This window comes from Schistocerca americana, chromosome 8 (genome assembly GCF_021461395.2).
Source record: "Schistocerca americana isolate TAMUIC-IGC-003095 chromosome 8, iqSchAmer2.1, whole genome shotgun sequence".
Lineage (NCBI taxonomy): Eukaryota > Metazoa > Arthropoda > Insecta > Orthoptera > Acrididae > Schistocerca > Schistocerca americana.
The window spans coordinates 324749094-324808740 of record NC_060126.1 but is presented as its reverse complement, the minus strand read 5'-3'; the positions used below and the strand labels follow the sequence as shown (position 1 = coordinate 324808740).

The following is a 59647-nucleotide window of genomic DNA, read 5'->3' as shown; positions in this document are numbered from 1 at the left end:
TAGAATCTCTGTTAGACTGACGTGCTAGATAACTTCGCATACGTTTAACAAAGACTAGGAAATAATATTTCACAAGGATGAAAACATAGCAGATTATTACGGGGAATAGGTAATACAGTAATTAATGTGTCTTACGAATACGTTCCGTATCAGGGCGCAGTGAGAGTGAAATTATAAGTTGTTTTCCTTAAGCCAGTCAGCGATATTATCGTTCTCTGTGTCTTCATGGAAGCGTAATACGAAGGCGGTGCAATCTAAAAACGCGCTTTATGTAATACCAAGCAGTGCATTCCTTTTTGTGTTTCATTTTATTTTTATGTAGGACGCAACGGAACAAGAAGAAATCTCTCGAGAGTAAACAAGATTTATCCGATCATAAAATTAGGCGATTGAGTCTGTGGTAATAGGCGATCGACTAATCCCTTCAGTCATATCACACTAAGTAAGCATTGGGATGTTGAGATTTCCAAGTACAAGCTTAAAGCTCTTGGGCAAAGATCTGGTCCGATCCAAAATCATCGGTAGGCCCTAATAAAGTGATTTTAGAACAAATGTCGTGCTTCACTTACTTGAGTTATCTAACTGATACAAATAGTAATAAAAATCTAGATGTAAGATTGGTTAGATTTGGAAAGACAGATGGTACCATTCATGACGTATTTAAAAATGAGATCAGATAAGGAACGAGAGTAAAATCTTATGACATTTTGGCTCCTCCAGCACCTTGTCATTGGAGTGATTGCTAGGTACCCACAAAACCAATTCTGGGTAAAAAAGAAAGAGCAGAAATGAAATTTCTAAGGAGACCAGAGGTCTATCAGGAACACATTACATAAAAAACGAAAAGGTGGGACAAGAGCTAGTAAATGCAGAGACAGTTGAAAGTGGAATAACTACTTACCGCAACACCTGTAACGAACACGTACAAAGAATGAACTGTAAACGACCTCCAAACTAATCTTTACTTACGAACCGACAACAAGAAGACGAGTTAGAAGACGTAAGACGAGAAGGACAGACAGTTTGTGTAGAGCCACCAGCAGATTTTTCTAAAAAGAATAACATTTGTTTCATAAGAGCTATTACTACTGTTAGTGAGAGTGACAGCAAGTTATATTCGGCGTGGCAGGGAGAAGGAGGGCCACAGCAGCAGTTACGATCTGTAACCTCTCGCCCACTCAGTACCGAACCCAGGAATCGACCTGAAATGGTCTGCAGGTGGTAAAGTAGCGCAGAGAACTGCAGCAAACCAGTCTTCCGACTGAAGACCACAACAACAACCTAATAAACGATTGATTATTTAGGAGAAAATAATAATGAATGTGATGTAACTTGTCTGATAGAACGTCCCAAATCAGCAAACACTGCGCTAATGTTTGTTGACATCGACAGAGTGCAACTGTGGAGTAGAGTATTGGTAGTGTAGAAGCAGTAGAACTAGAGGCAAAAGTAGGCCTCTACTGTTACTATTGCTACAATCACTAGTACCACTACCACTGCATTGTAGTAGAAGTAGTAACAGCAGTAGTGGAAGGAGGCTACTACTAGTACTACTAATACAACTACTATTACACAGACAGTAGTCTCCTTTCACTATTAGGGTAGAGTAGAGGAATAGTGGTAATTATCATAGTCTACTATTAGTGTTATTAGGGCTTTCACTTCTACGACTGCTAATGCTACTACTGCAACTACTACTACTACCACTACTAGTACGACACGTACGTCTGAAGAGATTTCAGCAATCCTGAACTGTTGACGATGTCACTCCTAATCAGCAGCGTTGTGATAATCTGGTTCATTGTCCATCACTCGTTGTCTTATTTGTATTTGTTTGTACGTTCACTCCTATTTTGCTACGTTTTTCTACATGGAACTATTTCCTGAATACCAACTGAATTCTTATCATAGCTTTTTTTGACAAAGTAAAAGGAAAAATTAATTGTGACATCTATAGAAATGAATGTTGTTGTAAGTTTATTACGAACGGTTACGATCAGTTCAGCAAGAGATAGAATACTAGAATGAGAACTTTTCTCGGTGTATCCTGTCCTTGGATGTCTTCATTTTACACAGTAAAAATACTACACGGTAACGAAACTCACCACAAATAAGTAACTGGCAATGACGGGGACAATAAAATAATATGATCGGTGCTTTTTGTAAAGCTCGCCAGAATTATAGCCTTCAATATTTGTTTTCAAAATTCTGACCTGACTGCGCAAAACAGCAATTTGTGTCTTGCCAGGTGAATGTCTCAAAATACAAAGCCAGTTCATTTCGTCTTCCACTGTGAGGTCAAAGTGAGAGAGCAAAACTATATGTAATGGCAGAGATTTTAATTATCTGCCCTGGGCGTCTACAGTAGTACACAGCAGTGTTAACCTGTTAACTTTATCTTAATGTATCGTTTTTAGATATCATTTAATTGGGACACTACATCCACCAGTCAGCAGATGTTTTGGAAAACGATTGCTAGCCATAATAGACATAGCAATTTATTTTCGGTTACTTCCTTATCATATTGCTAACCGGTAAGATGTAAGCTAGGGAAACTTAAATTACCATCTGGTAGAAAAATTCGTGAAATCAGGAAAACATTGTTTTCAGTTCTATGCAAAATGCCTTTAAAGAACTGACATGAACTAGTGACTGATCTACAGAGCTCCTTGGAAACACAAAAACGTCGTAAGGAAAAGTATTTCTTTTCAAAAGTCGTCGAAGGATGAGATATGTAATACTGATCGACAAGAAATTGTATCAGAGGGGTATGTTATAAATGAAAGGAGTCACTGCGAAAACATTGTTTTTTAAATTGCAAATTCAAGTAATCGTTTTACAGGGAAGAAAGGTTCGGATTTTAAAATGCCCTCAATATGAAAATAGAAATTTTTTTGAACATTTTATACAGAGTCTACTGCAACACACTCGTACGGCAGCGGCACTTTCCAACCGTCTTCCACAATGCTAGGCGTCTCGTGACAACAATACATCTAAACCGAAAATTATCAATAAGAAAGCTCCACTCAAACTTGTCGCAACAGTGCACATGGCCGACGATATGTAATACATAGCAGAAAATATGTGACTGAACCTATAAATAAAACACATACGCAATATCGTTTGATTAAGCCTAGTGATTAAGCACCATCCGTACACTGCTATCTACAAAATCTGCAAGAAAACATATACGAGTACTCGGTAACGGGATCCAGTAAGTCAACAAACGACAGAAAAAGAATCTTTATACTGCGGGTACCTAATAACTAATGTAGAAATAAAAGTGCAGCGGAAATATTGAACAGTCTTTTGACAGAGATGAAGGCTATTAGGAGAGCTGGAAAGTAATTTCTTGACCTTGACGAATAGATGGCTTTGATAAATATCAAATATTTTACTATTTCTCTCTTGTAGTTGTTGTGAAATAATGTAAGTTATGAATGAACTAGGTCGTAGGTTTATCTGTATGGCTTTTGAAAGCGGTGTTGGTATGTGTGATTAGTCGCAAACCCTTTCTTTTAATGGATTTATCGTGAACGTCGATTAATGTGAAACTTGTGAGAGTTTACAAAAGTACAGTCCTTCATTCTAACAATTAGTACATGACTCAATTCGAACTTGTATGTTGTTTTTAAAATGTAGCAGCTAGGATGTTAAAAACTGCAACTACAGGTGAAAACATAAAGAACGTTCAAACTGCGCTTCTGCATGCTGAACGATTAAAGGAGTGTGATATAGCTGACGGTACAGGATACTAGAAGAGAGGTACGGCACATTTTACATTAAGAACTGATTATGAGATAGCTTTGTGAGCAACACTTTGTTAAATGCGAAGAAACTAATTTCTCCGCAACTGTGGGAGCTTTTCAAACATAATACGGCATGTTTTAGTCAGCGGTTTGTTGCTGTGGATGAGGCCTGGATGCACAATATAATAATACAAATCAATCATTAAGCAGAGTGGGCGGTAATAGGCGGTGATGTCGAAAGTAACAAAATGGATTCCTTTTTATGATTTCCTTGGAAAGGGTAAACCTCAACCAGCAAACTATTTACACGGCTTCTGGACTAACTCCTGAAAAAACATAAAAAGATTCATCTGTACAAAAAGGGCATTTCAAAATGAAAAGCGGGGTATTTTAAGATATTAAGCACAGTTATTAACACAGCCTTCCGAAATCTCTTCACCAAAGAAGACGACGGTGATATTCCGCATTTCGAATCAAGAACAGCTGCCAACATGAGTAACTTAGAAGTAAATATCCTCGGGGTAGCGAGGAAACTTAGACCACTTAATTAATGGAAGTTTTCCGACACTGAACACCAATTAGCTGTCATTCAGAGCGTGCTGATTCAATAGTTCCATACTTAACCATATCATACGCCAATCGCCCGACGAAAGATCCTTACCCAAAGACTGGGAAGTTGCACAGGTCACACCAATATTCAAGAAAGGCAGTATGAGTAATACACTAAATTACAGAGCCATCTCATTACCGTCGATATGCACCAGGATTTTGGAAGATATTATGTGTTCGAACATTACGAATTACCTCGATGAGTACGGTCTATTGACACATAGTCAACAAGGATTTAGAAAACATTGTTCGTATGAAACACAATTAGGTCTTTAGTAAAACAAAGTTTTCAGTGCTATTGACAAGGAATTTCAATTTTTTCCGTGTTTCTAGATTTCCAAAAGGGTTTTGACAATGTACCTAGCCTTGTAATTAGACTGCGTGCTTGTGGAATATCGTGTCAGTTATGCGACTAGATTCGTCGCTTCCTGTAAGAGAGAAGGCAGTTCGTAGCAGCTGACGTGAAGTCATCGAGTAGAACAGAAGTTATTTCTGGCGTAGTGTTACAGGCCCTCAGCTGTTTCTTCTCCATGTAAACGATTTAGGAAACTATCTGAGCAGTCGTCTTAGGTGATTTGTAGGTGATGCTGCCATTTATCGTTCAGTAAAGTCGTCATGAGATCAAAACAAATTGCGAATATACTTAGAAAAGATGTCTAAATGGTGCGTAAATTGGCAATTGACCATAAATAATGAAAAGTGTGAGGTTACCCACATGAGTGCTAAAAGGAATCAAACTTCGGATAGGCGATAAATTATCGAATCTAAAAGCAGTTTATTCTACTAAATACCTGGGAAATACAGTTATTAACAACGTAAATTGGAAATAACTCATAGAAAATGTTATGGGGAAGGCGAACCAAAGACTGTTTTTTATTGGCAGAACGCTTAGAAGATGCAACAGATCTACTAAAGGGACTGTCTAACTACGCCTGTCCGTCTTCTTTTGGAGTGCTGCACCACGGCATGGGATCCGTACTAGATAGGATTAAGGGAGTTCATTGAGAAAGTTCATAGGATAGCAGCACGTTTTGCACTATCGAGAAGTAGGGGAGAGTCACGGATATGATACAGGAAATAGGGCGGACTTCATTTAAACAAAGGCATTTCTCAATGCGGCGGGATCTTCTCACCTCCGAATGTGAAAATATTTTGTTGACACCTACCTACATAGGAAGAAATGATCGTCATAATAAAACAAGGTAAATGACAGCGCGCACGGAAAGATATAGTTGTTTGTTTCTTTCGCGCTGTTCGAGAGCGGAATAATAGAGAATTATTGTGAAGGTGGTTCGGTGAACCCTCGTCCAGGCACTTAAGTGTAATTTGCAGAGTGTCCAAGTAAATGTGGATGTAGATTAATTACTTATTTATCTCCGCATCTAAAAAAAAATTGTAATTGAAAAATCCTTTGAACCTTGTCACGATGCTATGATAGTCGTAGATGAGTATCTCGTAGATCTTTCGTATTCACACTTGAGGGATGAAATGTGCTCACAAGAAAAAGTGAAAACATGGATTCAACTGAGAGGGGAAATACTGGAAAATAATATGATCTTCTACACTAAATAAATATTATTTCTCTACCACATGTTCTCTTTTCGTTCGTATTGAAGCCTGCAGGTTTCCGAAAGTATCTGAATATTTTATTTCTCCTAGACATTGCAGTATATAGACATGGGACGTGGAACTGATGATGTAAGATGATTATATGTGCCTATTCCTGCAAACTCTTATTGAAGAAAGACTTCATTCGCACTTGATGTTGGATATATCAAGCTTTAAATCCATATTGTGAACGGCGGTATACGAAAACACTATGCGTCCAGTAACTTTGAAAGACAATCAAGAAAATTATAAATGCCGAATTTGTCACTATTTGCATACAAGTTTTCTCTACATAAATAAATTTGTTACGAAATTTAAAGCCTCAAGCAAAGGCAAATGTAAACGTAGTGTTAATTGAACTTATTCAGTTCGATTTGTGCAATGACGATATTCAGTTCATGAGAACAGCCAAATAGTCGACCAATTTCGCTGGCGACGTTCACAAGAGGTGTAAGTCTATGCTCGCAACGAAGTAATCGGTAATCATATCTTATCATCAGCATGGATAGTGCATACTGTTGTCTGTACGTACATATCATCACATTACTTGTAAGTCCTTCATATAGTACTGGCACTTTTCTTTTGAAGAAAAATCTTAAGCACTATATTTTATTTATTTAATTTTTATTTTACTGGCGACGTGCAGTTAATTCAGCAGCTTATTGCCTTCAGTCTCGTAGCAATAAACAGACAGAGGTAACTGTACTTAATCGAAAGAGGGACATGTAATTTTCAAACATGTCGATTTATCGCGTTATAAATGCAACAACTGATACTTGGAAACTCTTATTACTTATTTCCACTGTCGTACTACATTGTTTTGCATTATGTAACCAAGGGAAGGGTAAAAGTCGAAGAAATTAAATAAGTCAGATACAGATGCTATTGTCAAGCTGGATAATTTAAACCTCATCTCTGTGTAATTTGTGCCACTCTCAGTCATGTATATATGTACACAGGGCTCTTTCAACTCGTCTGGATCAGGACAATGAGTGATCTGAAGTTTTCAACAGTATTTCGCACTCCCCACTCCTCCGTCTCGCGTTGGGAAGAAAGTGGCTGAGTCAGAGCTTATTCAGTCCAAGGCTGGCACCGAACCCACACAAGCGCAAGAGGGAGCAATAGGGTGCTGTGCAGTAGATACGTATAGTTAAGTCAATGGACAGTGGACGACGAGGGGATGTGGAAATGCCTTTCTCCTGGTCCTCGAGCGGACGATCTGTACTCAAGCTCAACATACGTCACCTGTGGCTCTTCGGAGTGTGGCCCTTAGGTAATTTCCGTCTTTTCGAACTGTACGTCATCTTCGTTTTCGCACTGGGCATCTGGAACTTCGTCGAAGGTTCGCTGGCTGTCTCCTTCAGCTGGCGAGACCTCGAAGCCACAACGCTGGTGCTGACCAACACCTTCACCATGTGCAGCGGTATGGTGAAGATGGCCTTTTTCACGCGGGACCGATGGCGGTACAATTCGATGGCCCGCCGTGTCGACTCGCTGATGTTGACTCAGAAGGATCCCAACTCCAGCGATCCTGCGCTGGAGAACATTGTCCACAGGTCCCGCAGGCGAGCGGGCCGCCTCACGCTGGGAATGTTGCTGTTCATGGCTTCGCAAGGCCTCGTGTGGTTCCCGATGCCGTTAATCGCCCACCCCGGTGAGCGGCGCCTGCCCTTCGTGCAGCACCCCTGGGACAACACTACCAGCTACTACGAGCTCTCGTACGCCGTTCAGTGTTTGACAGGCATGTGGATGGCCGAAGTTAGCTTCGGCATGGACTGCCTGTTCGCGACGATCATGATACTGGTAGCCGCACAGCTAGAGGTGCTCGCGCTGAGGATTGGGAAGCTGAGGATGAGCGAGAGTGGAGCAGGTGAAGGTCGCCCATGGCGGAGTGCATCTTCCGTGGCTCACGACAAAATGTACAGCGACCTTTGCCTTTGCATCGAAAGTCATCAGCAAATTCTCAGGTACGTTAGATTCAACTGTTTTCGTCCCACGCACGGTGTGGACGCTATCGTAGTCTTCAGTATTGTGTGCTATATCAGACTGAGCTAAAAATAAACTAAAGTGGAGTAGAGGCAAACAAAAATGTAGACAATGTTTAGAATCAACGACATCGTAAAGCATGCGCCATTAGTAGGAAAAAAGTGACATTTGAGTAGGTAACCTTAAAATTCAGTTAGGATTCGAAAAGCAGTTGATTTTTAAAAAGATGGTGCGATCGTTGAATAATACGAGTACCTGTGTAGCTGTACAGCTCCTCTGCCTTGCGTGGTCTGTTTCTGTTGTCAGTTAATGTACGGTCATTCCTGAGTATTGCATTTCCCACAGTTTGATTGACTCTGTTCCGCTACTACTCCTCAATCCTGAGAGGTGCTTCACAGGTACCATAAAATTAGGCATAATTTTTGCTAAATTATGCATAAGCATCATGAGGTATTTCAGAGGAACATCCCGGTGATGGAAACTGAAACACAGAGTTGGAGCTGAAGAACAAGTTACAGTAGCTGAAGACAGAGGATTTTAGTTTTATTACCAAAGACAGAAATTCTATGCCGACTTCTACAACTCTGTTGCTGTTGCAGACAACACTCTGTAACATACCTCGAGTTTGTCCCCCACTACGTACCACGTCTCACATCACTAACAGGAGGAAGTGGTGCTTTCTTCTCCATTTTCTGCATCATCTCTTCGAAACAGGACTCAAATGATGACCAGTTAGTGGTTAAGGAACTGTACACAGATTCGAGAAAGGTAAATCGCAGTTCCGTATTCAGTCATCCAGATCATTTAAAATAAATGCTGAGGTGGTTCACTTTGGAAAACAGCACAGCTAATCTTCTTCGCCGTCGAGTTCTACCCGACTTTGCGTTTGTGCTCCTAGGGCACAAAACTATCAAGTGATAAGCAAAGACTCCTTACGTAATAACGATTACTCAGAGGTGGAACTTAAAATGTACACGACACTGAGAGTAAGGAAGAAAGAATATTATGTTTAATGGCCTGTCAATGACGAAGTCATTAGACACGGAGCACTAGATTTGATTTTAAAAGTAAGAGAAAGGGAATATGGCATGTCTTTTTCGAAGAATTCATCCCAGCATTTGCCTTAAGCTATTTAGGGAAACTGGAAAAACTTAAATCTGAATGTCCGAACAGAAATAAGAACATTTGTCTTCTCGAGTACTAACCCAGATGCTTCTCACTGCACCACTTTAATTAGTGACAGAGAAAACCGACACAAACGGATAAATAGATGAATACACAACAGATAGTAATATAGGGCCCTAAGGTGAACGGTTACCTACAAGAGCGCTGGAATCACTGACAAATCATTAGTCGAAGCGCATTATTGCCCATCTGTTTCAAGTCCCCGTAGTGTGTGCTAATGCAGTGACCTAATTTCAATTTAAACCATCAGCTGAGTGGTTTACTATGTAAATGCCCATAACCGGTGCTGCAAAGTACAGAGTACGTGATCTGACACAAAAGATTTAAGACTTAAGCTGGAAACTTATGCACTTGGCAAATATGTTCAATCAGTGGGTGTCGCTTCCAGCATAGGGAACCTGTGAGTCCATAGAATTTTGCATTCGTTTCTTAAAAAGTTTGAGCATGTTGTATTCCGTGACGCTGCATCGGAGCTCCGCCTACTTTCTCTTTCGCAGGGGGACATGGGGACTTCTGTAGTAAACCTCATGCCCACATCCGCTGACTTGACCGACGGTAATGAATCAGTTTAAAGTCAGAGTGCAGTTACCTGCTAATATGGTGTGCCATAAAAATTCGCAGTGTTGCAAGATGTCTCTTTTCTCAGGCTTCGCATACGTAATGAAGTGTATTGTACCATCAAGTAGTCACTTACGCGTAACACAAATTTCGCCGAAATATTATTCTTTAGCCTTACCTGTCTGCACTTCCGACGTTGATTACTTACGAGTGGCCGTGCAGAGCACTAAATTGTAACTTTGATGCAGCATTGCGGTACTTACTTAGCCTCTGATTTGATTCCTCATTTGTTCGTGAATATAAGCGCGAATGTTCTGATTACATTCACTTGTGTCAATGGTTTATGCATATGAAAACCTCTAAGTTTTTGTGTGATTCGAATTACACCTCGCACGTCAAAATGTAGCCCTCCTCCTTCTTTTGCACGAGCTTTTCTGGAGGATGAGATGGGCTGAGGGAAGGGCGTTTAGGGACAGCACTTTTGCTAAAAATAACAGATTACAATTAACAGTACGGTTAGACAATGAGTTCGACACAGACAGAATGCCACTGCTGTTGATTGGGTATGACGGAAGGAACGGGCCGCTGAGGTCGAAGGAAGCATTTCTTCATCTGTTCTAAGTGAAGTGGGAAGCGTGAACGTGTAAATATAACAGTATGACTGGGACTTGAACTCCGCTCTTCACGAATAAGTGTCCAGTTCCTTAAATCCAGATGCTTTGGGCTTGTCATATTTCCATTATGACCACACTAAAGAGAACAAGTAAAGCACTGCAATAATCAAGTTATTTACTGAGAACATTTCGTGCCCGAGGATATTATGTAATAGCTACTACTGTCGCACAACTTCTACATGTCATTTTTATAGACTGTTTAGGGCGTAGAGCTTTGTTTCTTCTCACCTATTGCCTGATATCATTGTGGGACTTGCAAGTCACATAATGAAAATCACTACGTGTCATGAAAGTTTGTGACGATCAAGAACGTCTGCTAATGTGTTACAAGTTCCGATGATAACAGCACAGATCTATCGAAACCAGTAATCAATAAAAAGCGCTAGAAGCAGTTTTGGCATACATGATATTTTGGGATAGTATAACAATTCAGATCACCCTCAGCAGTTACACAATGTGAAAAATACAAAATTGTTAAAAGTGTTTCGTCAGTTTGTAGAAGAAATGGAATCAATAGTTAAAAGTATTACGACAATTTGTGGAACAAAAGTAGTTCAGTTATCATTTATGTAATAAACACAGTTGTGATAAACCTTTTATCCATTCTGGATTTGGAACACTGCGGTTTCAGGAATTACTGTAAACAATCGCCGTTTTTTCGTCAATTTTTATTTGTTCATGACCGGTTTCGCATCGGCTGGCGATTCATCACCAGATGATACAATTTAGTTTGGAGTATTGTGGGGGTCGTGGATCTGTGGCAAATATAGAGACGAAAAAGTGAGCACTGTATGTGGGAAGAATATTAAGACTGTAACATTAATTTGATGGTATTAATCACTGTTTTTATTCTTGTGGCAGGCACTGCTCTCGAAAACATAATGAATGCTTTCCAGTATCGTTAAATATCAAGTGAAACAAGCACTTTTCCACCGATGGTGACTCCCACATACCTTACAAAATATAAAGAAACCAAAGAGTGTGGCTGTTGTTGTCCCCAAAGAGTTCATTTTTCGTTTTGTTTGGCATTCGTAATAAAATACATACTTATTACATTACTTCCTTTATAAAAACTAGTATTATGTTTTTACACTGCAAAGTTTCCTTATGCTATTTACAAAATTCACAACAAAGTGTTCAGGACAATATTTATGGTAGTGAAGTTATGTTTGGCATGTTTCTCATAGCTCAGTAAAGAGGGAAGTATACGTATGGGGATGGCAGGGGGGGAGGAGAAGAGGGAGGGATGCGGGGGGAGGGAGGGAGGGAGAGAGAGAGAAGATTGTGTGTGTGTGTGTGTGTGTGTGAGAGAGAGACAGAGAGAGAGAAAGAGAGAGAGAGAGAGAGAGAGAGTAAAAAGAGGTAGAGAAGAAGGTGTTTAGGTGTGGTATGAGCGAGGTGGGGAATGGGTATGGAAGTGTATGAGAACAGTATTTATTAGTTTTTCAAATTTAAGGACTCTTTAAAATTTTGGAAGAATGGGTTATTTACTAAATCAATTTGTTCATTTAAGATGGTGTGGGTTGTTTTATTGCTATCCATGAAAATTTCCAGTTGTTCCAAGAGGTCAATTTTTATTCCTTCGTCTACAATGTGTATAATGTGGAGGTTGGTTTTTATATCTGTGATTGAATGACTATTTTGGGCTAGATGGGCTGCAAAACTGGATTTATTTCAATTATTTAAACGGAGTGCGTCAGTGTGCTCTTTGTATCGGATTTCAAAATTTCTTCCTGTCTGTCCTATGTAGTAGAAAGAACAGCTGTCACAAGTTAATTTGTATATGCCTGATTTGTGATATAGTGGGCTGTTTGTTTTAATGTTGTGCATTATTTTGTTTTGTATTTTGTTGTTTGTGTGGAAACTGGTTGTGTGGAAACTGATTGTGTGGAAACTGATTGATTGTGTGGAAACGGATTGTGTGGAAACTGATTGTGTGGAAACTGTTGTGATAGGATTTAAGTTGTTAATTTTTATTATTTAGATGACCGATTTTGATCTTCTGTCAGTTCATCATCAGATCTATGCAGTAGAGCTCTCCACGCCAGCAAGGACGGACTTGCTCCACGCCAGCGATTCCTATTGTCATCAAAGGAATGTAGAACTGATGATCCCATAGAAGATCGAAACCGTTCATCTAAAAAATAAAAATTAACAACTTAAATGCGATCACAGACCATGATTATTAAATAATTTCAATTATCTCGGGGAAAGACGTGCGGAGTTTATTAAGAGAATTATGTTTGATACTGAGCCGCGTTTGAGAATCAGTCTTTGTCACGAAGAAACATATCAAGAGTACAACATATATGAAAGGGCTTGCGGGATCAGCGGTCACCTGTTTAATAAATGTGAAACATAAATGTCAGTTGAGACTAGATGAGCGAAGGTATTGTTAGGGAAGTGTGTCACGTGCAGGAAAAATAAATCGAAGTAATTTGAGTTGTACTTTTATAATTTCAAAGTGACGTTTTTCATTTTATAATCAAATAAATTCAATATTTACATTTTATAAGAGCCACGTATTGTTGCTAGGCCTATAGCCAGGTTAATTTTTTGTAACCAAGTGTGATCTGTATTTTAAGCTGCCATCCTTGATTCCGATAATCCGATAGCCGAAAAATTAAACTTGCAAGGACATTAATGAAGAGAGGAATGAGGAGCGTCACATCTGGCTATGCGTAAAAGGAAGACTGCTCTTCGGTGGAGGACAGTAACTGAAATTCCATAATGACTATTGAACAATAGAGCTATGTGTCTACATGTGGAGAGAATAATAAGAGTGCCCTATCACCAACAGTGCGTGTGTGAAACACTAATCTACAGCATCTCGAATTGCAGTGGTAAGACACAAGACGAAGTGTTCTACATAATTTTTGATCACGGTCGTTCGAGGCGAACATTTCGACGGCAAAGGGTGCTGCACAGTCTGCGGCATGACACCAACGGTCGCAGTAATAAACGTAAGTGTTGAAACAATGCCAGTTGAGCGTAGTTTGAAATTTCTGTTGTACGCGAAACTTTTGAGTTGTTTTGTAAATTTTCCGTGGAGGCAGTTACTTAGCCTTGTGTTTTGTACTTTTGACTTCCAAGTATAGAAATGTCGTCAGTAAAGGGATATGATGAGGAGAAGTGGAAATAATACAGGGAAGCTTAGATAAAATCTATTAAGGATGGGGTGGTCAACGAGAAAGCGAGACAGAGAATCAACGAAAATAAAGAAAATGAAAGGAAGAGCTTAGTAACATCATCAGAAAATAAGCAGTTACCTATAGCTGGTTTTGTAAGAGTTCATTTCAGGAGGGGGAGGTGAATGAGGAAATGAGACGAGAATTAACGATCTTAAAAAAGCGTTGAAATAAGATCCTAGCAATAAATCAAACGGAAGCCCATGAAGAAACGCAAAACACACATATTCTTCCTCCAGAATGTTAGATACAGAAGGCGCAACGGCTGAAACCGAATTCAGACACCATACTCGTGTTTGAGGTACCTAATACGAAAGAAATTCAAGAGACAGTTATGGGTGAAGTAAAATCGGTGGTTATATGGGGGTAGGGAAGGAACGTTGGAGAACTTTAAGAAAGACGACAAAAGAAACAAACCGATGTACGTAAAGAAGTGCAATATATAAAGAGGAAATTTTGTAACGAAAAATCTCAAAAAAATCTTGAACAATGCACTTCAAATTTTTACACAATAAACACCCAAATTGAAGACAGGCCTAGGCTGTATAATTTTTAAATGGCCGTGTTGTGTTTATAATGTTACTACAGAGTGTCAATAGTCCCAAATTTTCTAATACCACCTATTCAGAGATTAAAACTATGTGAAATACTGTCATTGAAAGTACTATCCTCAGACATCCAGCAGTTGGAGACGTCTGTCTCATATCCCATATACATATTATCCCAATCGATTTACTCAGTCATTTTAAGGGATTTCAATTTCCAGTCAAAGTCTCGTTTGCCACAATAATAAATAATGCTCTAGGTCAGTAAGAGGGACACAAGACAAAAAATGAGGAAGTGAGGAAATGGATATAGAGAGGGGGGAGGAGGAGAAGCGCAGAGAGAGAGAGAGAGAGAGAGAGAGAGAGAGAGGGGGGGGGGGGGAGAGAGAGGGAGAGAGAGAGAGAGGAGGAAGAGATGGAGAAAGATAGGGGGAGGAGAAAGGCAGAGAGAGAGTGTGGCAGGAGCTATAATGTATATTAAATACACTTACTTATTTAAGTGTGGCAAAACACTGCCTAGATTCAGAAAATCACTAACATCTAAGGATAACATACTACCACACCAGCTAGCGTTTTGCTGTTAACCAAGTTAGAATGTGTGCTTCCTCCTTTCATTACATCTCATTTAATAAGAATGGCACACACCAACACATGGCTGGATATAGCTAATTTTGTATGAATTATGTATGTGAATATATATTTAATTTTCAGTCTTTCACAAGTAACACAGTGAATGAGTATGATAAATACAACATTACGTATGTTGTATTATCTTATTCTTGGTTTCCGACTTTCTTTTTGTGTTGTTTACAATTAATCTCACCAGGTTTTGAAATTCGACATGAAGATGCGATTCAGGAACCATGCTCGTCAACTTCCCATGAGAATTAATGAGTGAAAATGTAAAATAACAGCAGTTATATAGTTTCCTATCATGGCTTTACAGAGTTATTAACATTATTTTCAATTTCAGATACGCGTGAAGCTGTCGCTAATGTTGGGTACAAAAAATTTCATCTGGTTTTGTCATAGGAGAGAAAGATATAATTCAAGAAGAATTTAGTTTAAATTATCATCAGACCCACTTCTCAGAGGCTGGGACACTTTCTCCGAAAGAAGGCAGATGAAGACATTAGAAACAATGGATTCATGAAAGTAGAAGGTGGAGAAGACGAGGAAGATCTGATGAGGAATATGAAACGTAAGGAGAGAAAGAAGACGAAGATGATGAAGATGATAATGATGATGATACTTACAGGAACGAATAAAGATTGCGTTCAAGATGGTCTCCGACAATTGCCTGCATTTATCGACCTGAATGAACTGGTAGAGGGGTTAGTATTCTTGTCTTCGAAAGTGGTGGGGACTAATTCACACGGTAATGAAACACTATATACTGAAGAGGAACTTCAAGAGGCATCGATTATCGCATGAAGATGAGCTAAAATAAATAAAGTGTGAGAGCAGTCTGATTCATATTAAAAACATCATATTTTACCTATATTGGGTAAAATAATGAGGGTACTATTTAACTTTTTTTGCAATGTTGTTAGTGTTTACTTTGTCAAATCTTGGTGCAGTTATTTAGAGACAAATTAAGTATGGAAACATTTAATTTGCTTGCAATGTGTGCCGAGCTTCGCTGACTTTTAGACGTGGTCCATTTACAAATGTAAGCTAGAACAGCAGTAGAGCTAATATGTAAAAAATTCTTACATATTTAGGTGAATTTAATGCAGTCATCTGCTAACCCATAATCCATTTAAGTAGTACCAATATGTGAGCTGGTTCTATTATGATAAGTAATACAGGTAATTTAGATGTGGAGGTATTTAATTTGAAGAACCATTTGCTGTTAAAGTGTGCTAGATGTCACATATATTACAATTTTATTTTCATGGGAATTTTTATGGAGATCTTGCACATCATGAGAAGTTTTCCAACTGCGCATATAACTTATACAGACACTTCACAAACATTTAGTTTGATGGTCCATAGAGTTTGTATGTGTGGTAGTCAAATGGAAATTGTGACGAAACAGAATGATGCTTAACAGCAGTTTTTATCACTAGTACCAATATGCAAAAACATTTTAGATGCAGAGATATTTTATTTGCTTTCAAAGTGTGTCAAATACTACATACTACACAATAAATGATAAAGATTTTTTTTATTTTCGAGATATCGCTTCAGGCACTTTATTTCGAGATGTCACATCTCTTTATCATCGTATTTGGTCGCCCCATGAATGGGTGTAAACAAAGCATGTCGTTCTGCAGATGAAGTGATGTGTTATCAGAAAACACCTTCTCCCTTTCTAAAATCGAACACCTTCTTTCTTCCTGCCTGGCATTAATCGTATTGTCCATGTGGTGCCAGTTTTATTATATGTTTGAGTAGTTGATTGCAATTTCAGCTAGCCATAGTTCTCAGTGCAGCAGTTTGTTCAGTCGGTTGTCACTCTTGCCATCTGCTGTATTCCTTATAGTAATGCATTATCTTCACTCCCCTCCTAAACTGGCCACAAAAGACATTATCTAATGTAGCTACACATCGTCAGATTGAATAAATTGACATATTTAGACGTAGTTGTAACATAAACATTACACCTGCATTGGTGACACATTTTTCAGACATTTTAGAATATTGTGGCATTTGACAGGCATCAGAGATGATTTAAATAATTAATTTGAGTTTTCACCTATGATACTATGTTTTATACCTAAACTCGGTCCCAATCATTTGAAATGATAGTTATCACTAAGTTTTCCTAGTGTTGCATTATCTTCACTGTCTACTCCCTCTACACGTACTTAAGAGTTCAAATCATCTTTCATAGACACCAAATTGACAGATGTAAGGGGAAAATAACATTGTGATGCCTGCTGTTAACATTGTGATCATAGACATACACATTGCTCCTTTTTCATTGGTGATGAATTTTGCAAACATTTTAGAATATTGCGAATTAGTAAGCATCACATATGTGAAAAGTTAGTAATTTAAAGCTCTCTTTTGTCTTGCACCAACACCATATTTTGAATGTTTTTAAAAGTGCAGCGATATGGTGGGGACACTAAGGAACTGAACATAAATCAGCAGTTGATTTCATTTAGAGTTTTCAGGGTTTAAAGAATAGTATTAAAAAAACTCATATCCGAGAACTATGTATTACTAATTTGTTAATTACAGTTTACAAAGGAATCCTGATTTTCAGTCGTTTACAGAGAGTCTATTATATATGCAGTCAGTATTCGATAGCAAATGACACGTAGCTCCTAATGAAAATGCTGATGTGATAGATGAGTCACTCCATAAACAACTTTTTTTGTAGATAGTTATCGTTCTCTTCCTCTGTGACACTCTCCCATGAATTAAGCAAACCTGTAACCATTCGTGCAGTTTCTCTCATGTAGTACTTCATTATAGATAACTGCATCATCTGCAAGGTCGTTAGTATACAACATGAACAGCAAGGGTCCCAGTACATTTCTTCTGGGGCACACCTAAAGTTACTTGTACCTGTGACGATGGCCCTGATCCAAGATAACATGCTGTGTCTTTTCTACCAAAAAGTCCTCAGTTAAAATTTCTCTTGATACCCTATATCATCTTACATTTTACAATAAGCGTAGGTGCGGTACTGAGTTAAATGCTTTCCCGAAATCAAGAAACATTGCATCTACCTGGTTGCCTTGATCCAAAGCTTTCAGCATGTCACGTGAGAAAAGTGCGAGTTAGGTTTTACATGATCGATGTTTTCGAAATGCATGGTGGTTGGCCTTGAGGAGATCATTATGTTCAAAACATCTCATTATGTTTGAGATCAGAATATGTTCTAAGATTCTACAACAAATAGATGTAAATGATTTGGACGGTAGTTTTGTGGTTCACTTCTACCACATTTCTTGCGGCAGGTTGCGACCTGTGCCTTTTTTCTTGAACTGGGCACTTTTCTTTGTTCAAGATATCAACGACAGATTGTAGTTAGAAGAGGGTCTAACACAGCAACACATTCATTACAGAATTTGACAGGTTTCCATTGGGGCCTGGAAAGATTTCAGTTCAGTTTAATATTGTGACAGAGGTGTACTGTTTATGTGCACAATCATCTTCTACTGTCAGAAAAAAATATGTTATTTGCCCCGTTATTATGTTTTAAAATAATAATATTGCACTGATTATATACAGAGGTAGATAAAAATATCTTTGAAACAATTAAAAATGGAAGTTATTGGATTCTTATAAGCGATCTTTTACTTGTCAAGATCACGGAAATTTTTTATAATTATTGATAACTAGTTCTCACAAAACAGGTAGTTCTGTTTCCATCATCAACGATTTTGTGCCATTCGCTCTTTCATTTTAATACTGCACTATGATTTGTTGGAGATAGGAGGGAGGAAAGGGGAGAGGAAGAGAATTTTGAATTTCGCATTAACACAAAAACACTGATCCTCATCAATTAAGGATAACTGCAGAATATGGTGCCACTCAACGTGGCACTACACAATACTGGCGCTAATAGAATAGACACACGACACACACGACACAGATCTGTAAGTCCACGGTATTGGTGAAAAGTTGAGAAAACCGTCCCGAAACACATGTGCTACAAAACGCCACTGTTTCCTGCGCATGTATCCCGACATCAATATGGGCTATGATCACTATGCACACGTACACAGGCCGCACAACGGGTTGGCATACTCTGGATCAAGTGGTCGAGCAGCTAATGGGGTATAGCCTACCATTCTTGCATCAGTGCCTGTCGGAGCTCCTGAAGTGATCTAGGGGTTTGAAGACGTGCAGCGATACGTCCACAGAGAGCATCCCAGATGAGCTCGATGGGGTTTAGGTCTGGAGAACAGGCAGTCGACTCCATTCACCTGATATCTTCTGTTTCCAGATACTCCTCCACGATGGCAGCTCAGTGGGGCCGTGCATTATCATCCATCAAGAGGAAGGTGGGACCCACTGCACCCCTGAAAAGGCGGACACACTGGTGCAAAATGACGTCCCGATACACCTGACCTCTTACAGTTCCTCTTTCAACGACATGCAGGGGTGTACGTGCACCATTCATAATCCCACCCCACACCATCAAACCACGACCTCTATACAGGTCCCTTTCAAGGATATTAAGGGGTTGGTATCTGGTTCCTGGTTCACACCAGATGAAATCCCGGCTAGAATCACTGTTCAGACCATAGCTGGACTCGTCTGTGAACAGAACCTGGGACCACTGTTCCAGTGACCATGTACTGTGTTCTTGACACCTGGATTTAAGGGCTGTCCCGTGACCAGGGGTCAGTGGAATGCACCTTGCAGGTGTCCGGGCGAATAAACCATGTCTTTTTAGTCGTCTGTAAACTGTGTGTTTGGAGATAACTCTTCTAGTGGCTGCGGTAAGGTCCCGAGCAAGGTTACCTGCAGTACTCCGTGGCCGTCTGCGGCCACTGATGGTGAAATACCGGTCTTCTTGTGGTGTTGTACACTGTAGACGTCCCGTAGTGTAGCGCCTGGACACGTTTCTTGTCTGCTGGAATCGTTGCCATAATCTTGAGATCACACTTTGTGTCACATGGAGGGCCCATGCTACGACCTGCTGTATTTGACCAGCCTCCAGGCGCCCTAGTATTCTAACTATCATAACGTCATCAACATGTGTTTTTTGAGCCATTTTCAGCACACAGTGACCACTAGAAAGTCTGAAAACGCCTGCACACTTACTCACTGCACCGTACTCTGACATGCACCAACACACCTCTGTATAAATGGACTGCTGTCAGCGCCACCGTGTGACGACCGCAGGTCAATTGCACCGCATGGTCATAATCCGAGGTGATTTAAACCCGGAAACCGCCCATCAGAGCGTTGTCTCACCATGTATCAGCATTATCCTTAATTTATGAGCATGAGTGTTGTTTTGTTCCATCATCTTCGATGTTTTACTGGTGATATCATTTTTAATACTTGATTGGTTGGCGATAGCGGTAGAGGGGAGGGCCCATGGCTCCCCACTGACAATGATAATATCACTAAGCATAATCGGTTCAACCTCATTCATGGTCTTTTTTGATCCTGAAATTTCCTTACCCTCCTACTCACCTCGTTTACCATTTTCCTCTTCGTTCTATCTGAAGAGCTCCTGCACCAAACTCCCCACCTGAAAGAGTGTTGATACATTATCATATCAAACGTATCAATACTCTGCTACATAATGTGGAATCGAGCACTAGATGTCACAACAGGTGGATTAGGTGGATTCAGAAGTATAAAAGGATGTGCAGAGTATTGTGTTATCAGTAGAGAAGGAGTAATAGCCGAATGGGTTAGACAGGAGGGCTCAGTGACTTCGGACATGCAACAGTCATTGGATGTCACCTGACTAAGAAATAGATAGATATCGATAGATATCCAGTGATCACAGGTCCTGCAGACCGCACGCTGCTTCCACAAACTGCCTCGATTCCTTCCTGTTTTGTGCCCGGTTCCTCCAAATGTCTTCAATCCCCAGGGCTGTTAAGTCCTTCGTCAGGTCATCCCTCTAGCGCTGCCTTGGACGTCCAATGGGGTGTGTGGTGTTTGGTTTCCCCTCTAGTGCCACCTTTGCCTGTCTTCCATCTAGCATACGGGCTACATAGCCCACCCATTGTATTCCTTTGCTCTTTATTTCATTACAAACATTTCAGTCTTCGTAAAGCTGCCCAAATCGACTGCTGGCGATGTGACTGTGAAGTGGAAATGCAAAGTAACAACCACAGCTAAAATAAGAGCAGGCAGACTTCATGCAATATTGTAAAACCACACTCTGCAATGTTCGATCACTAATCATCAGACAGGGACAATCTAGCGTTACTGAATGTGGTTCTCAAAAGTCACAATAAATCAGTAGAGTGAATCACTCGTGAGTTACAAAGTGCTACCAGCTAGCACAGTTACTGTACACAGGAGTTAAAAAGAATGGGGTGCAATGGTAGAAAAGCTCCTCAGAATAAACACATTCCTGTAGCGAATGCTAAGCATCACTGTACGTGATCTAAAGAGCGACGCCACAGGATGAGGAAGGACTGAAAAGGAGTGATTTTGAGTTGTGAGTCACACTGCACCCTTTGGGAATCCAATCGCAGGACTTCGATTTGTCAGAATACTGGATAACATTATCTGCAATAATGTGTAGTGCCAAAAGTGAAATGTGCAAGAGATAATGTAATGGATGGGGCGTTTTTCAAAATTAGCCGGTTGTCCTGCTATTGCGCACAAGAAAACGCTGAATGCAGCACGATATGAACAGAATTTACTGCATGGTCTACTATGTACAGTCAACGAGCAGTTCAGCGGCGATGACTGTTTCTGTGAGAATACTAATGCAGCCTGTCGTAAAGCAGCAGCATTGAGACAGTGGTCTGAGAATAATAACGATAGTCAAATGAGATGGAATGCCCAGAGGCCGGATATGAAATAATGTAATACTTTGGAATCCATTAGAGAGTCGCCTTAACTCCAGTCACCAACGTCCAAAGTCACTGTCGTCTCTGGTTTCGCCTCTTCTGGAAGAACCGGCTGTCATTCCTCCAAAGACATCTCACTGGAAATGTCGTTAGCAGTGTCCAAGCAATCATAGAGGAAAGGGTGGACACATTCAGATTAATGTCCGTTAATAGGTGTCTGGAGACTTCCAGTCAGTTGGTGTATGCGTCAGGTAATCCACATTCTATCCAATATGGAGCATTACAGTGGATGAAATTTAGCTCTTTACACAACGCTAACAGCCTACAACACCTAGCTATTCATTAATGTAAAAAGATTTCTGTCCTATTTATTTGCTGTGTACTGTGGATGAGGCAGTGACATTTCACATTAAAAACGCTATAGCTAACTCTTCAATACACGAATACCCTACACAATGTCCTGCTTCTAGCACCAAATTGCAAATGTACCTACAGAAGCATAGCATTGTGCATTTGATAATATTTGTTTCGTGAGATATTCGTGTCTGTATTGCTTTTCAGTTGTTTCATCTTATTAACAAGCATTAAAGACGTTATTCTTTGAGGAGCTTTACCAAGTGATAGTCCTGCTGGGAACTGCTCATGCCATAAAATTAGCTATAGTCGTAAATACATACTACTGGCCATTAAAATTGCTACACCAAGAAGAAATTCAGATGATAAACGCGTACTCATTGGACAAATATATTACACTAGAACTGACATGTGATTACATTTTCACGCAATTTGGGTGCATAGATCCTGAGAAATACGTACCCTGAACAACCACCTCTGTCCGTAATGACGGCCTTGATACGCCTGGGAATTGAGTCAAACAGAGCTTGGATGGCGTGTACAGGTACAGCTGCCCACGCAGCTTCAACACGATACCACAGTTCATCAAGAGTAGTGGCGGGCGTATTACGACGAACCAGTTGCTCGGTCACCATTGACGAGACGTTTTCAGTTGGTGAGAGATCTGGAGAATGTGCTGGCCAGGGCAGCAGTCGAACATTTTCTGTATCCAGAAAGGCCCGTACAGGACCTGCAACATGCGATCGTGTATTACCCTGCTGAAATGTAGGGTTTCGCAGCGATCGAATGAAGGGTAGAGCCACGGATCGTAACATATCCGAAATGTAACGTCCACTGTTCAAAGTGCCGTCAATGCGAACAAGAGGTGACCGAGACGTGTAACCAATGGCACCCCATACCATCACACCGGGTGATAAGCCTGTATGGCGATGACGAATAAACGCTTCCAATGTGCGTTCACCGCGATGTCGCCAAACACGGATGCGACCATCATGATGCTGTAAACAGAACCTCGATTCATCCTAAAAAATGTCGTTTTGCCATTTGTGCACCCAGGTTCGTCGTTCAGTACACCATCGGAGGCGCTCCTGTCTGTGATGTAGCGTCAAGGGTAACCGCAGCCATGGTCTCCGAACTGATAGTCCATGCTGCTGCAAACGTCGTCGAACTGTTGGTGCAGATGGTTGTTGTCTTGCAAACGTCCACATCTCGACCAACGCGAGCAGCAGTGTCGCGATACGATAAACCGCAATCGCGATGGGCTACAATCCGACCTTTATCAAAGTCGGAAACGTGATGGTACGCGTTTCTCCTCCTTACACGAGGCATCACAACAACGTTTCACCAGGAAACGCCGGTCAACTGCTGTTTGTGTATAAGAAATCAGTTGGAAACTTTCCTCATGCCAGCAAGTTGTAGGTGTCGCCACCGGCGCCAACCTTGTGTGAATGCTCTGAAAAGCTAATCATTTGCATATCACAGCGTCTTCTTCCTGTCGGTTAAATTTCGCGTCTGTAGCACATCATATTCGTGGTGTAAGAATTTTAATGGCCAGTAGCGTAGTTTACGCACAGATGTATGCGCTAATTGTGCTTCTTTCATCCTTCTTTTAGATCAACCTTAGAGAAAATTTCTCACACTATTGAGCCACCTTGTGGTGCATCACGTCATTTAGTGATTTCTCTGGTTCATTCAGCATGGGTAACTATAACCATCTTTACGTCTGAACATACCTAACTACAGGAATGAAAATTCACCATCCCACCTTAATTAGCACTCTTCATAAACCATAAGTTTTTCGACTAATTTGGTCCCATTTACGTCTAATCCAAGTCGTACACTTTTATGTTCATCACAAACTGTTGTGTACACTGCAGTCTCTTTCCGTCCAAATAATCTTTCCTCCACTATTGATTTTTCTGGTGCTAAATTACTTCATGTGCCCAATAACCAGTCTTTTTGACTAGTAATGCGGTTACCCAATTACATAGTGTCCTCGTTCTCATTCCTATTACAAATATGGTCTTATGAAACTTTTCACTACATCCAATGAAGACCAGGGCCTGATTAATTTCCACAAGAAAGGATTAAATCAGGTGTGAACCATGGATTGAAGACAAGACGGCATGAAAACGGCAACAAGTAGTCTTTCAAGCATATTACAGTGAACATGTCCGTCTGGAGCTTCCGCTTTTGCTTAGCTCTCTTCACTTCAGTGTACATTCATTGTGACCCAAATGTCTACATTTTTAATTTTTGTTTAATTAAATGATGTTTTCCTCCTACAACTTTACTAGTTGTGTACAATGAAAAATTATTGACATGTAGCACCAAAATATTAAACGGTTCCGGAGACAACGCGCTTACAAGGCAATGATCAGATGTGTCATGTAGAAACCATTGTTAATTTGTTTCTCACTGTTGGTTAACTTTGAAGAAAATCTGTACGCAAACATTAGCCACCGATGTGAACCGGAAGCCAGTGTAGAAAATTAGATGTGGCATTTTTCGTGTGGTTTTTGCACTTGAAACTGCCTAGTGTGTAGCCCAGAATTCTCTGACTACGTTTCTCGCCTCTCTCTTGCCACAGCAATGCGAGTGCGGATTCACCAAGTGAAGAGACTCGAAAGTTAATTAAATATTGTTAGGGATTTACAAGTTATATTTTATCTACAACTCTCTTTCCGAATTGGTATGAAATATTTATATACTAGTATGTATAAACTGAAGTCATCTACTCGCGTCCATCTATATGTGCAGGTTAATCTCAGTAACTGCTGTAGGGATATTGATCCGTTTTTGACTGACAGATAAACTGATTTGCGGGGAAGGTTTTTATACACAGTTTATAAACACTTGGTACAGATTGTCTGAATTATGACGAATGAATGTTAAGATGTGAAAGCGACGCCTTAGCCACTTAGCGAAAAGCCGCCATAACTCGAGAGAGAGCAGCAGCGCTTGAGACAGTAAGAAGCCACAGCTCGCATGTGAAGTGCTGGTCTCTCGCTAACTATAAGGCTGGACATTGAAGGTTGTGACATCGAGTCATCGATTCCCTGCTGAGTCAATATTTATCAACCAACTTTTTCATGTAGTATTCACCTGCCAATGTGAAGATTCACAGAAAACGGAACATGGCCTGCATTCCGTGTTACCCTATAGCCCATTTTTTTCCTCTTGGATAACTGGTTAGTGGGATGCTAGATGCTTAAGTGACACTTATGTGTTTGCAATCGTTCCAATTCTGTATGCACAAAGTAAACATAATATGGTACACAGGTTAGCTTCGTTTATATAATGAAAGGATTACAACAGCGCAGCATATTACTCTGCTTTTAGCTTTCTGCTTTCCTTTAATTCAATGTAGATATAGACATGATTCTCTATGCGGGACTGCAAAGAAGTGTGCTGAAAACGTGTCCAAAACAGAATCGTGACAAAGGTCTCAACAATGTATCACAATGTGTACTAAACTTCACAAGAGGCGTGCTGTAACACGATCTAAACATGTTCAGCATGTGCGAATTTTTTATGTTTTGTTTTACTTGTGTCACCACTGGTACATATTGAATCACTCACACACACACACTCGTGCATCTACGATTCTCTACAATATTTACAATGGTTGTAAATCTATTATAGAGCGCGCAGAATACCATGGCTTTTAGATGGGCAGAGGGTAGGGCATGCGTAGGGAGAACGATTGTGATGGAAGCTGCAGGCTGGCGCTGAGGAGGAAATGGTGAACTCTGGAGGAGAAGTGCCGATCTAAACTGAAGCCTACACTCAAATTTTTTGTCAGAATTAAGCGGGACCCTTTCGCGCCCACACTTGCGTGGTGATCATTCACAAAGATCTGTCACCTCTGCTTTCGTTTGTATTTAAAAAGAATTTCGCCGAAAATGCAGCTATTTATTTTCGCCTGGTTTCTTAACCATTTGTAACATTCAGAGAAATGTCATGAGTGGCGAATTTTGGGTAAAACCTACTCATTTTTCTTGTTGCGACGTTAAAATTGGTTTCTTTTGCCAAAAGTCAACGGAGTTTACAGAGCAGAAGCAATTGCGAGTGAATTCTGAAACAATGGTTTGTTAAGTTCATAAAGTGTGGAAGTGAGGGCAGATATGGTCAGTGTCTTATGAAAAACACCTTCTCGGTACAAGATAAACGTTTTTTCAAAAACCCTTAGCACTTCCCCAGCTATCGATGGCCCTTAAAAATGAATTTCTTTCATCGAAAAAGTCTGTAGTTAGTGGAATACCACGGTAGATAATTAAGCTTTACATAATAAACATACGTCAAAACACTGTCCCCTATGCGTGGTATCATTCGCCAAAATCTCATTTCGGTACCTCAAACCGCATGTTAAATATGAGGAACGTTGTGCGTATTTCACTCTGGCTGTATCGCTGGCGCGGAGCGGTCGCAATGACTGTGCAACGCCTGATCAGTTTTCTTGAGATTGGTGACAGATAGAGACCTCCACCCAAGTCTGAAGAAATGTTCAATATGTTTTCTAAATTTCATACACAGCATACGTTAATATGCGCCAAACGCAAAGTCATAGCGACCCCTATTTTTCATTGCAAACGTTTTCGAATTTCGAGCAGTGTCTTACTGCCACGTAAATACGAGGGTTGTCCAGAAAGTAAGTTCCGATCGGTCGCGAAATGGAAACCACTGAGAAAATTCGGTAAATCTCTGAACAGATATGGTGGGCAGTGTCTCTAGTATGCCCGTAGATCGCGTCGCGTCGCTCTTTTCAGTTTTGGGTGAACAGCGAGCACGTAAAGATGCATAGGGAATAGCGTCTCCAGCCAAGTATGAGAGCCTGGTTAGAGATTTAGCCTGTGTTATGCAGCCCACATCAACTGTCGAGCAGTTCCTTCTTCATGTCTATTCTCGGCCATACATTGCAGGGGCAATGTAGACGCTTCTGCAGCGTTTACGATGAGAAGTGTTTGATCAACCACAATACATTCCGTAGTTGGCTCCACCTGAGTCTCATCTCTGCTCACAAGAACCGCTGACAATGAAGACAAAATTTTTTCACAGAAATCGAGCTCCAGACCAGTGTAGATAACTGACCGAAAGCATAAGCAGCTGCTTTCTATGACGAGGACATTGGAAATTTGATACAACACTACGACAAAACTCGAAGTTGGAGCGGCGACTATGAAGAGAAGTAGGTGGAAGGTGTACCCAACTGTTAGAAATGAAATGTTTCTGGTTTTCGCTGTGGCTTCCATTTCACGACCGATCGGAACTTACTTCCGGACAATCCTCGTATCACAATAACTATGACTTTTAACGAAATTATGGGCATATCATAATGACCGTGACATATAAATCTGCAAGTAACGCAAAACCGAAATTTTTTACTGAACACTATCGGTAAAATCGTTTAAGAAAGACTGCAGGGCGCGCGCCTCGGTTCTGTTATCGAGGAGTAGCTGAAAGGTAGTGACAAACGCTTGTCGACCTCCCTATCCAAACAAACGCATGAACTCGCCCAGCTCTTTGCACGAAAACTTCTCACTGCTTATCGGACGCCATGTTCTGTATGGTTTCTGCTCAGACCACGACGTGCTCCCATCTTTGCCGTGAGATGTCAGTCTAAACGTCAATTCTGTATGTAACACATAACTTTCGTGCCTCCACGCAACTTTGTCGCCATGCCCTGTAAACGTTGGGTATGTTGTATGGAAGTGACAATATTCACTTACTTACCGTTGTTGCCTGAAGTTTGTTCGTGACCAGCAAACAAAATACGCGACGCCAGTGAAACCGCTCAGCTGAAGAAAGTCAACGCTACCTCAGTGAAGCCAGGCCGGGTTCTACATAAATACGAAATTTGCATCATGTTTATATTAATTTAGCTTCTTCTACTTATTGAAAAAATGTGAAATGTTGATGAAATGCTCCAAAGTTGCATTCAGTGTGCACCATGAACATAAATAAGACAACTGAAAATCCTGGGAATAGCAGAGAGGACCTACGTTTTCACGGAAACATGGATTATAGCTAGGAATTAGCCTTGCCTGGTATCAGTATAAACTGAAGAGTGCTCTGCATATTAATACGATTTTGAAAGCTAGGAGAGGAGCAAAACAGTGTACTAGTAATTGAAATTTAAGAATGTTGTTACTGTGGCAGACTTAAAACTGCGGTAATCTGTCCATAATAAGTTTCTCTGTCAATGCTTTCGAAAATGAGGGTCAGTGTCGGAAAAAATTTTGACTTTGCATATTGGAGTTGGACTACACCCGTCGTACCAGAGAGAATCGAAGAGTTTGTACATACTGTCAACCCGTGTTCGAAAATAACGTAGGTAGCAATGATAGTTATAGTTATAGTTACGTCATGTTCCGTAGATCATTTTTCCGACTATTTTATCGATATGATGTGATATATACACACATGAATAGTGCTAATATTAATATTACTGAAAGTTTTAGTTCTACACATGCAACTACATTTTTTTACCATTTCTGAAACAGAAACTAGTCCCTGGAGTAGAAGGAGTTGTCTAAATGAAATGATTTTAAGCTAGATTTAAAACTTGATCTGCTAGTTGCCAGACACTTTATGTTGTTGGGCAAATGATCAAAGATTTTTGTGGCTGAATAATGTACTCTTTTTAAGTAACTGACAGCTTCAATAACGGGTAGGAAAGATCATTCTTTCCCTCTACTGCTGTACGTATGTACATCACTGTTCTTCGCGAATTGAGATGGATTATTTGTTACGAATTTCATCAGCAAATATATGTACAGTGATCGTGCAGTTAAAGCACCTACCCCCTTGAAAAGGTGCCTACATGACGTCCTTGGTTGACCACCACTAATTATTCTCACTGCTCTCTTTTGTGCAGTCAATACTTTATGTCTAAGTGCTGAGGTACCCCCGAAAACTATTCCATAAGACATTATTGAGTGGGAACATGCAAAGTACTTTAGGAGGCTGATCTGTTTATTACCAAGACTATCGATTATATGAAGAGTGAAAGAAGCTGAACTTAGTTGTTTGAGAAGCTCACTAATATGCTTCTTCCAGTTCAAGTTGTCATCAATGTGAACACTGTAAGTTCCCGTCTCCTTTGAGATTATATGGGTTAATTAATGATTATTTTGTTACAATCCTCTTGTTGTAGTTGACCGTGTATATCGAGACTTCGTTCATTGTTAAATGCAGTGGTGTGGTACTAACTGATGGAGACACATTAAGAACTGGTAAAATTTAATTTATTTCCTTTATCACACTGCACAAACATAAACACACTATTATTCAAACTGTGTGCCACTGCTATTAAATATAGAGATAAATCCTTCGCTACGCAACCGCCTTTGGCTCTCACAGCCTACACCGTCCACCGCCTCTCAACAACTGCTTCTGCTTGCGACTCTCTGCGCCAATGGGCATTGTCGCCCTCCAAACAACAACAACTTACAGATACTACACACCAGTACCCTCACAACAGCCAAAAATGTGGAGAAATCTACCCTGCTGACTGAGCCCAGTTCATACGCTACATCAATTGTCGATGTGACTCTATTCAGTGTACAGAACTGGATATAGTGCGTTTTTTTTTCAAAATTAAGAAAGAGTCCATTTTCTGAGAACCACTTAATAATTCTTTGAAAGACATCCTTAACAATATCTTCAGCTGCTTTTTCTGGAATAGGATTTATTATAACACTCGAGTCATCTGCAATAAGTACTAGTTCCGCATGCTGAACGTTAAGTGGGAGATCATTCACACGAATAAGGAACAGCAGAGGACCTAAAATTGAACCCTGTGGGACTCCCTTTGTGATAACTCCCCATTCACTAGAATTTACCACCATCCCAACATTATTTGTGCTACTCAGCACAACTTTTTGCTTTCTGAACTATCTACTCTGACCATTGGCTTTATTATAAATGTCTGGGTGCAGGCATAGGTCTCTGCAATCACATTTGTTTGTTTTTCACATATGAAAAAAGCGTTGTTGTACCTTTCAAGTCATTTTCAACGTTAGGCTGGCCTGCAATGCATTGCTATGTACAATTCACTAAAATCAGTGACCTTATTCTTTGCATCTGAAACAACCATCTCAGTTCATCTAATGCACAATCGCTTTGTCTAACACGATAATGGTACTTTCCGACATCAGTCGCGAAGGCGACTGAAAATCAAATGTGGCAATACCACTCACTAATTCTTCAGCGATGTAACTATACTTTCTTGGCCGCCATTGAGTATTTCAGTCGTTTCTAACCATATGTCTATACTACTTAAATGTTTATCTAAAGTTATAGCAATCATTTCGCACATAACATAACTTCTCGCATTTTCTGTTGATGGTCCAGTAGTCATCTATTGTACATCATATTAGCAAACGACGAAACATCACTTGCATAGTTTCAACAGTTTTTGAAGTTAAAAGTATAGTTACAACGGTGTGAAACCAAACATACGCCAAAAATTAGAAGAAAGTACTAAAAATGAATATTGTTGAGTCTGCGTTTTTAAGAAACCCTTGAATCGAGACAACTCTTCAAGCGACATTCCGCCGAAAGTAAGACGACAGCATTTCTCTGATCACTCGCAGAAATCGCCGTAAGGGCGACGATATTCAGGAGTACCTATCTCTTATTTACAGCTGTCAGAAAATAGGTTTTCGCTAAAGTTTGTAGATAACTTCCCTGTATGGACAGCTGAGATTTGGCTTGCGTAATTCAAGTGGTGTTAACGATTGGTGGCAAAAAAAAATTGTGCGGTTGATGATTTCGGATAGCTTAAGAGAGTTCTTGGGTTTAAAAGTTTATGTGTTTCGTATGAAGGACGATGAGAACCTTTAATTCAATAATTCATTGAATTCATTTTCATGTTCCAGGTTCGTCAGGCATCTAAATGGCACCATGAACCCAATAGCAACGACGCAGTTTGTCTTCAGCGTCCTCGTCGCCTGTTTGGCGCTGTTCCAGGCTACATACGTAAGGTCTTTCATTATGTTTCGTTATACAGGGCGACAATTGTTGACCTAGATGAAGAAAACATAAATTAATTACAAACTACGGAGTGCACACACTTTATTCAGCATGTAAACGTTACTACAGATATTCGGATTTAGATTATGGCATGTTCGATATGCCTGCCACGTGCCTGCGTCATATCATAGCCAATCGATGATGTGGGCAGACAACAGCGGAATTCTACATGACCCGCTGAAGTTTCGGAACATCGATGCTGTCGACGACCTCGTGAATGGTTTTTTTCAGCTCAGAAATTTTTTTCCAGTTATTGCTGTACACCTTGTCTTTAAATATAGCCCCACAAAAAGGAATCTCATGTATTCAGATCTGGAGAATATGGCGGCCAATCAAGATTCATGCCAGTGGCTTCTGGGTACCCCATAGCCAGAATGCGGTCCCCAGAGTGCTTATTCATGACATCAAACACTCCTGCTTCAATGGAGTCGAGCTCCGTTTTGTATGAACCTCATCTTGTGGAAATCAGGGTTACCTTGAATAACGGGGATGAAATCATCTTCTAAAACCTTCACGTACCGTTTGACAGCTACCGTGCCCTCAAGGAATATCGCACCGATTATTCCGTGACTGAATATTGCACACCACACAGTCCCCCAAATGCCCCAGTTTTGCTTACTGCTTATAGCTTATTGACGAATCCATTCAAATGAAAATGGGTTTTGTCACCAAACCATACTAATTCCCATCATTCCACGTGGCCAACCGTACAGTTTGAACGTCCTAATGCAAACTGTTTAGAAGTTACGACGATTTTATTTCATATAGTTCAATAATTGTCGCCTTGTATCTATGGCTACACTCATGAGCAGCTGTTGTAGAGGAAGTAGCGATCCGTTTCTCCTTGATGACGGCTGCTACCCGTCATTAAACTTTGCTCCACGGGACACCGTAAGCGTTGGACAGTCACCCTCACCCAGGACAATCCAATTCCTGCCCACTACTCAAGCAGACAGACTACAGAGGTACTAAAAAATACTGTTCATTGGTTGTTTCGACACTTAGGTCATTCTCTGTAGTCCATATTACATCTTAAGCGATGACATTATCAGTATGAAGTAGGAGCGTTAGTGGAAGACCAGGCGTTGTGGAGGCTCGTACTACATACTGACACTGTCATTGCCTGTGAAAGAGGGCGATGCCTCATACATTTTTCTGATTTTACTGAAATCTAATAAACATTATGTAAAAGCAATACTAATAATGTGTACTGATTTCCCAGACAGATAAGCCAAAAGTTCCGAAAATAAATTTTCTGCGATTTAATAGATATTACACAACGAGAGAAAAGGTGCAAAGCGGTATAATTTATAAGCAGGTCTTCTGATTTGGACAACTTGTATTACAAGTTGTACAACTAAAAATTTAACAATAGCAAGAGATACAGAAAGTTGGTGTTTGACTATCTATTCTAATTTTGAAGATATTAGCAGACTAATTTGAGCTCTTTACACACATTCATTATCTAAAATATTAGTCCACTATTGGACTTAAGCTAAACAATTTTAGATACTCATTCCGATGTGCAAGTATCACAATAAATTAGCTTTTCTTCAGGCTCACCATCACATAACGGGTATAGACCGATACACTGCATTTGAGGACCTTAATTATTTCTTGTTCCTTGTCAACTTCGCAGATCTTGCAGACAAGTTTGAAGACGTATTGCCACGTCTGGTATTGTCACGTTTGATTATGTCAGTTTTAACTTTGATAGGCTTTCTTTTGTCTTTCTCAGATCCTTTCTCAAAGAAAAGCCACCTGTAAACACTACTGGCGATTTCAACAGTGGGGGTGTTGCTCTGCTTCTTAATCTTATTCATACAGCTGGGGTAAGGGAGATATCTTGTAGATCTACTGACACTCTCCAACAATCTTTTTTTGTGCGAGTTGAAGACTTCAGGAATGCACAGTTTAAAGTTAGTCTTGATATGCTAGCCAGTTCCTGACTTGCCTTGTCACTCGCATCTGACTGTGGATGGGATTTAGTCACAAAGAAGTCTGACTCCCGAAAAACGTATGGATCCAATGAACAGATACCAGATTTTGAAAAGCCACTTATAGAATTTTGTTCATCCCTGTTCTGCCATATGACTCTTCTAACTGCTGATCAATCCTTGTCTTACTAATATAGCTGTCACAATCTGGACGAAAGCATTGTCAGGGGGTTGGTTGTAGTAAGCAACGTCTAGTGGCTATAGTCTGTGAGTGGTGTATGGAGGCAGGCAAAGCATGTCTGTACCATTATCTCTAGCTAAAGTTATAGCAGCAACACATATGGGACGTACAGACGTTAGAAGGACTAATAGATGAAATCAATTGTTTACACGTGTATAGTGAATATTATTTTAAAATGTACCGTTGCAGTTTATGAGAAAAGAGGTTGTAGAGTTTATAAGACGACCCCATACTTTTTAAACTTACTTTTTATTTCACAGAAGTAAGAGCGATTTAAAATGTTCCTGTGCTATTTATCACTACCTTTTTTTCTTGTTTTCCTTTTCGAATTCCTCTCCCGTGGCGACCACATCATCTCAGAGTATCACTTGCAACCTACGACCTCAATTATTTCTTGGATGTATTAGAATCTCTGTCTTCCTCCACAGTTTTTGAACTCTACAGCTCCTTCCAGTACTATGGAAGTCGTTCCCAGATGTCTTAACAGATATTCTATCATCCTGCACCTTCTGCTTAACAGTGTTTTCCACATGTTACCTTCCTCTCCGATTCTGCGCAGAACCTCCTCAGTCCCTACCTTATCAGTCCACCAAATTTTCAACATTCGTCTGTAGCACCACATCTCAAATGCTTCTTCGATTCTCTTCTGTTCCGGTTTTCCCACAGCCCATATTTCACTACCACACAATGCTGTGCTCCATATGTACAGTCTCAGGAATTTCTTCCTCAAATTAAGGCTAGATACTTGTAGACTTCTCTTGGGGTGCCCTTTTTGCCAGTGCTAGTCTGCATTTCATTCCCTCCTTGCTCCATCCGTCATTCGTTATTTTGATGGCTGGGTAACAGAATTGCTTAACTTCAACTACTTCGTGACCATCAGTCGTAATGTTAAGTTTCTTGCCGTTCTCAATTCCGCTGCTTTTCGTTACTTTTGTCTTCCTTCGATTTACTCTCAATCTATATTCTGTATACATTAGACTGCTCATTCCATTCAGCATATCATGTAATTATTCTTCACTTTCACTCATCATAGCAATGTCATGAGCGAATCGTATCATTGATATCCTTTCACCTTGAATATTAATACCACTTCTGAACCTTTCTTTTATTTCCATCATTCTTCCTTCGATATTCAGATTGAACGGTAGGGACGAAAGACTACATACCTTTTTAATAAGAGCACTTCGCTCTTGGTTGTCCACTCTTATTAGCCCCTCTTCACTCTTGTATATGTTATTACCCGTCTCTCCCTGTAGGTTACTTCTATTTTTCTCAGACTTTCGAACATCTTGCAAGACTTTACATTGTCGATCACTTTTTCCAGGTCGACAGATCCTATGAATGTGTCTTGATTTTTCTTCAGTCTTTCTTCCATTATCGGTCGCAACGTCAGAATTGCTTCTCTGGCGCCTTTACTTTTCCCAAGGCCAAACTATAGATCATTCAACATATCCTCAGTTTTATTTGCCATTCCTCTTTATATTATTCTTGTCGGTAACTTTGATGCATGAGCTGTTAAGCTGGTTGTGCGATCATTTGCGCACATCTCCGCTCATGCAGTCTTCGAAACCGTGTGGATGATACACTGTGTTTCCAACAGTCAGATAGTATGTCGCCAGACTCATACATTCCACACACCAACGTGAATAGTCATTTTCTTGTAACTTCCGTCAAAGATTTTAGAAATTCTGATGGAATGTTATCTATCCCTTCTGCCTTATTTGATTTTAAGTCTTCCAAGGCTCTCTTAAATTCTGATTCTAATGCTGGATCCCCTATCTCATCTACATCGACTCCTATTTCTTCTTCTATCAAAACAGACATATCTTCCCCCTCATAGACATCAGCACCCCCTAATCGCTCTCTCCTCTGCATTTAACAGTATAATTCTCGATCTACCCTTAATGTTATCACCCTTGCTCTTAATTTCACCGAAGGTTATATTGGTTTTCCTATATTCTGAGTCAGTCCTTACAACAATCATTTCTTTTTCGATTTATTCACATCACTGACTATAAATTATCTCTCTAAGCATCAGTAAGTATACACTCTGACAGCTTCACAAACGGGTATCTAGTTCCTCATAGGACAAAATGAACTTGAACGACTCCCCGCCAAATTCTCAACGGTCTCGCGGTCTTGTATGCCCAGCGACTAGGCACAACACATTTTGGTCAGTATGCAGCATCACTGTGCAGGTAGTATACTAGATGTGTTTGTGGTAAATTTTAAAAGGTGACTGAATTGATAAATCTTTAATATCGATATTGGCTATTGAGAATGACGTATGTATAGATACCGATGTAGCCAGTAAATAATATTGTCAGCATCACTGATAACTTATATAGTCACCTCTAGTGTGTTCGTTGAGGCTATTTGACAAGACAGGAAACATGATTACAGAGATAGGTCGGGGACCGCGCCTCCTACCAAAACATTCCCTCAATGCTATATTTCTATTTTCTCCACATCCTCTCCCAACAAAACTTCAGTCACCTCATCTTATTCGGCGGTTAAATCTGGCCACTTATATACCCACCCCACCAAATCTAGCAGTGCCTGCCTTTCGTTTCTTTGTCAGGGCTCCTGTTCTCCCTACTCACCTCCATCCACATCCAGAGACTTTGTTGCGACCTCTCCCTCATCACACTTCCACACCCGTCAACAAAACATCCTCTCATATAAAACCCAGACTTGATGGTTGCCAAAAATCTACAGTTCCGTAATACTTTACCTCTGTAGTCTAGGTAAATTATTCAATTCTTATTCTCCTCTGTGTAAATACCTGCTACAGTCAAAAAATGTTTTAACGAACAAAACATTTTCCACGTTTCATTTCTGTGAAACATTCGCTTTTTAATAGTTTACAATTTTTTGCTATGTTTGAATTTTTTTCTAATTGTTTGGTAGAAGAGGAATTGTATCGTAACCTTTAAGAGCCGAACATCACACGTATATTGTAACATAGAAAAAAATAGTCGAAGCTGTGTAAACAGCAAACACATCTCGCTGAGTGGAGTCTCGCATGTGCTTAGTATGACAGAGGTCAGGTGGCATGGACGCTCAAATAGGCATTTGTAAGTATATGTAGTTCTCTTTAAACTCGTCTAACATACGACAGAGTGAAGGCTTTCACGATCGGGTGACATTCCTTCTGGTAAAGTTTTCGGCGCATAAAGTCGTGGTCGTAGAAACTCTTATATTCCTAGCTCCCAGAATAGGATCAATCGAGAGAAGTGTGAACACACGGCAAAGGAATACAAAAGATGCCACTACGGAAAATAGAAAAGTAGGCTGTAGCAGACAATGCGCTTCAGTCAGGAAGTCATGGAGTGAAGTTTTCTGAAACCACAACTTTATCTACGGCGACGAACTATTATCTACGGCTGTGTAGAGAAGCCATTGAAATACACAAATATAGGGATAATTTTAATAGGAAAGAAGAGACCATGAAACTTAGCGACATAAGGACAGTACCTCTGCAGAATCGCTAAACAGTTTTGTATCGTTAACAGAACGACAATCGGTAATTAATGTTTATCTTTGACAAGTATTGTCACTGCTTATCACGTATAACTCCGGCCACGTACTCTATCTGCAATATACATTTCGCTCTCAGACTTCAGACGTGTCAGTCGGCAACAGTCAACGAAGGAACAACGCCTCTGAAGATGTACTGCGCAATTTTGGACGAAACGTTAGAGTCAGAAGAGTTTCGTAAGCCACGGCCTTATAGCCCGAGAGGTTTACCAGCATAAATTCATCTGGTCGTGAAAGCCTTTATTCTGTCATCAGAGGCCTCTACGGGGCGCCTTTCTCAAAATCATTCAGGTGTTGGAATCTTTCCGTAAGCAGAGAGCATATTTAATTTGTACTTTAACTCTCTCGTAGCGTTGTAAATCGTCCTCAATACCTAATTCTGAAGAGGATTTTCAGGACAGCCCGGGATCATCGGCTTTATAATTATACGGAAGCAGCACTACTTCGAGGAAGGATACATTATACAAGACTAGAGATGGATTGTCTTGACCGTGAGTTACTGCAACTGTATTTATTTTTAACGTAATGTACAGACAGATCTATGGAACAAAACAGATTACCTTGTGTTTAGATCTATGAGATCTGTGACAGAAATAACAAATTTTTGATATAAGAAGAAGTTCGAAAATTTACAAACTTATATAGAAAATGCAGACAATACAGTGATTTCTGATACTGTTATTAACAAGTCAGGGACAGTGTTATCTCACGACTGCCCTTGCAAAACGAGAAAACTACACTATAAAACCGACGAAAGTACCAGTTGAAGATATTACAACGAATGTAGAAGCATCTATACGTATTCTCCTCAAAGAAACGGCTAATGCAATCCGGACTGAAAACTTCAAAGTGTTGTGCCTCAGTAAGCCTTTGGAAAGGCTCTTAGAGATTTAAATGCGGGGGAAGAGATAGTGATTATTTCTGCTGATTAGGGGAATGCTACTGGTCTTATGAACAAAGAGAATTATCGGAGCAAAATTTTGAATCTTTTAACGTCAGGATAGTGCAAAAAACTTATGAAAAATCTTACCGCCAGCGTATTGAGGAAAACAAATAATCTGATAAAGTCATCTACTTCCACTCAAAAAGAAGAAAAAAGAGCTTTATTGAAGACAGAAGCTTTGTGTCCTAAGCTTAATGGTCTACCCAAAATTCATGAAATTAATCTCTGAGACCCATGGTTAGGGCTGTCAATTCTCCCACGTATGAAATATCAAAGTACCTGGCACCTCATTTACAGCCATATATTGAGAGCAGTGACTCATATACAACAGACTCGCGTCATTTTATAGAGAAGACTGATTGGTTAATTCTGTCTCCTGAAGATATATTGTAAGTTTCGACGTACTGCTTCTGTTCACTACGATACCAGTCAAAGAAGTTATGATTTTTATAACAGTTATTTTTACTGCAGGTTTGTCTGCTCTTTTAAGGTATTGCCTTATTTTCAGTGAGTACTAGTAGGATGATAAATTTTATGAGCAACTTTACGGTATAGTTGTTGGTAACCCACTAGGTCCTGCAATAGCTGATTACTATGTGGAGAAATTCGAACAGTCAGCTTTAGAAAAACCAAATAACGAATCATCTCACTGGTATCGGTCTCTGAATGACACATTTGTGGTCTGGATACACGGTGCTAAAGATTGGACGAATCGTTTGGTTGTCTACGTAAAATAAATCCAAAATACAGTTCAACATGGAAATAGGTGAAATACGATGCTTATATTGCAGAGCATGGACTTCAGTCAGAGAGTCATGGAGTGAAGTTTTCTGAAACAAAACTTTTATTACTTCAACGAACTATTATCCACGGCTATGTAGAGACGCTATTGAAATATATAAATATAGGGATAGTTTTAGTGGGAGAGAAGAGACCATGAAACTTACCGACATATGGACACGAGCTCTGCAGAATCGCTAAACAGCTTTTATCGTTGACAAGACGACAATCGACAGTTAAGTTTTATCTATGACAGCTATCATCTCTGGTTATCATGTGCATCTCAGGCCATGTTGCTTTTTCTGCAGTATATATGTCATTCTAAGACCCAATTTTCATTTCATCAGACCATCCCTGGTAGATGAACCGGGGACGTATAAACGACAGAGGGGCTTCGTCCCCGCCGTAGCCCTCAGTGGTTCACAACCCACAACAGGACACAGCAGTCCACTCACCCCACCTGCGCCCCACATCGAACCCAGGGTTATTATGCTGTTCGGCCCCCACTGGACATCAGTTTTAAAGTGGCTAGTGAAATGAATGTCGGTAAGTCATTTAAGATCAAGAATGGACTACCCCAAGATTTACTTCTAGCATCATTAGTCTTCAACCATTACACTAGCGTCGAAAAAAAATTCGTATAAGCTGATGATCTGACCATAGCGGTGGAAAATGAACCTCTTGGGAAAAGGGTAATGAACGTGAGACAATTAATAGCCGTAGACGTTGGCGTTTCTGCCCAAATCCATCTAAGAGTGAAGTTTGTGCAAGTAAACAGCTGAAAGTATTCTTTAACGAACAGAAGTTGAAAGTTGGCTTCCATCATAAATATCTGAGCATTGCGATGGATAGCTACTCAACCTATGAAGAGTATTTTAAAAATGTTGGTCAGAAACTAGAGACAGGAAATAATATTATTAGAAAATTTAGTTTTTGATCGTGGGGAGCAAATGCATCCACACTTAGAACAGCAGCAAGATCACAAGTCTTCACCGTTTCAGAATATTGCATCCCAATCTGGCTAGAAAGTTACCATACCGGCGAGGTAGGCGTGCATTTCCATGAATCTAGAGTAAAATTGCCGGTACGTTAATGTCTACACTGATAGCGTGGCTCTCCGTCGTCAGTAACATAGCTCCAACAAAGCTAACATGCCAAAAAACAACTATTGATGAATACGACAGACATGCCACACAAAAAATTTACCTCTTCAATATGTAGCAATGAAATTATCAAATACACGCTAGAAATCGCGGAAGCCAATATAGAACCACAGCCAAGTAAGGGATAGAAGACATTTAACCTAATGCATTATTAAACTTTCAAAACATAAAACAGTTTCTTACTCCTATAAAATTATGGCTGGATTGCTTACTACCAATTCCGACAATTTCTTTTTGATATACTATGACAAATAAGTTATGTTAATGGTATTCTGTTTATGTGGGACCTTCTGCATGATGAAGATCTCTGCCTTACAGTTCCCATACTAACTATTGGCTTTTTTTTCTGGCACCTTGGGCTCCTTCATTGTGTACTTGCACTTACTACCGATTCACGTTTTTGACTGAGCACACAAATGAGTATGGTAGATATGGTAGCTAGCAATATTAAAGAATTTGTTTCTGATTCTGAATTTTCGTGATTTCCTTCTACAGAGCGCTGACATCACGGCAGTTATTAGATGCGTCTCTTTTCTTCCCATTCCTGGAGGTCAGGTGTATCTCTATTGTTGGGCTGCTCACCATGTAACAGAACAGGTGAGAACTATGCTACATTAAATTGCTTTCTATTACTATTTACTTTCACTTTTTTCCTTCTCTTCTTTGTGAAACATCCCACATACTCCCCCTATAAGTGTTCATTTACATATGGTACCTGGCTCTTCAATAAAAGTGACGGTGATACTAACACAGATATTGCACAGAACCCCGCCAGGTAAAAACCTGAGTGGAATGACATTTTTCACTACGGAATACTTTTTATCCAGGTATACAGATTCAACATGAGTACGTTGTGTGTCCTGAGTGGTAATGGATGGTTGGGAACTGATACCTTTCGCTTTAAATTTTGTTGATAAATTTCACACATGACAAAACGCAGTAATTTCGTAACCCACCTACTAGCCCAAGAAACATAATGTTAAAATAATCATAGTGTGATAAGTGTGATTAATCAGATGCACAAAGAAGTTTTACCTACTAGAACTCTGCTCACGATTCGCTTGGTTACCTACCTAAAATTATAGACGTGATAGTAATTGTAAGGCCTGAATAAATACTACTGCTTTCTTTTTTGGATGTATTTGGTTCAAACAAATCACACAGGTAGTTCCGAGCTACAATTACTTCACACATTGTCAGACATAATTCTTCGCATCAAGAAGCAAAGCAGTTGATTTTGTTTCTTTTTGTAAACAGTCAGCAACAGAATAAAGTGGATAAGCGCAAATATAAGGTCTCATCAAGATTTACTTAGCGTCTGACAGTAAAATATAGGAAAACCGCCTGAGAGCTGTATGATATCACCAAAACATGTATGAATGACGAGAGAAAAAGAAGGACTGGTGTTTCCTCAAAGTAAAATCTTCAAAACAAATTTATTGATCTAGTAGAGGAGAGCTGGGCAAAGAGGCCAGACTCAGGTAGTCATATTTTTTAAGGTCCATGACCTTAGTAGGTAATGCACAGAAAGAAGTGATTACAATCTGGTCTTATTGAAGTATAATATCGAACAGCTACATTACCTTAGGGCCAAATTAAGTGCCTTAAGCAATTCCATTTTTACAAAGTGTTAAAGTGGCCACTTTCCCTGACATGAGCGAGGAAAGTGGCCACTTAATATTAAACTTAAAAACAAGGGATAAAAAGGTATGTTAACAAAGAACAAAATACATTTTATTCTAAAATATGAATAGATTTAAAATATTTCCACTTTTCACAAATAAATGTCAAACTGTGTTCCTCAATTTCTTTGCAGAGTTCGTGGGCCCATAGCGAGCAGAGTTGGCATTAAATCCACTGCCCTTCTGTCCTTGGACCTGTAAATTTTTCTTAGCAATAAGTTCACTCATTGTCTGCATCCTTGTCGTCAAATAGAGCCCTTTCCTGTTCCTGGCACTCTTCTTTTTATGACCCTTAATCTCTTCGATTTCTTTGCGTTTCTCCTTCTTCTTAGTTTCTTTTTCCTCCTCTTTCCTTATTTGTCGCTCGTATGTCATTGTTGTAAGTACTTGATGTAAGTGTAGTCCTTCTTACGACCACTGCTGTTAACGTTTACCTCCCTGCACAAGGTGGCCAGAAGCCGCCATCGAGATGGCCACGTTTCCAGGACTGACGCCGTTACACAGAAGCTGCATACCATTACCAGAATTTCATCAACTAAAGTAGAATTCTGGAGTCCAGATGTGACAATTTCAACACAATTTCATGAAAAAGACGTAAGTGACTTTCCCACTCCACAATAAATACAACAAATGACCGCTTACCTTCCATTTGGGTAGCTAAATTAAAAAAAATATATCTGACGAGTAGCATGCTAGACAGGTTAGGTAAACGTAAACATGATCCGTAGTAAGCTGTAACGTGAAATTTATTTAATCGTGCGATTAGCAGAATTCGACAAAGTGTCATTGTAACATCCGTATTTCATGTCATTTTCAAATGCAGGCTAAATACAGATGTTAAAAATGTGCTTGACAATGACGCTTAGTCGAAATTAGCTAATCGCACGATTAAATAAACATAGCATTACAGCATATGCCGACCATGTTTAAGTTTATTAAGCATCTGTAGGGTGTTTATCCCCACAATTACAAAATTTTAAAGACAGGTTAGACTTCAAGGGCTGACTCGACCCTCAAGGGAGAATAAGTTAAATCATTTCCCACAGCATGCCAACACCCTATAGCCCCCAAACCCAAATGACCACTTTTCCAGTCCCTCCCCTACACATGGACGCTAATAGTGAGCTTACATAAACAAAAATCACCTCAAGACAAGTATATCACGAATGACACATATTCATCATGAAGAGAATAACACTCACTATCTGCAGAGTTGGTTAGGTTCACTACTTGGCGTCTGCTATTGTCCGATGAACGAAACATTTAATGACTAACGATGCAACTAGCGTGCAAGTTCTTATTGCTTACATTCCTTGTTTCTATTAACGTAGGCTTCGCAGATGATGCAATATTTTAGTCACTAAGGTAAACTGATTACTTGGATAACCATCTGCAGGAAGAAAATTAGTCTCTTAAGTCGGAGAAGTAAAACAAGTTACGGGATTTACAGTTTTCATTTTTCCGTTGTCAATAGGCGGAGGCGGTTTCGACAGCAGCGTACGGCTGTTCGTGGGTGGACGCGGGAACACGCTTCAAGCACGCTCTGAGGATCCTCATCAGCCGCGCCCAGAAACCGCTCATTCTCACAGCCGGATACATCTATCCGATCAACAGGGAAGCGTTTCTTTCGGTCAGTACGTATAAGCTCATCTGCTGCATCGCACAACAGCCTCTTGAAGCAATAGAATTTACCGGCATGGGTATCAGTTTCTTTGGTGGTTGTTATGGGCCAAAAGTCTATACATCTCTTACAAATAGCAGACTTCTGCCTAAATGCTAATTTCAAGTTATCAGTGTAAAGCAATAATTCTGAATAGTCTATCCGCATCTGTACACAAATGTACCAGCTACCCATACATTCACTTAGCAGTTAACTGTAAGTTCCGATGCTCAATAATGCTGCGTTACCAGTATCCGTGTGTTTAATGAGTATGGAAATGCATTGTTCACACTTAAATCACTTTCAGAACAGCACTGCTACAATTTGTACTTATGTAGTTTGAATGAAACGTATAGACATTTGTCTATCACGCCAGCTAAATAAATGAAAATTATCTTCTCATCATAATGGTGGATCCCCAGTTAAAAATTTGTTAAAACCGTAACTCACTAGCAGTTTTAACAGAAATTTTATCATTATTTTACTCCATTAATTTACTCTAGAGATACCAGTAACATTTACAACAGTTTTCAGTTGTGTGTCTCTTTCCACGACCAGATACGATGGCAAAGCAAAAATGTTTCTGCTTGCTGGTGTGAGACAACATTTTTATTCTAACAATGTTTTTCTCTTTCCACATAATCCCTTTCTGGATAAATAGATTTTGGCAATCTTCCCTATTTTTCATGCCACATCCTTCATGTATTATAGCAGAAAGTCTACAAAATACACAACCACAGCCGTTTTAACATATTCAGTGGACCCAAAACTTACCCAGATACAGGTTTGTCTAGATTGCGAAGTCTACAAAATACACAACCACAGCCGTTTTAACATATTCAGTGGACCCAAAACTTACCCAGATACAGGTTTGTCTAGATTTCGAAGTTCTGTAGGAGGGTGAGGGTGACGAACCTGAGAAATATAGTGATAACCCCCAATTCATACTTGAAATCCTCAATTTCCCTATTGTAGACATGCTGAAAGGGTACAGATATTTTGAGACTAGAGAAACTTTAAAATATAGACGACTGTTACCCATCCAAAATTGCTGTTCCCTTGATGTCGGGTATGATTAATGTTAGGTAAGATGCTGTTTTGTAAACCCATGTATAACACGGTATTTTTTCGGCTTGGTGCTGAACAGCTTCTGCTTGAGATATTCGTTGTGTTACGCAGTGGGGCGCAGCAGCCAATGTAACGGCGTCACAGCAAATGCCGGCCGCAGCTCCAAGGAGTACGACAGATGGCAGAATTTCATGAAGCCAAGATGTGCAATTTCGAAGAAGAGAATATCAAATATGGATGTATGTTTTCGCCAGTCTCTTGCCTGAAGCCTCTGGATAGACCCCTCACGAAAGCATCTTCTGGGACATCATACTATGTGTGATCACGACAGAGAATAAGTTAATTTGTCAACAAGAACTCCAATCTGGTGGTTTAAGTAGACTGGGTAAACAAGTCTTTTGTGGTGTATTATGGTTCGAGAACTGTACGGGAGTACTGCTCGATCACCACAGTCACAGTACAACGCAGTATAAATAACACGAGCCCATGCTACACACCCGTAATCTCTATTGTGAACAGGTGTCTGATAAACGTACTTCTTTTTTTTTTGTCAAGGCTAGTTCTCTGAATTTTTTCATTCATTTGTATCAGAAAATGAGAGTAGTATTCCCGAGATAATATTTTATCTTACGTAAGCTCACCAGTATAAGAAAACCCTTTTGCAAATTTCAAAAGAATAGTCGATGCCTCTCTCCCACGTACAAAAAAAGAAAAAAATGTGGCAACCATTTTACTCAACGGTATCTCATGGTCAGATCTACACGTAAAATGTATCATACAATTAATTAATATATGACTACAGCGTCAAATGTTTCAAGCAGCTTTAATCACCTAGCGCCTAATAAAATATTGTATAATTTATCGACCTCCAGTTTTAGTTTCGGGACGGCTTTGCCGTGGATCATCTTCTAGAGTACAATAACTTCTGGACTGAGGCGTCGATTTCTTAAATGCGCATATGAAGAGACAGAGTCATCAGCATTCAGCAGCTGGGAGATGAGTAATCCAAAACACACTAAAAAAGGAAACCGCGCCATGAAGGAATCATCCAAATAGAACGGAAATCGGTAAATGTGATGTACTTCAACAAACAAGCAAATGATCACAATTTCAGAAAAATTAGATGATCTATTAAAGAGTAGGAACTCTAAAGTAACGCGTTACTCCAAATGTGGCACTTACGCAAGCAGTTATTCGGCTTGGCACTAATTGATAAAGTTGTTGAATGTATTTCTGAGGGATATCGTGCCAAATTCATGCAATTGGCGCGTTAGCTCGTCAAAATCCCAAGCTGGTTGGAAGGCCCTACCCGCAGTGCTCCAAACGATCAACATTGGGGGGAGATCCAGCCACCTTGCTGGCCAAGGTCGGGTTTGGCAATCGCGAAGGCAAGCAATACACACTTTCGCCGAGAGTGGAAGGGCATTATCTTACTGCAATGTAAGCTCAGGTTGACTTTCGAAGTACTACTCTGTTGTAACGATGACTCGGATGCCAACCAAAAGAGTCCTGCTATGAAAATGAATGGCGCCCCAGACCATCAGCCCTGGTTGTCGGGCCGTACGGCAGGCGACAATCAGGTTGGTATCCCACTGCTGTGCGGAGCGTCTCCAGACACATCTTTGGAAATGAAATGGAAATGAAGTCCCATACTTCTTGACAGAGCCTAGGGGAGACCCGCACTGCCGTACTGGGCAAGGTCCTAATGGAGGTGGTTCGCCGTTGCCTTCCTCCGACCGTAATGGGGATGAATGATTATGTTGAAGACGACACAACAATACCCAGTCATCTCGGGGCAGTTGAAAATCCCCCGGGAGTGGAACCCGGGACCCGTGCTCGGGAAGCGAGAACGCTACCGTGATACCACGAGCTGCGGACAGACACGTCTTTCCTGGTAAAATTTTTCGTCAGGAACTAGTATGTTTTCCTCAAGCACAGTGCATAACTGTGGTGTAATGAGATTTAGTGTCGTTGCTTTATTTCTTACAGTAAACGAATGTGCTAAAGTGTGTGAATACATTGCACTCCATTTTCTATAGTAACGCTAGTACATCGCTCATTTGGAAGTCCACGTATCGATTCATGCAGAACTTACCCCTGAACGAAAGTGATATTTAAATTATTGAATTACATTCAAACCAACAAAAGCACCAATTTTTTTTTAATTACGCTGAGTGGAAGTTGCTAAACGTCTTTAGCGGTACCTATTTCGTAGCTATGCTCCTAACACATAGGGCCTACGTGACGAAAAGAATGAAATTCGTTTCGTTGACAGTTCTTCATAGACGTTTGTGTTGCGGAGAAACTTGATATTCACTCAGCTGACGTCTATGATCATTAACGCAGGTTACTGAGTCGATCTTGTGAGAAGAGTTAGTGTGTAAATGTTTTCTTCAGCCGGCCGGTGTGGCCGTGCGGTTCTAAGCGCGTCAGTTTGGAACCGCGTGACTGCTACGGTCGCAGGTTCGAATCCTGCCTCGCGCATGGATGTGTGTGATGTCCATAGGTTAGTTAGGTTTAAGTAGGTCTAAGTTCTAGGGGACTGATGACCTCAGTAGTTAAGTCCCATAGTGCTCAGAGCCATTTTGTTTTCTTCACATTTTCTTAATGAATTTCTTGTGGCAATTTGTAGCTCCTTTGAGCAAAACGGAAAACTGGAATATAGAGTGTACTGTTCTGCACCGCGATTAGACCTGATGCATAGATTTTCGGAGATGTACATGCCCATGACCAGAGAATAACCGGTACAAATAGTGGAAAGTGTTTGGATCAATTATTCATTGGAGGAATACCCCAAATCTGGAGCGAATTAAGATAGACACTACAAAGAAAATTAGAAAAAAATTGTCTGTATTTGGAATTGTGGACAACTGCATGAAGTTGTTCATTAAGAAAGTGCCGTTAGGTAACAAGTGGCGAACTGTGTATCTATAAATCCACATCACGGGTTTCGTCTTCGCTTGTCGGAAGTATCGCGACTACGGATAGAGGAGCAGGTGAGGAGGTATCTGATGAGGAGTGGTACAGATAATTACGGCCAGGATCCGTCTCACCAAGAACCAGACATTTCTCGCCGGTCCGCATACCAGGCGATGCTCGTCTCTGTCCACACAAAACGGGGTACCTCCAAGGTGAATCCTGAGGAGGTGTGAGAGGCATACTTGCATCCCAATGAATGTAAGGTACCACGCAGACTAGACGTCAGTGGCAAGATAAGGAACACACACCGATCGCCAGATGGCACAGTAGTTGACGTGGGGATACTTCTCCTGAACCATACTCGATAGTCTTTCCTACTGAAGAAAGGCATACAGGATCTTCGTGGTCATCAACCACGTCGGCAGTATTGCAGTATGGACATAGCTCAATTCGGCGAAAAAGCGATGACGTAAAAGGTGAGCGAGGGAACGTCCGAAAGCTGAATACAGGCTGAGAGAGACCTTGGTACAAGAGCCACCAGCAATAGGCTGTGAATTCTGTCCAAACGACAGCGCCACAGTATCATTCGAGAGCTGACGAATGCGGCTGTCGCTCTGTCAAGGACATGACAGAGACTCTAATCAGACCTGCACCGTGGAAGGGCGAGGATCTCGTACCTTATCTCGAACAGTAAACCATGGCAAATGTAACAACCTAATGCCGCTATCATGCACAGGTCCTGGATGGCGAATGCGTAGTATCTATATTACATGGTGGATGCTTGACGCCTTACATACCGCTACATATTTATTGTTCCCGTTGCAGCAGATCGAGGCAGCGTTGTCCCAGCTCGTAATGGGAAAGCAGGCGACGGCCGTTGAGGATAGTGGTGTGCCGCAGATCACTTGCAGAGTCCTAAGCATTTGGTAGAAGCAGCCACATGCAGTGGAGCAGCCTAGTCCTCAGAAGTTCTGCGACCATAGTGATAGGCTCCATTTGTGGACATTAAGGCAGCTACGAGAAGCTTCGCCGTAGGAGGTAGCTCGTGCCAGCGACTCCCTAACCTTAGCACCACTATGAAGAACGCGATCGTCCACATAAGCAGTGCAGCAAAATAAATGGCCACCAAGAGACAGGCGTTGACAGAGGCTGCAGATCAACAGTTCCGTAGCGAAAGCATACAATGATGGAGAGAGTGAGTAGCCTTGATGCACTGAACGATGGATCAAGATGGGACGAGTGAGATGGCCATTGCAGAGTACATAGGTCGCCGCTCCGCGAAGGAAGCTTATTATGACGTCGATGATACTGTCAGGGTATCCCATATTACGGAGCACCCCTTCCAAATTGTCGTGATCCTCTCGATCAATCGCCTGGCTGAAGTCAAGAGCGGCCAAAAGTCCAGGCACAAGATGAGTGTGAATAATAGTGATTATGCTCTAATAGAAAAGGAGGGTGATTCAGATGTTATTGACACGTTCCACCAAGAGGTTTGATAAGGGGAAATCACGTACCAGGTCATCTGTTTAAGCCATGTAGCCAATGGCCTTTTACAGCTGAGCAACTTGAATGGGCGATTACTACATATCCCTGATCTACCCCAAGGCAAGTAGATGAGAATAAGGAGAGCGTCGAGGAAGCCGTCTGGGATCTGCACGATAGGCGATAGGCGACATTAGGACTAGACAAATTTCGTTCGACACTGGTGCCAACAGAGGACGAAACGTCCAATAAAACTCCAATGGGAGGCCGTCACGACCTGGCGCCCTATTTGTAGAACCTGCCTGGATAACTTCGTCCTCCAAGACGTCAACAAACAGATCCAAGGAATCGAGCCAAAGGTGACTGGGAAGGCACTGTAATGTTGCTTGGCTAAAATACTGTACCTAGGTGGTCGACCCAGTATCGCATTAGGTATCTAATTACCAGCCATCAGTTGTCATAAGAATATTAATCAAAGTTCTTCACCAGTGTAGCCAATCTGCTAACAAGTGGCACATAGATTGGATACTCCTGCGCTAACGCCTTATGTGTGTGACCATAGCTCATTCAGGGTGAGATCGAGAGTGGGCAGTGAACTGTGTCTTCACATGATTTTCACCACCTGACGCTCATAATTGTGTCCATCACGGTCACACTGTGACCACCCTTCCGTAACCAATCAAGGCCTTGCACAGGACAGGCTTTGTGCAGAGGACCCACCATGTCAGGGCAGACTGATCCATATGGCTGCGTGAACGAAAGGCTGTCCAAGGGGTATCAAGGAGCTGCCGAAAGTCAGGTGATGAAAGATGGTTCATGTTCACCTTCCATGGTCCCCAGCTGCGCCACACCCTTCGGCCGCAGAGACTGACGACACTGATATAGACGTCATGATCAGAGAAAGCAATGGGCCAGGTTTCAACAGCCTGTGGGAGATACAAACACGACTGAGACTACAAGAATAATGGCTAGCGAAATGCGAAAACCCAGGACGCTCACCATGATCACTCTCCCAAGAGTCCACAAAGTTGAAGTGCAGCTCAACTGCAGGTAGTGACACGCATAGAGATGATGCGACAGATGGTCTTTGGGCGCCTGGGTTTATCGAAAGTTACCACTCATGATCAAGGGATCCTGCTGACTCAGGAAGTGATGCATGGCCCCCTTAGAGAAGAAAGTGGAAATAGTACGGCGGTGAGCCGAACCACATAGCGCATAGACTTTGATGATCCTGACAACACCAAACGTGAGAGCCTTACCTGTAGACAGGCAACTGCATCAGCGATGCGTTACTCCATGACATGCTGTATGCTCCGGTGGTCGTTGATATTGCCCTCCTTCAGCAGATGCAATTTGGAACTTTCTTTGACACCATGACTTTAAAGCACGTCTCCCATGTTTCCTCTGCTGATATTGGTGTGCTTCCTCCCCACGCGCTTCTTTTCGGGGTACACTCGTAGCTTTAGAGCCAATGTGCTATCTGCAGTGCTATCTGCAGTTATCTTTGCCCACGCCGTATGCTCCATCTCTTCCCTACACTGTTATGTGCCAATACTAGTGTGAGCGCTGCACCGTGCCTTTGTTTCCGCTTCCGACTCTTCATATGGTGCATTTAAATCACAATTTCACTATTACCATTTTAGTGACGGTTTCTTGTAGGTTCTAATATCGAAAACAAGTGTTCTAAGTAACTTAAAAGAAGTTTTCCCTCGTCCTAAAGATTTGCACGACTTTTCTTTTCTCTCAACATTCTTTTCAAATCCTGTGTTACGGAAATATAAGTAGAACTACATTCTCCGACGTGTTCAATAGACAGGTCTGTGTCTCCTATCGTGAATGGAACAGCGCGGCTTGTGTACACTACTCCGTTTTTCAACGTGCCTAGAAGAGACTTTTCATGCTAAGACCAGGCACATTTTCTTTGTTGGTTTCTACTGTTTACAAACAACGCTCTAGTATGTCTTCACGTATTACATAGCATGTACTACATGTAGAATTGCTCTGCCTAATAGATGGTACGTTTGTGGAAGCTGAAGTTCTGTGCTTTAATTCATTTGTAATACCACAGGATGATTCGATTATATTGCGTGCAGTGTATCATATTCTAAAGAAAGTGGCTAGTTTCAAAATTGGAATCTACCGTTTGTGCTATAGGTAACCTGCGCTCTTTCTGTTCGTAATATTACTACTTGCATCCCAAATGATCCAATCTCAGACCCTTTCAAGTAATTGTAATCTGGAATCCTTAATTCACATTCAGTTAGTCTCACTTCTATATAGTGTGGATTAGTGACTAATTGGATGTGCACTTCTAACTTGACATTCAGGGCAGTTTTATCTCATTGTCTCTTTGTAGAGGCTGGATAACTTAACGCTGAATTTTATTTCAAAACCTGGCTTGTTGCCTGAGGTAACAAGGAACAATTGTATCCCTCTCTTTTTATAGTGCGGCTCGTGTTTGATCAAGTAAAAACCAGCGCGGGGAGCTGTGGGAATTTCCATTGCTTCTGCGGGACAAAGGAAACTACATTTTCGGTGATCTGAAGCTCCATCTAATTGTGTAGCTATCTGGCACTTCCTGGGCATTTGGCCGATTAGTTGGCGTATGCCCCACTCTGCAAGATGCGTTGGTCACATGGTGCCTACGGTAGATTTCAAAATTTTGGTAGGCAGCACGCTATCTGTACATCGTGATGAATAGATGTGCTGTTAAGTTCGTCTTGTATAAGTTTTTTCTCAGTTATGATCCAATAATTAATTCGTACTCGATTGTAAGTGGCCATTACGTTACTTAAATTCAGTCAACAGGAGAATACACTGATCTGCCAGAACTTTATTACCAGACACTAATAGCCGGAATGTTCACCTTTGGTATGGGTAACAGTAGTTACGTGTCATGACATGGAAGCAGTGAGGCCTTGGTAGGTCGCTGGAGGAAGTTGGCACCACATCTGCAGACACGACTCATCTAATTCCCCAAAATTCCGGGGTGTGTGGCGATCAGCTCTGACGCCACGTTCTATCACATCCCAGACATGTTCCACCGGGTTCAGATCTGGTGCATTTGGGGTGGATGGTGGAGGGGGGGGGGAGGGGGGAGCAGCAGCATATCAGTTCCTCGAACCACTCCATCACACTCAAGGCCTTGAGGCATGGCTCGTTATCTTGTTGAGAAATGATACTGCCATCGGGAAACACGATCGTCATCAAGGAGTGTACGTGGTCTGTAGCCAAAGTACGATATTACTTGGCCGTCATGGTGACTTGCACGAGCTCCACTGGATCCATGGATGCCCATGTCAATGTTTCCCAGACCATAACAGAGCCGGTGCCAGCTTTTCTCCATCATGCTGTACAGGTGTCAAGGAGCTGTTCCCCTGGAAGACAATGGATACGCGCCCTACCATTGGGGTGATGAAGAAGGTAACGGGATTCATCAGACCATGCAAATGCTCTGCCACTGCGCCAACGTCCAGTGCCGACAGATACGCCACACTTCGCCACCTGCTCTGTTTTACCATTTGCCCAGCCTATGACGTCTGACATCTGTAATTTTTGGGGGGGGGGGGGTGACTGCCCAGTCCCATGATGCCCGGACGTGAATTCACCTCCGTTCTGCCACGTGTTGAAGACATTCACCACAGAATTCTTCAAGCACACGACAATTCGTGCAGTTTCCCAAATGCTCAAGCTGAGCCTCCGGGTCATCACCAACTGTCCTCGATCAAACTCAGATAGATAGCACACCTGGCCCATTCGACACACAGACAGCACTCTCACTGATACACATGGACCGTGCGTGTGTCTGACTTGCAGTAATTCCTCGCTAGGTGACGATGATGGTGCTTGGATGGATTTATATCGATAGTTGGTCGGTGGTTGATCAGTGTATGTGATTTGTGGTGGTGTGTAAGGTTTTGAATTTTCTGAGATGCGTAGCTTTCGTTTTTGTGCAATAGAAATGCGATCCTATCGATCAAATCATCATCACAGAAGTTTATCATAGCGCCCCAACTGAGTAGTGCGACTATAGGGATCGATATCTAAATTTCAGCATGGTGATTTGTACCAGTTTTTCTAGCTGATCCCCATTTAATGTGACGGACCACCCACTACTGTATCATACAAATCTTTTGTACATAAATTCTTGATCGTTATGAATACTTGCAAGCCAGAACACTAGGTAGTCAGCGATTTGAAGAATTATCGAAATTTTATTCAGCATTGTGAATTTAGTTTCTGCCACTTCTTCCCTTCCTGTAATGTTGCTGTTTATCGGTGTATGAATCCTTTATAATTTCCTCCTCTAGCTTCTTGATATTCGGTGTAAATCTTTGGATGATATTAATGTTAAGGCTTATTACATTACAAAGGATCGAACCATGGACCTACCTGTCAGTGGTATGGTTTGCGTGCCTCGGTGATACAGACACCCGTGTAGTAGGGGCAATCGCAGTGGAGTGTATATGTTGAGAGGCCAGACAAACGTGTGGTTCCTGAAGGTGAGTAGCAGCAGTTTCAATATTTCCAGGGGGTACAGTCTGCGGCCTTGTAACATCAACCAAAATGGCACTCTTGTGGTGGTACTGGGAACGGCTGAAAGCAAGGGGAAACTACAGCCGTAATTTTTCCCGAGAGCATGTAGCTCTACTGTGTGGTTAAATGATGATGGCGTCCTCTTGGGTAACGTATTATGGAGGTAAAATAGTCCCCTATTCGGATCTCCGGGTGTGGACTAGTCAGGAGGTGTCGTCATAGGAGAAATAAAACTGGCGTTCTACGGATCGGAGAGTGGGATATTGGATCCCTTAATCGACCAGGTACATTAGAAAATTTTAAAAGGAAAATTGATAGATTGAAGTTAGGTATAGCGGGAGTCAGTGAAATTCGGTGGTGGGTAGAACAGGACTTCCGATCAGGTGAATATTGGGTTATAAATACAAAATAGAGGTAACGCAGGAGTGGGTTTAATAATGAATAAAAAATATGTGTGCGAGGAAGCTAACAGCTAACATCATAGTGAACACACTATTAAGTCAAAATAGACACAAAGCAAACATCTTCCGCATTAGCACAATTTTATGTTGGAACTAGCTGAAGAAATATATGACATAAAAATAGTCAGATGAGGGAGACGAAAATTTAACTGTGATCGGAGTCTGTAATTCGATAGTAGGAAAATGAAGAGAAAGAAAAACGGTAGGCGAAGATGGTCTGGGGGAAACGTATGAAAGAGCAAGCCACCTGGTATCATTTTGCACAGGGCGTAATTTAATCATCGCTAACACTTGGTGTAGGAATCATGAAAGAAGATCGTAAACGTGCAAGAGATCTGGAGACACCGGGAAGTTTCAGATAGATTATACAGTGTTGGACAGAGACAGATACAAGGGAATCGTCAGGAGTACCCCATGACAGTGTGACTGGACCGTTATTATTCCCCATATACACAAACGAGTCGGCAGAGAGGATGGGCAGAAACCCATGGTTGTTTGCTGATGATTCTGTGGTCTAAGATGAGGTATCGAAGTTAAGTGAGTGTAGGAGAATATGTTGATGGGAATTAATAGGAAAAATAAACCAGCAATGTTCGGATACAGCGTTAGTAGTGTCGTGCTTGACACAGTCACCTCATTTAAATATCTGGGCGTAGCGTCGCAAAGCGACATGAAATGGAATGAGCATGTGACAATTGTAGTAGGAAAGGCGAATGGGTGACTTCCGTTAATTGGGAGAATTCTAGGAAAGTGTCGATCATCTGTAAAGGAGACCGCTTATAGGATACTAGTGCGATCTATTCTTGAGTATTGTTCGCCAGATTAAAAGAAGACACCGAAACGATTCAGAGGTGATCTGCTACATTTGTTACTGGTAGCTTCGAACAACATGCAAATCTTACGGAGATGCTTTGTAAACTCAAATGGGAATCCCTGGACGGAAGGCGACGTTCTTCTCGAGGAACACCATTGAGAAAATTTAGAGAACCGACATTTGAAGCTGAATTACAGTACTGATGCAAGAACTGTTGCCTCTAACGTACATTGCACATAATGACCACGAAAATATGATACAAGAAATTAGGGCTCATATGGAGGCACATAGACAGTCGTTTTTTCCTCATCCTATATGCGAGTGAAACAGGAAAGGAAATGACTAGTAGTGATACGGGATACCAACCGGCACGCACCGTAAGGTGACTGAGCGCAATTTATTGTTTACGAATTGTAGTTTAAGGCTGCGAAAAGGCCTGGAATCGAGGAGATGGGATCTGGATAAATTGAAAGAACCAGAGGCTGTTGAGAGTTTTAGAAGGAACATTAAGCAACATTTGACAAGAGCAGGGGAAATCAATACATTACAAGACCGATGGGTAGCTGTAGGAGATGAAGGCAGCAGAGGATCAAATAGGTAAAAAGACAAGAACTAGTACAAACCCTTGGATAACAAACGATGTATTGAATTTAAATGAAGTAAGGAGAAAACACTAAAATGCTGCATGTGAAGCAAGGGAAACGGAATACAAAAGTCTAAAAAAGTAGATTGACAGGAAGGGCAAAATGGCCAATCACGAGTGGATAGAGGACAAACGCAAGGACTTAGAGGCATATTTCGCTAGGGAAAAGATAGATACCACCTTCAGGAAAATTATAAAGGCCTCTGGAGAAAGAAAAGCATCTGTATGAATATCAAGAGCTCAGATGGAAACCCAATCCTAAGCAAAGAAGGGAAAACTGAAAGATGGAAGGCGTATATAGCGGGTCTATACGAGAGAGATGAACTTAAAGACAGTATCATAGAGATAGAAGAGGATGTAGATGAAGATGAGATATGCGATATGATGCTGCAAGGAAGATCTGACAGAGCACTGAAAGACATAATTCGAAGCAAGGCCCAGGGAATAGGCGACACAGCGTCAGAACTATTTTTTTCCTTGGGCGAACCAGCCATGATAAAACTCTTCCATCTGGTGTGCAAGATATATGAGACAGGCGAAATACCCACGGAGTACAAAAACATGTAACAAATTCAATTGCAAAGAAAGCACTTGCCGACAAGTGTGAAAGTTACCGAACTATCATTTTAATAAGTTAGGGCTGCAAAATACTAGCACGCACTTCTATTTTTCTTTATCTCAGAGTAGTATTTAAAGCCTACGTCATCAATTATTTGCTGGATGTAATACAATCTCTGTCTCCCTCTACAGTTTTCGGCCTCTGCAGCTCCCTCTAATACCATGCAAGTACCTCCCTGGTGTCTTAACAGATGTCCTATTATCCTGTCCCTTCTCGTTGTCAGTCTGTTTTCCACATATTCCTTTCCTCTTCGATTCTACGCAGAATCTCCTCTTTCCTTACCTTACAGTCCGTCTAATTCCCAGCATTCGTGTGTAGCGCAGCATCTCAAATGCTTCGATTCTCTTCTGTTCCTGTTTTCCCACAGTCCATGTTTCATTAACATGCAATGCTGTGCTCCAGACGTACATTCGCGGAAATTTCTTCCTCAAATTAAGGTCTACGTTTCATACTAGTAGACTTCTCTTGGTCAGAAATTCCTTTCTGCCATTGCTAGTCTGCTTTTGAAGTCCTCCTTGCTCTGTCCGTCATTGGTAATTTTGCTGCCTAGATAGCGGAGTTCCTTAACTTCATCTACTTTGTGACCATTAGTCCAAATGTTAAGTTTCTCGCTGTTCTCATTTCTGTTACTTCTCATTACTTTCGTCTTTCTTCGATTTACTCTCAATATTCTGTACCGATTAGGCTCTTCATGCCATTCAGCAGATCAAGTAACTCTTCTTCACTTTCACTCAGGATAATAATGTCATGAGCGAGTCCCATCGTTGATATCCTTCCACCCTGTGTTTTAATTCCACTCCTGAACCATTCTTTTATTTTCATCATTGTTTCTTCGATACACTGACTGAAAAGTAGGGGCGAAAGACTACATCCCTGTCTTACACCCTTTATAAACCGAGTACTTAGTTGTCCACTCTTATTATTCCCTCGCGGCTCTTGTACATATTGTATATTACCCTTCTCTCCATATAGTTTGACCTTATTTTTCTCAGAATTTCGAACATCTTACACGATTGTACATTATCAATTACTTTTTCCAGGTCGACAGATCCTATGAACGTGTCTTGATTTTTCATTAGTCTTGCTTCCATTATCAATCGCGATGTCTGAATCGCCTCTCTAGTGCTTTTACCTTTCCTAAAGCCAAACTGATCATCATCTAACACATCCTCAGTTTTCTTTCGATTCCTCTTTATATTATTCTTGTCAACAACTTTTATGCATGAGCTGTTAAGCTGATTGAGCGATAATTCGCCCACTTGTCAGACCTTGTAGTCTTTGGAATTGTATGGATGATGTTTTCCCGAAAGTCAGATGGTATGTCGCCAGACTCATACATTTTACACACCAACGTGAATAGTAGATTTGTTGCTATTTCCCCAATTTATTTTAGAAATTCTGATGGAATGATATCTATCTTTCTGCCTTTTTGGTCTTAAGTCCTCCAAAGAACTCGGAAATTCTGATTCTAATACGGATCCCCCCATCTCTTCTTAATTGACTCCTGTTTCTTCTTCTGTCACATCAGATAAATGTGCCCGGTCGTAGAGGGCTTCAATATACTCTTTCCACCTATCCGCTCTCTCCTCTGCATTTAACAGTGGAATTCCCATTGCTCTCTTGATGTTACCACCCTTGCTTTTAATTTCACCGAAGGTTGTTTTGACTTTCTGTATGCTGAGTCTGTCCTAGCGACAATCAATTCTTTTTCGATTTCTTCAAATTTTTCATGCAGCCATTTCGTGTTAGTTTCCCTGCGCTTCCTATTGTTTCATTCCTCAGCGACTAGTATTTCTTTATTCCCGATTCTCCCTGAACAATTTTTTAATTTCTTCTTTCATCGATCAGCTGAGGTATTTCTTCTGTTAGCCATGGTTTCTTACTGTTCTTTCCAGTTTCTGTGATTTCCGTTTTTAGAGGTGTCCATTCCTCTTCAACTTTACTGCCTACTGAGCTCTGCGTTATTGCTGTATCTATAGCCATAGAGTACTTTAAGTGTACCTCGTAATCCTTCAGTACTTCCGTATCCAATTTTTCTGCGTATTGATTTTTCCTGACTAATGTCTTCAAACTTCAGCCTACTCTTTATCACTATTACACTGTGATCCGAGTTTATATCTGCTCCTGCATCTGATTTCGGAATATCTGCCTGAACATGATGTAATGTAACTGAAATCGTCCCGTATCACCCGGCCTTTTCCAAGTATACCTCTTCCTCTTGTGATTCTTGAACAGAGTAGTTGCTATTACTAGCTGAAACTGGTGGTGGTGGTGGTTAGTGTTTAACGTCCCGTCGACAACGAGGTCATTAGAGACGGAGCGCAAGCTCGGGTTAGGGAAGGATTGGGAAGGAAATCGGCGGTGCCCTTTCAAAGGAACCAGCCCGGCATTTGCCTGAAACGATTTAGGGAAATCACGGAAAACCTAAATCAGGATGGCCGGAGACGGGATTGAACCGTCGTCCTCCCGAATGCGAGTCCAGTGTGCTAACCACTGCGCCACCTCGCTCGGTGCTGAAACTTGTTACAGAACTTAATTAGTTTATCTTCTCTCTCATTTTTTGTCCCAAGCCCATATTCTCCTGCAACCTTTTCGTCTACTCCTTCCCCTACAACAGCATTCCAATCCCCAATGACTACTGGATTTTCATCTCCTTTTACATACTGTATTACTCTTTCAATATCCTCTTACATTTTCCATGTCTCATCGTCTTCAGTATGCAACGTCGGCATGTATACCTAAATTAACGTTGTCGGTGTTGGTATTCAGCCTATTCTGATAAGAACAACCCTGTCACTGAACTGTTCAGTGACATACTCTCTGCCCTGCCTACCTATTCATAACGAATCCTACTCCCGTTATACTATTTACTGATGCTGTTAATATAGCCCTGTACTCAGCTGACCAGAAATCCTTGCCTTCTTTTCACTTCGCTTCACTGACACCTGCTATATCTAGATTGAGCCCCTTTCATTTCCCTTTTCAGATTTTCTAGTTTCCCCACCACGTTCAAGCTTCTGACATTCCACACCCCGCCCTTCAAAACATTATCACTTCGTTGATTATTCAATCTTTCTCTCATGGTAGCCTCCCCCGTGGCAGTCCCCTCCCGGATATCCGAAAGGAGAACTATTCCGGAATCTTTTGCCATTGGAGAGATCATTATGACACTTTTTCAGTTACAGGTGTCATGTCCTGTGGGTACACATAACGTGTATTTCATGCAGTGGTTTCCGTTGCCTTCTGCATCCTCATGCCGTTGACCATTGCTAATTCTTCCGACTTTATACGGAGTTTCACACCCGAAGGTCAATAGAGTGCCCTGAACCTCTTTCCGCTCCTCCGCCCTCTTTGCAAGGCCGTTGGCAGAATGAGGGTGACTTCTTATGCCGGAAGTCTTCGGCCGCCAATGCTGATTATTAATCAAAATTTAAGCAGCGGCGGGATTCGAACCCGGGAGCGAAGACGTTATGATTTTGAATCAAAGACGCTACCCCTTTTTTTGACGAATAATGTATGAGGATATTGAAAGGGTAATACGGTATGTACAGGGAGATGAAAATCCAATAGTCATGGGGGACTGGAATGCAGTTGTAGGGGAAGGAGTAGAAGAAAAGGTTGCAGGAGAATATGGGCTTGGGAAAAAGAATTAGAGAGGAGATAGACTAAGTAAGTTCTGTAGCTATTAATAGCAAATACTCTGTTCAAGAATGAAAAGAGGAGGAGGTATACTTGGAAAAGGCGGGGTGATACGGGAAGATTTCAGTTACATTACATCATCGTCAGACACATTCCGAAATTTGATACTGGATTGTAAGGTGTACCCAGGAGCAGATATAGACTCAGATCACAATATAGCACTGATGAAGAGTAGGCTGAAGTTCAAGACATTAGTCAGGAATACCCAAAGAAGTGGGATACGTAAGTACTAAGGAAAGACGAGATACTGTTGAGGTTCTCTAAGGATATCTAGAAGTTTTGCATCACCTCGATTCCAAGAGTTCCGTAACCTTGACAGAAAATTGGAATGGAGATCAACATAAACATCATTTCCTCCTTTATTATTGCTCATGAAAACCACATATTGCATGTTGTGCCACCTTGTACCACCATACAGCGAGACCTTCGTAGGTGGTGGTCCAGGTTGCTGTACACACCTGTACCTCTAATACCCGGTAGCACGTACTCTTGCCTTGATGCATGCTTGTATTCG

At 41.0% G+C, this 59647-nt stretch overlaps 1 protein-coding gene across 1 annotated transcript; it reads left to right on the top strand.

The window, feature by feature from the left end:
* The first annotated feature begins 7154 nt into the window (after positions 1-7154).
* On the top strand, positions 7155-44226 carry LOC124545807 (odorant receptor Or2-like). The gene is made up of 5 exons (XM_047124753.1): positions 7155-7933; positions 30793-30892; positions 40046-40147; positions 42707-42932; positions 44072-44226. Exons 1-5 carry the CDS (start codon positions 7155-7157, stop codon positions 44224-44226), a joined length of 1362 nt encoding a protein of 453 aa, XP_046980709.1.
* Positions 44227-59647: the final 15421 nt, after the last annotated feature.

Coding starts and splice junctions, on each gene's coding strand:
- LOC124545807 (XM_047124753.1), top strand. CDS start 7,155: ATGCCTTTCTCCTGGTCCTCGAGCGGACGATCTGTACTCAAGCTCAAC. Junction 30,893..40,045: donor CGCTGTTCCAGGCTACATAC/GTAAGGTCTTTC, acceptor TTCCTTCTACAG/AGCGCTGACATCACGGCAGT. Junction 40,148..42,706: donor CTCACCATGTAACAGAACAG/GTGAGAACTATG, acceptor CGTTGTCAATAG/GCGGAGGCGGTTTCGACAGC.